The 72089-nt window shown below is 47.7% G+C and overlaps 1 protein-coding gene across 1 annotated transcript; it reads right to left on the bottom strand.

Annotated features, from left to right (window-relative positions):
* Positions 1 to 53642: 53642 nt before the first annotated feature.
* Positions 53643 to 61230, bottom strand: TUBB (tubulin beta class I). Its single transcript, XM_063938027.1, has 4 exons — positions 61082 to 61230; positions 56892 to 57000; positions 56275 to 56385; positions 53643 to 55805 (listed from the first exon to the last, which is right to left on the bottom strand). The coding sequence occupies exons 1-4, from the start codon at positions 61136 to 61138 to the stop codon at positions 54748 to 54750; spliced, it is 1335 nt and encodes a 444-aa protein (XP_063794097.1). The 5' UTR covers positions 61139 to 61230; the 3' UTR covers positions 53643 to 54747.
* Positions 61231 to 72089: the final 10859 nt, after the last annotated feature.

Genomic DNA, 72089 nt, shown 5'->3' with positions numbered 1-72089 from the left:
TTCTTCAGGAAGACCGTGGAGTCGGAAGATCTCTTGTATGAATACTTGAGCCAACTTGGAAGCTGACGGAAGACCGGTGAGAGGAATGAAGTGTGCCATCTTGGTGAACCGGTCAACTACCACCCAGATGGTATTGAACTTGTTGCACATGGGTAAGTCTGTAATGAAATCCATCGACAAGTGGGTCCATGGTCGACGGGGAACGGATAGTGGAACCAGTTGCCCCGCAGGCGACTGGCGGGATACTTTATGTTGGGCACACTTTGGGCAAGATGCAATAAACTCCAAGACGTCTTTTTTCAGAGTTGGCCACCAATAGGACCTAGAGATAAACTCCAGGGTTTTTTGGATACCTGTATGTCCGGCAAAACGGGAAGCATGGGCCCAATGCATGAGCTTCTTCCTTAGCATCGGCTTCACAAAACTTTTCCCTGATGGGGGCGTAGAGTCCATCCCTACCGTGGAGAATGCCAACGGATTTATAATAGGATGCTTGTCTGAAGACTCTGACTCATTTTCTTGCTCCCATGAGCGGGAAAGGGCATCGGCCTTGCGATTCTGAGAGCCCGGACAGAACTGGAGTTTAAAGTCGAACCTGGAAAAGAAAAGTGCCCATCTGGCCTGACGAGGGTTGAGACATTGTGCGCCCTTCAGGTATAAAAGGTTCTTGTGGTCTGTAAGTATGGTGATTAAATGAGAAGCTCCCTCCAACAGATACCTCCACTCTTCTAGAGCGAGCTTGATGGCTAGCAACTCCTGGTCGCCAATGGCATAGTTGCGCTCAGCTGGGGAGAACTTCCGGGAGAAGAAACTGCAAGAATGTAAATGGCCATCTTTTGCCCTCTGAGATAACACCGCTCCTACTCCAACGGAGGAGGCATCCACCTCTAGGATGAAAGGAGAGTCGATGTCAGGCTGTTTCAGGACAGGCGCAGAGATGAACCTCTGTTTTAAAAGATGAAAAGCTTGCATGGCTTCTTCAGACCACTTGGACGGGTTAGCACCCTTCTTGGTGAAAGCAGTAATAGGCGCCACAATGGTGGAAAAGTCTCGTATAAACTTTCGGTAATAATTGGCGAACCCTAAGAACCTCTGGACCCCTTTGAGGGTTAAGGGTACCGGCCAATTCTGAATTGCTTGTAGTTTCTCAGGATCCATCTCTAGTCCGGAACCGGACACAATGTACCCTAGAAACGGAATGGACTTGACTTCAAAGACGCATTTTTCTAATTTGCAATAGAGATGATTGACACGGAGACGGGACAGAACCTCTTTAACCCAAAAACGATGTTCCTCTAAATCGTTGGCAAAAATGAGGATATCGTCTAGATAGACCACGACATGACGGTATAGAATGTCTCTGAAGATCTCATTGACAAAATGCTGGAAGACAGCTGGAGCATTGCTCAATCCGAAGGGCATGACGAGGTACTCATAATGTCCGTCACGGGTGTTAAATGCGGTCTTCCACTCGTCACCCTCACGGATCCGGATGAGATTGTATGCACCTCGCAAGTCCAGCTTTGTAAAGATGGTAGCTCCGCTAACTCTGTCAAAGAGCTCAGTAATCAGGGGTAAAGGATAACGGTTCTTGATGGTAATGTCGTTCAAACCTCTGTAGTCGATGCACGGCCGCAGACCACCATCTTTCTTTTTTACAAAAAAGAAGCCTGCACCGGCTGGGGAAGAAGAAGGTCGAATGAACCCCTTTGCTAGGTTCTCTTTAATGTATTCCTCCATAGAATGCGTCTCAGGCAGAGACAACGGATAAGTTCGGCCTCGAGGTGGAACCTTCCCTGGAACGAGATCAATCGGGCAGTCCCATTCTCTATGAGGAGGAAGGATATCAGCAGAAGCTTTACTGAACACATCCGTGAAATCTTGATATGGAGGAGGTGGAACATCAGACGACCTGGGGGAGGAAGAACAGACAGGCAATACTTTAAACAAACATGTCTCTGCACAGGAGGAACCCCATGCCAGGATTTGCGTAGTCGTCCAATCAATTGTAGGATTGTGAAGACGGAGCCATGGAAGGCCCAGGACCACAGGATGTGTGGCTCTTGGAATCACTAAAAGTGAAATAAGTTCGGAATGAAGAACTCCCACTCTCAGACGAACTGGTAGAGTCCTTAGAGCAATAACAGTATCAAAAATTTTACTGCCATCCACGGCAGTTAAGGAAAAGGAGGAAGGAAGTCTCTCGGTGGGTAGGGACCACCGTTTAACATAGGCTTCAGTAATAAAGTTCCCAGCTGCTCCGGAATCAAGGAGAGCAATGACGTTCCGATAACGTTGAGCAACTTGAAGCGAGACTGGGAGATTACAATCATGAGGAGATGGAGAGGAGATCATTACTCCTAGCCGGCCCTCTCCTGGGCGAGCTAGGGTTTGGAGTTTTCCCGGACGTTCGGGACAGGCATTGATGGTGTGAGACGGAGCTGCACAGTAAAGACAAAGAGACTCAGAGAGACGTCTTCGGCGCTCAGCAGGAGTTAAACGGGAACGGCCAATTTGCATGGGCTCATCTTTAGATGGTGACAGTTGACGAGGAGGAGGAGCAGAAGATTTTGGAGCAGATGATCTTCCACGCTCAGTTGCTCTCTCTCTGAAACGTAAATCAACTTTCGTGCAGAGTGAGATTAGCTCATCTAACTTAGAAGGTAAGTCTCTGGTAGCTAACTCATCTTTAATAAGCTCAGATAAGCCATGCCAGAATGCAGCATATAGGGCCTCGTCGTTCCATGCCAGTTCGGATGCCAGGATCTGGAACTGTATCAGATATTGTCCTACAGTACGTGACCCCTGGCGTAAACGGAGAATCTCGGATGAAGCTGAGGTTACCCGGCCTGGCTCGTCGAAGATGCGCCTGAATGTTGACACGAATGCAGTGTAAGAAGATAGCAGGGTGTCGGACCTCTCCCATAACGGTGATGCCCAGTCAAGGGCGGAGCCACTGAGAAGAGAGATGATGTAGGCAATTTTTGTACGGTCACTGGGAAAATTGCCAGGTTGTAGCTCAAACTGAATCTCACACTGGTTGAGAAATCCCCTGCAGAATCTTGGAGATCCGTCAAATTTTGCTGGCGTTGGAAGATGAAGACGTGGAGCAGAAATGGGTAAGGTGGGTGGGGTTATAGCTGGAGTCACTGTGGTTGACGCACCAGATGCGCCTGATCCACGGAGAGTTGTCTGAATCCCATCCAGCCGAGTAGAGAGATCCTGGAGACAGCGGATGATGTGGCCCTGTGCAGCCTCCTGATGTTCTAGTCGGGCTGCCAGTTCTTGCATCGGCCTGGCCGCTTGATCCTGGTCTCCGGCTGGATTCATTAGGTCAGTGCTTACTGTCACAACTGAGGGCCTGAGCTGACGGGAGGCAGCCTCAGTTGTAGGGGCTGAGATGTACCGGAACCTGGGAGGTTGTATCAGACCCCTGGACATGTAAGTAACATGAATAATAACTGCCCGAAGGCGTGACCACGACAACTTGGATAAAAGTCAATGATGTTTATTATGACAACTCCGCAACACAGCAGCAGTAAAAGAAAACGTAAAAGTCAGCAAAGAATAAATACAGTTCCTGGGTACTACAGGATGGCAGGAGCCACAGGGCACTGGTAGTGTGAGATAGTTCTTATGATCTTCTAGATGGAAAGTCCTTACCAGGCCCGACTGTAGCAATGGAGATAACCCAGGATTGTGCCAGCTGGTGTTCCAGGAAAAGCTGGGTTGCTGAAGGTAAAACAGCTGCTGTGGATACTGGCTGGAACCAGACTGTTGTTAGCACGGAGTGGATACTGGCTGGAACCAGTTAAATAATAAATGAACTTGGGAGCGATGAAATATGAACTGAAATGTAGAACTTGAGAGCGGAGAAATAATAATACCGGTGGAGAGTGGTAAAGTGTAGAAAGGACACCGGCCCTTTAAGGGAAGCTGTACTCTGCTGAAAGCTGAGCTGGAAGCAGGTAATGTTGTAGCTGGAAACAGATGAATCCACAATGGATTGGAGAGTCAGGCTACACCGCAGGTGGAATGCTGGTGCGGGTCTCTATGGTGGAAGTCTTGAGACAGGAGCTGGAACCTGGAAGACAATCACAGGAGAGAGACAAACAGGAACTAGGTTTGACAACCAAAGCACTGACGCCTTCCTTGCTCAGGCACAGTGTATTTATACCTGCAGCAAGGAAGGGATTGGCTAGGCAATTATGCAGATTAACAATACTGACAACAGATTGGAGGAAATGATCAGCTGACAGAATCCAAGATGGCTGCGCCCATGCAGACACTTGGAGGGAAGTTTGGTTTGTAATCCATGTGGTAATGAAAACAGTAATGGCGGCGCCGGCCACTGGAGACAGGAGACGCCAGGCTGACAAGTGCACATCCAACCACGCGGACACAGCGGAGGCCGCGGCTGACGTAATCGCCACTCTGACACTCTGCATGCAGAAGCTCAGGGACGGCGGCGGAGGCCACGGGAGACGCCATGCCAGATGTAATATGGCGTTACTGTGACAGCGTCTCAGAGAGACAGGAGAGGATACAGGAATGTACACATCAGGATAACAGATGGGATCCGGTCCTGGAGCGCTGAGCCAGCCTTAGGAGGCATCTGATGGGTAAGAAATGGCGTCCAGATACCCGGATCGTGACAGCGTTCTTGTGACTGCCTTCGCAATATAAAAGCATTCCAGTAACATCTATAAAAAGCAGAGCACATCCTAGTGACTGCCATACAATACAGAGGGCATGCTTGTGACCATCATACAATACAGCAAGCATCCTAGTAAAACCTATACTTTCTCTGGCTGGGATTCCTGTCTAGTGTAAATTGCACAGGATAAGGGGGGTCATTCCAAGTTGATCACAGCCAGCAACTATTAGCTGCTGCTGCGATCAACAGTCCCCGCCTATGGGGGAGTGTATTTTAGCTTAGCAGGACTGCGAACGCTTGTGCAGCCCTGCTAAGCTAAAATAATTTCAAGCAGATGTAGACTAGCCCTGCAGCTACTTACCCTGTGCGATGGATCCAGCGATGATGGGCCCGGCTTTGACGTCACTCCTCCACCCTCCGTTGTCCTGGACACGCCTGCGTTTTACTCACCACTCTCCGAAAACGCTCTCCAACGGTCCGGATCCGCCCATCCACGCCTCCTTCCTGTCAATCTTCTTAGCGGTCGCCGCCGCGACCGCTTCCGACGGTAGCCGCGATGTTACCCGGCGACCCCTGTCGCCAGGCAATGTCGCGCACAGCGCCCGCCGCGCACAGCACCCGCCGCGCATGCGCGTTCCGCACCCGTTCGCACCGCAGCGAAAAAACGCTGCGTGCGAACGGGTCGGAATGACCCCCAAGGACAGTTCCTAAGTGACATTTCTGGGTTGTTGTATTGTGCACAGAGAAACTGTCTACACAACTCTAAAGGACCCCATACACTACTGCGACATGTCCGTCTGACATGTCGCAGGCAATCACCCCAGCAGCCTCCCGGGCGGCAGGATCGCCCAAGATACATCGTATGCTGTCCTTTTGCATACGATATATCGTGGGCGATCCCAGCCATGCTTGCGGGGTCCGACATATCATGATTGCAGCACGTTCAATCTGGAGGATCCGATCCAATGCTCACGGGAACGCGGATCGGATCAGAAACACCTCCAAAATGCCCGATTTCACCCGATATAGCGGTCCGAATGCCCGAAATCAGATGAAATCGGGCATTATCGTTCTAGTGTATGGGGCCCTTAAGCCTCATAGCAGTGAGCTGTAACAACATTGTCTCCACATCTCATAGGGATGGCTGCTGATGCCACTGTATAGATATGCTGAGCATCAGTAATATGACCATAGGCATTGGGGATGTGTAGATCACTGGTGATGTTTGCACATTGCCTCTGTGAAATGCTGTGGTATGGAGCCGGCACATACAGTCTAAGGATACAAGTAATGCACTAGAAGATAGGGGGTCATTCCGAGTTGTTCGCTCGTTGCCGATTTTCGCAACGGAGCGATTAATTCGAAAATGCGCATGCGCATGGTACGCAGTGCGCATGCGCTAAGTATTTTAGCTCAAAACTTAGTAGATTTACTCATGGCAGAACGAAGAATTTCCATCGTTGAAGTGATCGGAGTGTGATTGACAGGAAGTGGGTGTTTCTGGGCGGAAACTGACCGTTTTCAGGGAGTGTGCGGAAAAACGCAGGCGTGCCAGCATAAAACGCGGGAGTGTCTGGAGAAATGGGGGAGTGGCTGGCCGAACGCAGGGCGTGTTTGTGACGTCAAACCAGGAACGAAACGAGCTGAGCTGATCGCAGTAAAGGAGTAAGTCTCGAGCTACTCAGAAACTGCTAAGAATTTTCTATTCGCAATTCTGCTAATCTTTCGTTCGCAATTCTGCTAAGCTAAGATACACTACCAGAGGGCGGCGGCTTAGCGTGTGCAATGCTGCTAAAATCAGCTAGCGAGCGAACAACTCGGAGTCACCCCCATAGGGGGATCTGCTTCCTCCCACTTGCCCTCTCCTCTCCTGGGACCTGCTGTACCTACTGTTGCTGAAGCCAACAAGGACACTTTACACCACACTAAAGCGTTAGCTCTCTAGATTCTTTCTTTCGTTTCTCTCTTAAAATAGCCACACACCTGGAGATTATCTTTCCAACCAGACAACTGGGAATGTATGGGAGCAGGTGACAAGAAACCATTTGCTCCCAAACACTGGAAAATGATCATTCAGACAAATTCATTAAATCCATTTGATTTAACCAATTTGTCTGAACGACTGTTTTTGTCAGTTTTGTGGTGTTTAAAGCAGATGGTTGATTATCATTTGCTCCCACAGATTACCAGATTTTCGTTACAACTATACAATTTATCACTCTCCAAGGCTTGATAAATCTGGGCCTTAGTTAGTTTAAAACCATTTCGTGGTGATAGTAAAAAGCTGTTACATATACACCATATAAAGTGAAAATACTTCACAGTGGCATATTATTTATAGCCTTATTATTTATAGACTAGGTGCTTCATCGCGCCCTACGGGCGCTCTTCACACCGTCGCAAGGGGCTATGCCCCCTTAACCCTTGCATGCCTTTCTGGAGTTCAATATTTGTATTATATGGAGTATTACCTGCATTCCTTTGTTAGTGGTTAAATATTGCACAATGAAAGGGCGTGCGATGATGAAGGAGGCGCAGCCCCTTGCGACAGCGTGAACAGCACCTGCAGGGCATGATGTACAAAATGTAGCTGGTGCGGGGGGGACTGCGGATGGGGGAGGGTGTCTGTAGATGCTGCGGGTGGAGGGGGGGCGGAAGCGGGGGGGCCCGGATGGGGAATGGTCGGGAGGTGCTGCGGATGGGGGAGGGGCAGAGGAGTGGGGGCTGCAGATGGGGGAGGGGTCCGGAGGCACTGCATGTGGGGGAGGGGCAGGGGTGCCACGGGTGGGAGAGGGGAAGGTGCAGGGATGTTGCGGATGGGTGAAGGGTTCCGGAGGTGCTGTGGGATGGGAAGGGGCGGGGGTGCCGGGGGAGGGGTAGGGGGTCCGGAAACACCATGGGTGGGGGAGGAGCAGGTACAGGTGGTGCGGCGGATGGGGAAGGGGGTCTCGAGGAGCTGCAGGTGGTAGAGGGGCAGGTGTGGGGGTGCCGTGGGTGGGGGAGGGGTGGGTGGGGGGGGGACCACGGATTGAGGAGGGTGTCTGCAGATGCTGCGGGTGGAGGGGGGGCAGGTGTGGGGGGAGACATATATGGGGAGTGGATGGTGGAGGGGGCCTGGAGGTGCTGTGGGTGGTGGAGGTGCGGGGGACTGGGAGCCGCAGGTGGTGTAGGGGGTCTGGAGGCACAGCATGTCGGGGAGGGGAAGGTACGGAGGTGTGGTGCATTGGGAAGGGGTCTGGAGGCGCTGCGGGTACTGTACCTGCCCAAAAGGTAGTTGGAGGGTATGCAGTAACAGGGCCAGGACAGGGGTGACAGGGTCAGAACAGGGGTGACAGGGCCAGGACAGGGGTGACGGGGCCAGGACAGGGGTGACGGGGCCAGTACAGGGGTGACGGTGACGGGGCCAGTACAGGGGTGACGGGGCCAGGACAGGGGTGACGGGGCCAGGACAGGGGCGACGGGGCCAGGACAGAAATGACAGGGACAGGATAGGGGTGACATGGCCAGGGTAGGGGCGGCAGGACCAGGACAGGGGTGACAGGGCCAGTATAGGGTTGACAGGGCAAGCACAGGGGTGACAGGGCCAGGATAGGGGTAACAGGACCAGCATAAGGGTGACAGGACCAGCATAAGGGTGACAGGACCAGGATAAGGGTGAAAGGGCCAGGATACGGGTGACAGGGCAAGGCCAGGTGTGACAGGGACATGACAGAACACAGGGCACGGGAGAGATTGGTATTAGGGACAAAACAGTGGTGACAGACAGATGTGTCTTACCGGAGTCACTGCTGCTGGCTGCTGCTGCTGTTCCACTCCAACCTGTTGGGATCTGCTGCTGGTGGAGACTTGGCATGGCTGACTCTCTCAGGCTGGAGTCCTGCTTCCTCTGCCCATCTGCATTCCTCCCCCCCTCCTCAGTCACACACCGCGGACCTCGCGCGGCTGCCGGGCACTGCGGTAAGGGGAGACTGGGAGTGACTGGTTAGTCCCCAGGAGACGCTGCGGCTGGAGGGAGGAGGGGGTCATAGCATACACGCGGCGTGGACCTCGCGGCTGCTGGGCACTGTGGAAAGGGGAGACTGGGAGTGACTGGTTAGCTCCCAGGAGATGCTGCGGCTGGAGGGAGGAGGGGGTCGGAGCCTGCAAACAGCGCGGACTTCTGCAGCGCTATCCGCCAGCTAAAGTGTGTGAAGGAGCTGGGCGCACCTCACTGCGGGTGGCAGTGCTGCAGCTAGCGGTGGGGTTGCCGGGACTGGAGATAACAGAGGCAGTACGGAACCTGCACAGCGGCAGGTGCCCCACAAAACTGCAGCTAAGAAGCGTGGAGTGTACCAGAAAGTGACGCTCCGACGCGCCAGAGAGACCCTGCTGAGTTTGCTGATGTGGGGGGTCAAGCACACAGTGAGCCGGTGCCCGTCTGTCTGTACGGCATAACCCCTCACACACACCCATACATTTTCGCGGGACAGTCCCATTTTTTGGGGTCTGTCCTGCTGTCCTACCCGTGGGTCGCAGTGTCCCCCGGTGGGGGGGGAGGGGGGGGCAGTTGGGAAGCTCCTGAACTCGATGTTCTGCGGTGAATAGATGCGCACAGCGTCTATTTAGTGGAGACAGGAGGAGAGGGGGCATCAGGGGGTACGGATTAAGGGGGGTTCCGGCAGCAGAGCCGGATTAAGGGGGGGGGGGGGGCAGGGGGTACGTACCGTGGGCCCCACAGTTTTAGGGGCCTTCCCGGCTGGAGTAGCTCTGTCCCAGCTCTGTAGCTCCCCCGTCCTGCCAGCAACAGCAGCAGCATTGTGCTACAGTCAGCACACGCTGCTGCGTGTTGGCAGGTCTGTGGTGTTGCTTTCTTCTGCCTGTGCGGGTGTGTAGGGGAGAGCAACCACCCCCTCTGGATTTACTCCTAGCTAAGGGGCCAAAATCCCATAAAAAAAAAAAATCTCCAGAATTTGCATTAGATGCGTGGTCACGCATCCCGCGATTAGGCCACGCCCCCAAACCCACAGCAGGCACAGCAATTAGATAGGGACCCCCTGTTTCAAGTGCCCTGGGCCCCCCAGACTCATAATCCGCCCCTGGGGGCATGCCAGCAGCTCACAGAGCGCTGGGCATGCCCCCTCACTGACAAAAACGGGGGCCCTCCCGTGAAGCCACGCCCCTTTTCATTGACCACGCCCCCTTTTCGCCACCTGTGTGTCCCTCCTTCTGCCTGAAGGAAGCTGGGAGGTATGCACCCTTGTCTGCCTGAAGAAAGCTGGGAGGTATGCACCCCTGCCTGTGCCATGCCCATACTATCTGCTTCTGCTCCTATAGATTTGCCCAGATCTGTGACTCATTTGACTAACTACGCCCAGTGTTGTGACTCCGCCCAGCGTTAGCAAATGAGTCACAAAGTCACAGATCTGGGCTATTATATAGGAGATTATATAGACCAGTATATACATCCAGGCCATAAGGTGGGCAGTGCTGCCAGTGTGCTGTACAGGGTGGGGTGCCTCAGGGGAAGAACACATTGTTCTCCACCACAATCTATATGGCCAGGCACCAGCGGTGCAAGTGGGCGGGTACGGATGGGTACAACGTACCCTTAAGAATTTAGCCGTCGACGGGCCGCCGCTCCCTCCGATGCTCACCGCCGCTGCTGCGAGGGGAGGAGAGCGCAGCGTTCGCCTCTCCTGCCCCTCAGTGTCTTCCTTCAATTCAGCGCCGGCCCATGAGCCAATCAGAGCTCAAGGACCGGCATCCAAGGCTGCCGGACCACGAGCTTTGATTTGCTCACGGATCGGCGCTGAATTGAAGGAAGACACCCGCACCGCCGCCGGAGACTGAGGGGCAGGAGACACATGACAGCAGCAGCGGTGAGCAGCAGGGGACGGGGGGGGGGGGGGGCATGTATACCTGGCACTGGGGGCATATCTGGCACTGGGGGGACATGTGTATCTGGCACTGGGGGCATATCTGGCTCTGGGGGCATATCTGGCACTGGGGGGACATGCGTATCTGGCACTGGGGGGCATATCTGACACTGGGGAGACATGTGTACCTGGCACTGGGGGGACATGTGTATCTGGCACTGAGTGCATATCTGGCACTGCGGGGGCATGTGCATCTGGCACTGGGGGCATATCTGACACTGAGGGCATATCTGACACTGAGGGGACATGTGTATCTGACACTGGGGCATTTCTGTATCTGGCACTGGAGGCATATCTGGCACTGGGGGCATATCTGGCACTGCATTTCTGTATCTGGCACTGGGGGGCAATGTATATCTGACACAGTGGGGGCATTTGTGTATCTGGCACTGTGAGGCAATGTATATCTGGCACTCTGGGGGCATTTGTGTATCTGGCACTGTGGGGCAATGTGTATCTGGCACTGTGAGGCAATGTATATCTGGCACTCTGGGGGCACTTGTGTATCTGGCACTGTGGGGCAATGTGTATCTGCACTGTGAGACAATGTATATATGGCACTCTGGGGGCATTTGTGTATCTGGCACAGTGAGGCAATGTGTATCTGGCACTCTGGGGCAATGTATATCTGGCACTGTGGGGCAACGTGTATCTGGCACTATTGGGGTCATATGTGTATCTGCCCCTCCCCCCATATGTGTATCACTCCCTTCATTGGCCACGCCCCATGTGGCATTTGGCCACACATATTTTTTTGGCGCGCACGCAATCACAGTACCTATAAGACATTTTTTCTACTTGCACCACTGCCAGGCTCTCGCTGTGATGCGTGTTACCAGGGCAGCCATCAGGGGGGCACTGCGGGTCCCGGGACCTTATAGAGAGGGGGGCCCACCCCTGGCTCCTACTGCCAATACCTGGAGAGCTGCAGCAGCTGCACAATAACAGCAGGCTGATGCGTATGGAGGACCATCAAGCTTCCCCCGTGCATCAGTTCTCTGTGAATCATTCCTGCAAGTCTGCAATGCTCCACCCATTTATAACGTCATGATGTGTGACATCATATAGAGCTAGAGCGGTGTGGAAGAAAAATTTTTGGTGGGGGGGGGGGGGGCTGTCTATTTCTCTTACGTCCTAAAGGATGCTGGGCTCCACATTAGTACCATGGGGTGTAGACGGGTCCTTTGGGAGCCATGGGCACTTTAAGAGTTTAATAGTGTGGGCTGGCTCCTCCCTCTATGCCCCTCCTACCAGACTCAGTTTAGAAAATGTGCCCGGTGGAGCCGGTCACAGCTAGGGGAGATCCTAGGAGTTCTTTTAGTTTAGTTTTTTTTTTTAAAGAGTTAGGTACAGAGAGGCTGCTGGCAACAGCCTCCCTGCTTCGTGGGACTTAGGGGGAGAGTAGGATCCAACCCTACAGGTTAATGGTCCCTATCTCCACTGACAGGACACTGAGTTCCTGAGGGTGATGATCGCTAGCCCCCGAGGTGACCGCTCACTCCCGCAGCACTGGAGCCACCCCCTAACAGAGCCAGAAGATCGAGGTGGTGAGTAGGACGCCGGTGCCCCGATAAGCGGGTCACCGGCGAGAATGGCGGCACAAGGGTGGGAGTGCAGCACTATAAGGCTGCGCTCCAGAGGGCTCAGAGGTACAGTGTGCGGCGCTGTGAGAGGCGCCCTGGGCCAGCGCAATACCCTAAACACTGGTCACTATTGCTATCAGGGACTCTGTACTGCTGCTAGCCACCATTACCTCAGGCCAGTATAATCTCCAGAAGTGCGGGAAGACGCGCCATTACAGGGGGCGGAGCTTCTCTACAGAGCAGATCCAGCACTCATCAGCGCCATTTTCTCCCTGCAGATCACAGATCAAAGACGCTGACAGGGAGCGCTGACCCTCCACATAACTCCAGCTATCCTGTGCGGTACCAGGGGGTTATAGAAGGGGGGGAGAGTGTTTATTCACATTATAGTACTGTGTAGTCTATTAAGGTTACTCAGTCAGCGCCAGGCATTTATTATATATAACTGCCTACTGGGGCGCTGTGTGTGCTGGCTCCTTAACTCTGTGTCTCTCTGAAGGTACTTGGGGGGAAACTGTGTCTGACATTTTCCTGTGTGTGTGTGTATGTAATATATCTCACATTACCATGTCTAGGGACTCTGGGGGTCATTCCGAGTTGATCGCTAGCTGCCGTTTTTCGCAGTGTAGCGATCAGGCTAAAAATCGGCTGTTCTGCGCATGCGTATGGGCCGCAGTGCGCACGCGCTAAGTATTTTCACACAAAATTATGCAGTTTTACACAAGGCCGAACGACTCTTTTCAATCGCTCGAGTGATCGGTGAGTGATTGACAGGAAAGGGGCGTTTCTGGGAGGTAAATGACCGTTTTCCAGGAGTGTGCTAAAAAACGCAGGCATGTCAGCAGATAACGCAGGCGTGCCTGGAGAAACGGGGGAGTGGCTGGCCGAACGCAGGGCGTGTTTGTGACGTCAAAACAGGAACTAAACTGTCTGCAGTGATCGCAAGGTAGGAGTAGGTCTGGAGCTACTCTGAAACTGCATGAAAATATTTAATAGCAGAACTGCTAACCTTTCGGTCGCACTTCTGCTAAGCTAAGATACACTCCCAGAGGGTGGCGGCTTAGCGTTTGCACTGCTGCTAAAAGCAGCTAGCGAGCGATCAACTCGGAATGAGAGCCTCTGTATCTTGTGCTGCAGAGTGTGTATCTTCTCCAGAAGAGTCTATTCCTTGTACTCAGGAATGCAATGTACTGTCTCAGCCTTCTGAATCCGAACCCCCATGGGTGGCTTCTATTAAGGGAATGATATTCCAGATTTCATCTAGGATAACTCATAATGAGACTGAAACTCAGGTTTTGAAAAGATCTGTTGAGGTTTTGTCGTATTCTGCTCCTACTACCTCTTCCAAAACCGCTAATATATGTCCTAAGAAACGTGCTCTTGCCTAAATAATGCAAGTCGACATGGATACCGACTCTGATACAGGAGACGGTAAGGGGGATATTATGGGGGCGAGGCATCCCTTGCTAAGGGGGTGCAACTCATGATTGAGGCTATTAGGGACATTTTACACATTACTGATAAGGTACCTGAGCAGTTAGAGGAGGCTTACTTTACTGACACTAAGAAATCCTCCCTTACATTCCCTGCATCTAAGGAATTAAATGCATTATTTGAAAAATCCTGGGAAAACCCAGAGAAAAAATTCCAAATCCCTAAAAGGGTTCTCATTGCTTTTCCTTTCCCGCCGGTAGTAGACGCTTCTGTTTCTAGACTGTCTAAGAAAGTGGTTTTACCTGTCCCTGGGTCCACCTCTTTAAAGGAGCCCTACTGACCGCAACATTGAGACTATTCTCAAATCTTTATACACAGCAAGTGGCGTAGCTTAAAGACCCACTATTGCTTGTGCATGGATTTCTAAAGCCATAGTAATGTGGTCAGGCACTTTACTGGAGGAATTAGATTCTATGGATAGAAGTGACATTATTTTTACGTCACATACAGGATTCTGCAGGTTTCATGGTGGAAGCCATGAAAGACCTTAGACATCTGAACGCGAGGGCTTCTTCCATGGCTGTCTCAGCACGCAGGGGGCTCTGGCTGCGCCAATGGTCTGCGGATGTGGAATCCAAGAAGAGTGTGGAGAACCTGCCCTTCACAGGTCAGGCTCTGTTTGGGGAAGTGCTAGATGCGTGGATCTCCACGGCAACTGCGGGTAAGTCAACTTTTCTTCCCTCTGCTACACCACCGACTAGGAAATCATACCCTACATCTGCGATGCAGTCCTTTCGGACCACCAAAGTTAAAAAGTCCAAATCCCCCTCCACTTTCTTTAGAGGTGGTCAGGGGAAATCCCGAAAACCTGCACCCGCAGGTTCCCAGGAACAGAAACCTGGTTCTGTTTCCTCAAAATCCTCGGCATGACGGTGGACATCCCAGCCTGGAGATCGGGCAGGTGGGAGCAAGACTCAGAAATTTCAGTCATGTCTGGGCGTCATCATGCCTAGACCCCTGGGTACAATATATTGTTACCCAGGGGTACCGACTGGAGTTTCAAGAACTCCCACCTCACAGATTCTTCAAATCAGGCTTGCCAGCTTCGCTGACAGAAAGTGCTATCCTACAGGAAGCCATTCAAAAATTACTAAGGTCAAACGTAATTGTTCCAGTTCCACCTCACCTACATCACAAAGGTTATTATTCAAACCTGTTTGTGGTACCGAAACCGGACGGTTCGGTAAGACCGATATTAAACCTAAAGTCTTTGAACCCCTACTTAAGGGAATTCAAATTCAAGATGGAGTCTCTGAAAGCGTGATCTCAGGTCTGGAGGAGGGGGAATTCTTGGTATCCCTGGATATCAAGGATGCGTACGTTCATATTCCGATCTGGCCGCCTCACCAGGCTTATCTCAGATTTGCGCTGCTGGACTGCCATTATCAGTTCCAGGCGCTGCCGTTTGACCTCTCCACGGCATCAAGAGTGTTCACCAAGGTAATGGCGGAGATGATGCTACTCCTTCGCAAGCAGGGTATGAACATAATTCCTTACCTGGACGATCTGCTGATAAAAGCGTCTTCCAGGGAAAAGCTGTTGCAGAGCATTGCTCTCTCAACTATACTACTCCAGGATCATGGTTGGATCCTGAATCTTCCAAAGTCGCATCTGGAGCCAACAAGGAGACTGTCCTTCCTGGGGATGATCCTCGACAAGGAAGTACAGAGGGTGTTTCTGCCGGAGGAGAAAGCGTTGGTGATACAAACAATGGTCCGGGATGTCCTGAAGCCAGCCCAGGTATCGGTTCATCAGTGCATTCGCCTTCTGGGGAAGATGGTTGCCTCCTACGAGGCTCTACAGTACGGAAGATTTCATGCACAGTCTTTCCAGCTGGATCTCCTGGACAAATGGTCGGGATCTCATCTTCACATGCACCAGAGGATATGTCTGTCACCGAAAGCCAGAATATCGCTTCTCTGGTGGCTGCAAACTTGTCACCTACTAGCGGGTTGCAGATTCGGGATTCAGAATTGTATCCTCCTAACCACGGATGCAAGTCTCAGAGGTTAGGGAGCAGTCACCCAGGGGGAAAACTTCCAAGGAAGGTGGTCAAGTCTGGAATCCACCCTTCCGCTAAACATTCTGGAACTAAGAGCCGTGTACAACGGTCTTCTACAGGCGGCACATCTTCTAAAAGATCGGGCCATTCAAGTTCAGTCGGACAATGTAACGACAGTGGCCTACATAAACCGACAAGGTGGAACGAAGAGCAGAGCTGCAATGTCAGAGGTAACAAGAATCCTCCTCTGGGCAGAAAAACATGTGGCGGCGCTGTCAGCAATCTTCATTCCGGGAGTGGACAACTGGGAAGCGGACTTCCTCAGCAGACACGATCTCCACCCAGGAGAGTGGGGCCTCAACCCAGAGGTGTTCGCAGAGGTGACCAGTATTTGGGGCGTACCTCAAATAGACATGATGGCCTCACGCCTCAACAAGAAGCTTCAGAGGTATTGTTCCAGGTCGAGGGATCCACAGGCGGTGGACGCCCTGGTAACACCGTGGGTGTTCCGGTCAGTGTATGTGTTCCCCCCACTTCCACTCATCCCAAGGATTCTCAAAATAATCAAAAGAACAAGAATTCAGGCGATCCTCATTGCCCTGGACTGGCCAAGAAGGGCTTGGTATGCGGATCTTCTGGAGTTACTGCTGGTAGATCCGAGGCCTATTCCTCTTCGGGAGGACCTTCTGCAACAGAGGCCATTCGCTTATCAAGACTTACCACGGCTACGTTTGACGGCATGGAGGTTGAACGCCAGATCTTAGCTCAGAAAGAGATTCTGAACAAAGTTATTCCTACCCTGATACAGGCTAGGAAAGGAGTAACGTCAAAACATAACATCGGATTTGGAAAAAGTATGTGTCTTGGTGTGAATCCAAGAAGTTTCCTACGGTGGAGTTTCAACTTGGACGGTTTCTCTTCTTCCTGAAAGCAGGGGTGGATGTGGGCCTGCGCCTGGGCTCTATCAAAGTCCAGATTTCGGCCTTGTCAATTTTCTTCCAGAAACAATTGGCTGCACTCCCTGAGGTTCAGACTTTCTTGAAAGGGGTTCTGCACATCCAACCTCCCTTTGTGCCTCCTATGGCACCTTGGGATCTTAACGTGGTGTTGCAGTTCCTGCAATCGGATTGGTTTGAGCCTTTACAGGAGGTTGAAGTTAAGTTTCTTACTTGGAAGGCGATCACACTGTTGGCATTAGCATCTGCTAGATGTGTGTCAGAACTGGGGGCATTGTCCTGCAAGAGCCCCTACTTAATTTTTCATGAAGATAGAGCTGAGCTCAGGACGCGTCAGCAATTTCTTCCGAAGGTTGTGTCGGCTTTTCATATCAACCAACCTATTATGGTGCCAGTGGCTACTGACTCCTCAATTACCTCAAAGTTCTTGGATGTTATGAGGGCTTTGAAGATTTATGTGAAGAGAACTTCTCGTCACAGAAAGTCGGACTCTCTGTTTGTTCTTTATGATCCCAACAAAATTGGGTATCCTGCTTCTAAGCAATTTCTTGCTGGATCAGGATCACTATCCAGCATGCTTATTCTATGGCAGGATTGCCGTGTCCAAAATCACTCTACTCATAAGGTGGGTTCTTCCTGGGCGGCTGCCCGGGGTGTCTCGGCTTTACAGCTTTGCCGAGCGGCTACATGGTCAGGGTCGAACACGTTTGCTAACTTCTACAGGTTCGATACTTTGGCCTCTGAGGACCTTAAGTTTGGTCAATCGGTTCTGCAGGAGCATCCGCGCTCTCCCTCCCGTACTGGGAGCTTTGGTACATCCCCATGGTACTAATGTGGAGCCCAGCATCCTCTAGGACGTAAGAGAAAATAGGATTTGAATTACCTACCGGTAAAATTTTTTCTCGTAGTCCGTAGAGAATGCTGGGTGCCCGCCCAGCACTTCGTTTTCCTGCAGTTGTTACTTGGTTCAGTACTGCCTTGTACTTGGTTCAGTACTGCCTTTTTACTTGGTTCAGTACTGCATTGTTACTTGGTTAAGTAATGTTGTTCAGCCGTTGCTGACTTGATTCAAGCTGGTTTGCTTGGTGTTCTGTTGTTATGTGTGAGCTGGTGTGAATCTCACCACTATCTGTGTATTTCCTTCTCTCAAAGTATGTCCGTCTCCTCGGGCACAGTTTCTAGACTGTCTGGTAGGAGGGGCATAGAGGGAGGAGCCAGCCCACACTATTAAACTGTTAAAGTGCCCATGGCTCCCAAGGGACCCGTCTATACCCCATGGTACTAATGTGGAGCCCAGCATCCTCTACGGACTACGAGAAAAGGATATACCGGTAGGTAATTAAAATCCTATTTTTGTCAGCCCCGGGCCCCACAATTACTGATGGCAGCCCTGCGTGTTACACTAGTGCCCGTCTAATCGTCACTCCACCTCCAGGCTCCTGCACTGTGTGGGGAAAGACATCATGACATCTCCCACAGTGCCGTGTGAGGAGCCGCAGGATAGCGATGCGTGCAGGAAGAAAACAGCTGTTCCGCACTAGGTAGGCAGCACCGAGGACAGGAATTCTCAGACCCCCAGGACAGTGGCTCAGCACTACCTAAGCCAGATGGTGCTGTGAGCAACGGAGGTGACGCTGAGAGAAAGAGTTGTAGAGTTTAAGATTACTTGTGATAAGAACAAGTATGACGTGAAGCTTCCACTGGATAGCACAGGAGCGAGCCTTATACAGGAGATTCTTACACTGACAGGTACTTGCACCTTCTGAAATGGGGGATCAAGAATCGGGGAAAGTCCAGTAACAGGGCACCAATGCACCCTGTGCTTCACCAGGCTCCTGAACGGCGCTCACACCATCATTATTAATAAAACTAGGGGAAGGGAGGGTAAACTCATTTGTCGGCTCACTAGCTGATGCTCAGATCATTTACTGATGCTCCGAGCAGCAGCACAGCTCCCACGGCACTAAGGGGTCTATTCATGAAGCAGTGAAAAGTGTGGAGAAGTGAGTCAGTGGAGAAGTTGCCCATGGCAACCAATCAGCATTGAAGTAACATTTATAATTTGCATACTATACAATTGTACGGAGCAGCTGATTGGTTGCCATGTGCAACTTCTCCACTGGCTCACTTCTCCACTCTTTTCACTGCTTCATGAATAGACCCCTAACTAAGGGAGAAGACATAGCAGAAGGGCAGGAGACACTAATAGTAGTGATGAGCGGGTTCGGTTTCTCGGAAACCGAACCCCCCCGAACTTCACCCTTTTTACACGGGTCCGAGGCATACTCGGATTCTTCCGTATGGCTCGGTTAACCCGAGCGCGTCCGAACGTCATCATCCCGCTGTCGGATTCTCGCGAGATTCGGATTCTATATAAGCAGCCGCGCGTCGCCGCCATTTTCACTCGTGCATTGAAAATGTTAGGGAGAGGACGTGGCTGGCGTCCTCTCCGTTATTGTTGAACTTGATTGTGCATTATTGCTTAATTGTGGGGAGGGCTGGGGAGCAGCTGTATAATATAGGAGGAGTACAGTGCAGAGTTTTGCTGATTAGTGACCACCAGTTATCCGTTCTCTGCCTGAAAAAAACGCTCCATATCTGTGCTGTGTGCTGCATATATCTGTGCTCACACTGCTTAATTGTGGGGACTGGGGAGCAGCTGTATTATATAGCAGGAGTACAGTGCAGAGTTTTGCTGACAGTGACCACCAGTATACGTTGTTTGCCTGAAAAACACTCCATATCTGTGCTCAGTGTGCTGCTTTATTGTGGGGACTGGGGACCACCAGTATAATATTATATAGGAGGAGTACAGTGCAGAGTTTTGCTGGCCAGTGACCACCAGTATATAATATATAGCATTACGGTACAGTAGGCCACTGCTGCACCTACCTCTGTGTCGTCATTAAGTATACTATCCATCTAGATTCTATACCTGTGGTGCATTTCAGTTGTGCAGTTTGCTGACACAGTGACCACCAGTATATATAGCAGTACGGTACGGAAGGCCACTGCTGTACCTACCTCTGTGTCGTCATTAAGTATACTATCCATCTACATTCTATACCTGTGGTGCATTTTAGTTTTGCAGTTTGCTGACACAGTTACCACCAGTATACTATATATAGCAGTACGGTACGGAAGGCCACTGCTGTACCTACCTCTGTGTCGTCATTAAGTATACTATCCATCTACATTCTATACCTGTGGTGCATTTTAGTTTTGCAGTTTGCTGACACAGTGACCTCCAGTATACTATATATAGCAGTACAGTACGGAAGGCCACTGCTGTACCTACCTCTGTGTCGTCATTAAGTATACTATCCATCTACATTCTATACCTGTGGTGCATTTTAGTTTTGCAGTTTGCTGACACAGTGACCACCAGTATACTATATATAGCAGTACGGTACGGTAGGCCACTGCTGTACCTACCTCTGTGTCGTCATTAAGTATACTATCCATCTACATTCTATACCTGTGGTGCATTTTAGTTTTGCAGTTTGCTGACACAGTGACCACCAGTATACTATATATAGCAGTACGGTACGGAAGGCCACTGCTGTACCTACCTCTGTGTCATCATTAAGTATACTATCCATCTACATTCTATACCTGTGGTGCATTTTAGTTTTGCAGTTTGCTGACACAGTGACCACCAGTATACTATATATAGCAGTACGGTACGGAAGGCCACTGCTGTACCTACCTCTGTGTCGTCATTAAGTATACTATCCATCTACATTCTATACCTGTGGTGCATTTTAGTTTTGCAGTTTGCTGACACAGTGACCACCAGTATACTATATATAGCAGTACGGTTCGGAAGGCCACTGCTGTACCTTCCTCTGTGTCGTCATTAAGTATACTATCCATCTACATTCTATACCTGTGGTGCATTTTAGTTTTGCAGTTTGCTGACACAGTGACCACCAGTATACTATATATAGCAGTACGGTACGGAAGGCCACTGCTGTACTTACCTCTGTGTCGTCATTAAGTATACTATCCATCCACATTCTATACCTGTGGTGCATTTTAGTTTTGCAGTTTGCTGACACAGTGACCACCAGTATACTATATATAGCAGTACGGTACTGAAGGCCACTGCTGTACCTACCTCTGTGTCATCATTAAGTATACTATCCATCTACATTCTATACCTGTGGTGCATTTTAGTTTTGCAGTTTGCTGACACAGTGACCACCAGTATACTATATATAGCAGTACGGTACAGAAGTCCACTACTGTACCTACCTCTGTGTCGTCATTAAGTATACTATCCATCTACATTCTATACCTGTGGTGCATTTTAGTTTTTCAGTTTGCTGACACAGTGACCACCAGTATACTATATATAGCAGTACGGTACGGAAGGCCACTGCTGTACCTACCTCTGTGTCGTCATTAAGTATACTATCCATCTACATTCTATACCTGTGGTGCATTTTAGTTTTGCAGTTAGGTGACACAGTGACCACCAGTATACTATATATAGCAGTACGGTATGGAAGGCCACTGCTGTACCTACCTCTGTGTCATCATTAAGTATACTATCCATCTACATTCTATACCTGTGGTGCATTTTAGTTTTGCAGTTTGCTGACACAGTGACCACCAGTACATATAGCAGTACGGTACGGAAGGCCACTGCTCTACCTACCTCTGTGTCGTCAAGTATACTATCCATCTAGATTCTATACCTGTGGTGCATTTTAGTTTTGCAGTTTGCTGACAGTGACCACCAGTATATATAGCAGTACGGTACGGAAGGCCACTGCTCTACCTACCTCTGTGTCGTCAAGTATACTATCCATCCATACCTGTGGTGCATTTCAGTTGTGCGCAGTATACATAGTAGTAGGCCATTGCTATTGATACTGGCATATAATTCCACACATTAAAAAATGGAGAACAAAAATGTGGAGGTGAAAATAGGGAAAGATCAAGATCCACTTCCACCTCGTGCTGAAGCTGCTGCCACTAGTCATGGCCGAGACGATGAAATGCCATCAACGTCGTCTGCCAAGGCTGATGCCCAATGTCATAGTAGAGAGCATGTAAAATCCAAAAAACAAAAGTTCAGTAAAATGACCCAAAAATCAAAATTGAAAGCATCTGATGAGAAGCGTACACTTGCCAATATGCCATTTACGACACGGAGTGGCAAGGAACGGCTGAGGCCCTGGCCTATGTTCATGGCTAGTGGTTCAGATTCACATGAGGATGGAAGCACTCATCCTCTCGCTAGAAAAATGAAAAGACTTAAGCTGGCAAAAGCACAGCAAAGAATTGTGCGTTCTTCTAAATCACAAATCCCCAAGGAGAGTCCAATTGTGTCGGTTGCGATGCCTGACCTTCCCAACACTGGACGGGAAGAGCTTACGCCTTCCACCATTTGCATGCCCCCTGCAAGTGCTGGAAGGAGCACCCGCAGTCCAGTTCCTGATAGTCAAATTGAAGATGTCACTGTTGAAGTACACCAGGATGAGGATATGGGTGTTGCTGGCACTGGGGAGGAAATTGACAAGGAGGATTCTGATGGTGAGGTGGTTTGTTTAAGTCAGGCACCCGGGGAGACACCTGTTGTCCGTGGGACGAATATGGCCATTGACATGCCTGGTCAAAATACAAAAAAAATCAGCTCTTCGGTGTGGAATTATTTCAACACAAATGCGGACAACAGGTGTCAAGCCGTGTGTTGCCTTTGTCAAGCTGTAATAAGTAGGGGTAAGGACGTTAACCACCTCGGAACATCCTCCCTTATACGTCACCTGCAGCACGCATTCATCATAAGTCAGTGACAAGTTCAAAAACTTTGGGTGACAGCGGAAGCAGTCCACTGACCACTAAATCCCTTCCTCTTGTAACCAAGCTCCTGCAAACCACACCACCAACTCCCTCAGTGTCAATTTCCTCCTTACCCAGGAAAGCCAATAGTCCTGCAGGCCATGTCACTGGCAAGTCTGACGAGTCCTCTCCTGCCTGGGATTCCTCCGATGCATCCTTGAGTGTAACGCCTACTGCTGCTGGCGCTGCTGTTGTAGCTGCTGGGAGTCGATCGTCATCCCAAAGGGGAAGTCGGAAGACCACTTGTACTACTTCCAGTAAGCAATTGACTGTCCAACAGTCCTTTGCGAGGAAGATGAAATATCACAGCAGTCATCCTGCAGCAAAGCAGATAACTCAGGCCTTGGCAGCCTGGGCAGTGAGAAACGTGGTTCCGGTATCCACCGTTAATTCAGAGGCAACTAGAGACTTGATTGAGGTACTGTGTCCCCGGTACCAAATACCATCTAGGTTCCATTTCTAGGCAGGCGATACCGAAAATGTACACAGACCTCAGAAAAAGAGTCACCAATGTCCTAAAAAATGCAGTTGTACCCAATGTCCACTTAACCACGGACATGTGGACAAGTGGAGCAGGGCAGACTCAGGACTATATGACTGTGACAGCCCACTGGGTAGATGTATTGCCTCCCGCAGCAAGAACAGCAGCGGCGGCACCAGTAGCAGCATCTCGCAAACGCCAACTCGTTCCTAGGCAGGCTACGCTTTGTATCACTGCTTTCCAGAAGAGGCACACAGCTGACAACCTCTTACGGAAACTGAGGAAGATCATTGCAGAATGGCTTACCCCAATTGGACTCTCCTGGGGATTTGTGACATCGGACAACGCCAGCAATATTGTGCGTGCATTACATCTGGGCAAATTCCAGCACGTCCCATGTTTTGCACATACATTGAATTTGGTGGTGCAGAATTATTTAAAAAACGACAGGGGCGTGCAAGAGATGCTGTCGGTGGCCCGAAGAATTGCGGGCCACTTTCGGCATTTAGCCACCGCGTACAGAAGACTGGAGCACCAACAAACAGTCCTGAACCTGCCCTGCCATCATCTGAAGCAAGAGGTGGTAACGAGGTGGAATTCAACCCTCTATATGCTTCAGAGGATAGAGGAGCAGCAAAAGGCCATTCAAGCCTATACATCTGGCCACGATATAGGCAAAGGAGGGGGAATGCACCTGACTCAAGCGCAGTGGAGAATGATTTCAACGTTGTGCAAGGTTCTGCAACCCTTTGAACTTGCCACACGTGAAGTCAGTTCAGACACTGCCAGCCTGAGTCAGGTCATTCCCCTCATCAGGCTTTTGCAGAAGAAGCTGGAGACATTGAAGGAGGAGCTAAAACAGAGCGATTCCGATAGGCATGTGGGACTTGTGGATGGAGCCCTTAATTCGCTTAACCAGGATTCACGGGTGGTCAATCTGTTGAAATCAGAGCACTACATTTTGGCCACCGTGCTCGATCCTAGATTTAAAGCCTACGTTGTATCTCTCTTTCCGGCAGACACAAGTCTGCAGAGGTTCAAAGACCTGCTGGTGAGAAAATTGTCAAGTCAAGCGGAACGTGACCCGTCAACATCTCCTCCTTCACATTCTACCGCAACTGGGGGTGCGAGGAAAAGGCTACGAATTCAGGACACAGATCAAAATTTTATATTTTGCAAAATAAGCCAGATATAAGAAATGACACTTTGATTAAAATACCAGCAACCTGTCAGAAGGTGGGAATAAAACAATTTAGAACACTACATCGATTTAATATTTCATTCCCCAAAGGCCCTAAGTGTAACCGGATAAAAAGAGAATAGTATGATATCCTGTTGGGAGGGGCAGGAGCAACAATGGGAGCACTAAATTCCATAGACATAGAAACACTGACTAACAAAATGAGTGATGCAGGCAGTGATATGGAAAGAGTGGTTCACATGCAGGCAAAATGGATGCCCACTGTCTTCAATCCGATTTTAAAGGTCATTAATTGGGATCATTCTTTTCTAACCTTGGTCAATAGTTCTTTTATGAACACGTTAAAATTGACCAAAAACATATCTAGTTTGTTTAGGTGGACAGAATGCTCCATAAGAACTGTGTATCAGGAACAACAGAAACATCTGGCCCAGACCCAGTTAATGACTGGGAACATACAGGTTTACAGAAAAATGTTTAATATAGCATCTGAGTTATGGGTCAGGCTATATGGACATGATGTTTATTGCACAGACAGGTGGTGTTGGGGGCAAATAGAAACCTACAACATAACAGAACCTAAGCTCATGTGTAAATACTTCATTTTAGCAGTACCCTTCACCACAAAAGCAGGTAACTCAGATCTATGGACACCACAGTTCAGAGGGCAGTACATTGATCCAGAAAACAAATCTCATGACCTATCCCTATGCACTAGCACTGATAATGGGCTGGCATGTCCTCATACTACATACATACCAGAATCATGTCAGCTTAAAAATCCTACTAGTGTTTGTAATTGGGAGTTGCATGACCCAAAAGATGACATCTTCATAGAAGTGGCACCACAAATAGTCTGTATGATTACATATGACAAACAGATTAGTCAGCTATATCAGTTACCAAACCCTTTTTCAGGATGCCTGTTCAATGTAACTCATTTAATATGGAAAAATCAGACCATTGTTTTCTATAAGGATCAAACTGACTACCTACATCAGGCTTTTAAGCCATTAACTCTTCCCCCCCCCATAACATAACTGTAAGCATACAGGACATCATTAATATAATCAACAATACAGACAAATTGGAAGAGCACCTAAGGGAAGTTAATTACTCTACAAGGCATGCGCAGATGCAAACAATAGTAGAAGCTGGGAATTGAAACACATGGCTACACAGCTAAAAAATAACTTACAGCATCACTGGTGGAATATTTTCACAGGAAAATCCCCATCAGATACAGGATTAATGAAAACTGTCCTACACCCACTACTGGCAATAGTCATAGTATTGATAGGGCTGGTTGCTTGGAATTGTTATTTTTCCTGCAGGTTCAGGAAACATGTGAACAAGATGGACGCAATCAGAAATGCCCAAGAGGTTCTTCTGTAGAATAGGGAACTCGTTGCATTAGTTTTCTTGCCATGAGGGCATTTAATGGCAGGCTGCCCATCCCAGTATGGTGACATAGGTGCCGGAATCATGACAGGGATTACTAATGTAGCCTAGTGTAGGTAGAATAGGGAGAAAAAGTGGAATCAAAAAGAGGGGAAATGATGGTGTAGGAGCTTCCGCAGTATAGCAAATATATTGATTTAAGCTTTTTCGCATTGATTAAGATATTTACTGTTAATCACAAATGTGTTCATGTATCCTTAAATATTGCACAGATATTCAGAAAACTGTATACTCCGAATATCTTGTTTAAAGCATGAATTGTTCAAGGACATACAACGCCAGATGTGTCCAAGGCCAGTCAGGCAAATCGCCAATATGTCTGAACATCGAGAACGTTGGAACCCTGACCCTTTTTGAATATCAGGAAGGATGTTTTGAGTATATGTCAGAGAGACTGATAATCACAAAGCAATAAACCATATTCAAAAATGTTCTAATTGCTAATTAAAATCTTGTATGACAATTGATGTATTTCAGGTTCTTAGACATACATGGTGTATTCTGATTGGCTAAATGTATTGGCAAGCATGATTCCTTTGTCTTTAAACTATAAAAAATAAACCTGTGACGAGCCCTGGGCAGGTCAGCTATGATCTGTCTAGGTTACACATAATCCTCTGTGTGATCTTTTCATTTACTGACCTCCAACCGGTTGCTAAATGAACAGAATTCTAACTGATGACTGAAGAGAGTTAATAGACCAGACCTGAAGTGGTTAAAATACCCTAACAATACCCCCAAACTGAGCTCACAGTGTCTGGAGGTGGGGTTACAGAGGAGGCCCCAATTCATCCTGGGACAGCCTAAAGCTTTAGCCTGTTGGTGCCTCTGGATCAAGATCCACTCTACACCCCAATGTTTTCCTGTGTAACCCAGTGTACTTCGCAGAAAGAGAGTTAACAATGGTAAGTCTTCCATAACCCCTTTTTTGGCCAAATAGCTGTTTTATGGCCAATTCTGTTTTAGGACTAAGGGGGACATTTACTAAGCAGTGATAAGAGTGGAGAAGTGAGCCAGTGGATAAGTTGCCCCATCAACCAATCAGCAGCTCTGTATAATTTTATAGTATGCAAATTATAGATGTTACTTCAGTGCTGATTGGTTGCCATGGGCAACTACTCCACTGGCTCACTTCTCCGCTCTTATCACTGCTTAGTAAATGTCCCCCTAAATCATCTTTTTAAAAAAAGTTACATTTATTTAACCCTTGTCAGTACTCTGCATTAGAAGTGACCATATTAACCCTTAATTATACAGAATTGCAAAGGTCTGAGAAGGGGGGGTAGATTCTCTATATTTTCTTCATATGCTTTTCATACAAGAGATAACATTGTGCTGCTCACTCCCTGCCCCCTCCCCATTGCTAACGTGGTAGTTGTGGCCTTGGAAACTGCAGGCCTGTTACCATGGCAGTGGTCTGATGGGGGAGGAGCAGGAAATGTCTCACATGCTCTTCCCTTACCAGTAAATTACAATAGCTGGCACTATTCTTGGTGATCATGGAGGTTATTTTACCAAACAGCCTGTGTCAACTGTGGTCAGGGCTGCAACTGCTGGTTGGCCAGGATTGGCACACGCCAAAGGCAATATTGTGGTGAGGACAATTAATCCTTGGTGCCAGTTTATTCACATGGCAGAAATACCCATAGTGCCGACTGTTATTCCTATTGCTGCGACTATTATGCGGTTTTAAGTATAGACACAGCTGACAGTCATTTAAGTAGTTGCATTCTATGAGGTCGCATTATGTCGTTGTGCAGTTTCGCTAATGATCTTCTCATTCAATTTTGTCATTACAAAATTGTCTCTCAACCCCGCTATCCTGTCCTCCCTCGAGACTTTCCTCTCTCCTCTTTCCACTATGACTTATCCCAACCAGGCAACCTCCTTCTATAACTCTTCCCTTACTGCTGCTCTCGATTCTGTGGCCCCCCTCTCCTCTGTTCCCCTCCGCCGCTCCAAACCCCAACCCTGGCACACCAAACTAACATGATTCTTACAAAAATGTTCACGCTTTGCAGAACGCTCCTGGAGGAAATCTCACTCTCTGGTGGACCAAGTTTATTCTCTCCTCCTACAGCTCTGCTCTTTCCTTTGCCAAGCATTCCTTTTTCCAAGTACTCATCTCTTCTCAGTCCTCCAGTCTATGCCGTCTCTTTGAAACTTTCAACACTCTCCTTTGCCCCCCTCCTTCTCCCCTCCCATCCTCCCTCACTGCCACTGACTTTGCCTCCTTCTTCATCTCCAAAATTGAGGATATCTCCTCCCATCACCCCTCTGCTGCCCCCCTGCCCCCATCATCTTTCCCCTCCTTCTCTCCCACCCTGTCCTCCTTCCGTCCCACTACAGACAAAGAAGTCCACTCCCTCATCTTTTCCTCCCCCCCTCAACCTGCCCCCTGGACCCCCTTCCGTCTTCTCCGCTCCCTCTCCTCCACTGCCTGCTCCCACCTTGCTCACCTCTTTAACCTATTGCTCTCTACCAGCATCTTTCCCTCACCATTCAAACATGCTCTGGTCTCACCTATTCTCAAATATACCAACCTCGACCCTTCATCACTCACTAGCTACCGCCCCATCTCTCCTCCAAACTACTTGAACGACTGGTATACAGCCGTCTCACAAGCTACCTCTCTGACAACTCCATCCTTGATCCACTACAATCTGGCTTTCGCCCACTCCACTCCACTGAGACTGCCCTGGTGAAAGTCACCAATGACTTGCTTTCGGCCAAATCCAGGGGCCACTTCTCTCTGCTCATCCTTCTGGACCACACTGCTGCCTGGACACCGTGGATCATCCTGTCCTCCTCCGCACACTCCAAAACGTTGGCCTCTCTAGCACTAACCTTGACTGGTTTACCTCTTACCTCACTAACCGCTCCTTCTCTGTGTCTGCCTCTGGCACCACCTCACACCCTTCCATCCTTTCTGTTGGTGTCCCTCAGGGTTCTGTCCTAGGCCCCTTACACCTCTTCCCTGGGTGCGCTCATTTACTCCTTTGGCCTTCAATACCACCTCTATGCTGATGACACACAACTCTACCTCTCCTGATCTGTCCCCCTCTGTTCTCTCTCAGGTTTCCAGCTGCCTCTCCGCCATCTCCTCCTGGATGTCTGAGCGCTCTCTGAAGCTCAACATGGACAAAACTGAACTCATTATCTTTCCCCCAGCCAGAGTAACACCCCCGACCAATATCTCTATCACTGTTGACAACACAATCATCTCCCCCGTTCCCCAACTCTGCTGCTTGGGCGTCACTCTTGACTCCTCTCTCTCCTGTGCACCCCACATCCAAGCTCTGGCACAATCCTGTTGGTTCCAGCTACGCAACATTGCTCATATCAGGCCATTTCTCTCCCGGAGTGCAACTACTTATCTACTCACTGGTCATCTCACGACTCGACTAACGCAATGTTCTCCTCACTGGCCTCACTTGCTCCCCTTCAATCTGTCCTCAACTCCGCAGCTAGGGTTATCTTCCTCTCCCGCCGTTCCACATCTGCCACTCCCCTTCGAGAAAATCTGCACTGGCTGTTATTCCCCTACAGCATCCTCTTCAAACTCCTCATCCTCACATACAAGGTCATCTCTAATTCCACTGCTCCCTACATCTCCAACCTCCTCTCCCTTCGTACTCCCTCCCGCCCCCTACGGTCGTCCAATGACCGTCGCCTCTCCTCTGCCCTGGTCACTGCTTCCCACGATTGAGTTCAAGATTTTGCCCGTGCTGCACCCCTTCAGTGGAACGCGCTCCCCCACTCCATTAGACTCTCCCCGACCTTGAAAAGCTTCAAACGGGCACTAAAACCCACCTATTAATCAAAGTATACCCTTCCGATGCATAACCTAGGGGTATATTTACTAATATTCGTGTTTTGGCCGTTTTTAAGGGTGTTTGATCTCGTATGGTATCGGGTGCATTTTACTGCAACTTTTTGAATCCTGATACGGTCATTTACTAAGCTGCCGAGTTTTCCTCATTCGTCTTTTCCGATGTCGATGTGATTCGTAATGTCAGGCAGTGTTTTACGGGAGTGATGAGTAAAACACTGCCTGACAAAACACAAGGAATCCCGGCCGGATCTGTGAGATCTGTGCAGGGCTTCATTGTGTACCTTAAAACAGCGTTTAAAGAGTTAGAAAACAGAAAAAAAATTGTGTGGGGTCCCCCCTCCTAAGCATAACCAGCCTCGGGCTCTTTGAGTCGGTCCTGGTTGTAAAATATGGGGGAAAATTTGACAGGGGATCCCCCATATTTAAACAACCAGCACCGGGCTCTGCGCCTGGTCCTGGTGCCAAAAATACAGGGGACAAAAAGCGTAGGGGTCCCCCGTATTTTTAGCACCAGCACCGGGCTCCACTAGTCAGAGAGATAATGCCACAGCCGGGGGACACTTTTATATAGGTCCCTGCGGCCCTGGCATTAAATCACTAACTAGTCACCCCTGGCCGGGGTACCCTGGAGGAGTGGGGACCCCTTAAATCAAGGGGTCCGCCCCCCTTTCAAGCCACCCAAGGGCCAGGGGTGAAGCCCGAGGCTGTCCCCCCCATCCAAGGGCGGTGGATGGGGGGCTGATAGCCAAGTGTAAAAATAAGAATATTGTTTTTTGTAGCAGTACTACAAGTCCCAGCAAGCCTCCCCCGCAAGCTGGTACTTGCAGAACCACAAGTACCAGCATGCGGGGAGGAAATGGGCCCGCTGGTACCTGTACTACTACTACAAAAAAAATACCCAACAAAAAACAGAACACACACATCGTGACAGTAAAACTTTATTACATACATGCACACCTACATACACACATACTTACCTATGTTCACACGAGGCTCGGTCCACTTCTCCATGTAGAATCCACGGGGTTTAAAATTATACTCACACAATCCAGGGTAGCTCTGTCCTCTTTGTAATCCACGTACTTGGCAAAAAAACTAACCGGAAAACACGAACAACGCACTGAAAGGGGTCCCATGTTTACACATGGGACCCCTTTCCCCGACTGGTGGGACCCCCCGTGACTCCTGTCAAAGAGGGTCCCTTCATCCAATCAGGGAGCGCCACGTTGTGGCACTCTCCTGATTGGCTGTGCGCTCCTGTGCTGTCAGTCAGGCTGCGCACTGAAGATACAATGTAGCGCATAGGCGCTCCATTGTATCCAATGGTGGGAACTTTGCGGTCAGCGGTTGAGATAACTTGGGTGGCTGGAGGGGGGGGACCCCTTGATTTAAGGGGTCCCCACTCCTCCAGGGTACCCCGGCCAGGGGTGACTAGTTAGTGATTTAATGCCAGGGCCGCAGGGACCTATATAAAAGTGTCCCCCAGCTGTGGCATTATCTCTCTGACTAGTGGAGCCCGGTGCTGGTGTTAAAAATACGGGGGACCCCTACGCTTTTTGTCCCCCGTATTTTTGGCACCAGGACCAGGCGCAGAGCCCGGTGCTGGTTGTTTAAATATGGGGGATCTCCTGTCAAATTTTTCCCCATATTTTTACAACCAGGACTGGCTCAAAGAGCCCGAGGCTGGTTATGCTTAGGAGGGGGGACCCCACACAATTTTTTTTCCAGTTTTTCCAGTAAACAGACCCTTTCCCATAGATAACCATGCACAGATCTCACTGATCCGTGCATGGTTATCCAAACTCGCCTGGAAAAAGCAGGTCTATTTTTTTGCTGCTTTTAACGAATCGCAAAATACACCCGCACTTGAGCACTCAGAGACTAACACCCAAATACGAATGAATAGTGAATACCCGTGTTGTATGAAATAACAGCCGTGTTTGACCGATGGTCTATTCATTCGTATTTCTGAACTTTGCCATTCAAACCATTACGAATAGCCCAAACACTGCCGAGATTTGTGCTTAGTGAATTCCCGTGTTGGGACTTAGAAAAAAAAAAACACAAATCGGACAAACTCGTATTATTAGTAAATATAGGCCCTAGTCCTGAGGCTGCTCCTCCATCCCCCTGCCTCATGCCTTGAACATCTCTGCTTTGTTTACATCCTGCCATCAGGCTACCTCCCGCTTGCTGGCACCTCATGTCATCTGTCTGTCGCCGCTTCCCACTAGATTGTTAGCTCTTCAGAGCAGGGCCCTCTTTCCTCTTGTTGTCAAAGCCCTCTTCTCGACACATCGCAGTTCTCACCTACTCAGCGACCATTTTTACCCGCTTTTTCTCCTGCTGGTAAAGGCTCATCTCTATCTATGACCGACAGCCCCAAGTAGTACGATAATTACTCCCTCGCTACTTACATCTTAGCTGTATTATGTTTTGAGAATTGTGGTGCTCTTTGTTACCTGTTCTCTATTTTATTTATTTACTGTAATGCTAAGTTGTCTCCCTGTACTGTCCTTTGTACGGCGCTGCGAAACACTTGTGGCGCCTTATAAGTAAAATGTAATAATAATCTCCTATATAATAGCCCAGATCTGTGACTCTGTGCCTGGCCGTAACGCTGGGCGGAGTCAGAGACACAGATCTGGTCAGGGCCGCCATAAAGGGGGAGAGTGAGGGCCCGTCCCACTCATATCACCCACTGCTGCTGATATTGGCTGCTGCCCGTTCTCCCATAGGTAGCAAAGTGACACTCCGCAGGACCGCGCCTAGCACCCGCTCTGACAAGCCACCTGCACTGGTTCTCTGTCCGGGATGTGCGTCTCAGCCTCCAGCTCTCTCCCCTATCTCTGTCCGGGATGTGCGTCTCAGGCTCCAGCTCTCCCCCTCTCCTATCAGAATAACTCTCGGTCAGTGGTGTAAGACCAAGGCGGGGCGAGCAGGGTGCATGCTCTGGGCACTGGGACAGAGGGGGCGCCAGCAGTCCCGGAGATAGATTACCCTCTCGCCCTTCACACAGTGCAGCGTTATCCCCCCACCCGACAGCAGTAACAGCCCCCTCCTCCTGTGTACAGCCGGCTCTCTGAATGCTGTGTGCAGCCAGTAGTGACGTCTCGGAAGCCCTGCTCCTGCTGCCTGGGATGAGAGCCTGTACTGGAGACCTGCTGCAGCCCACCATGGGTGATTTGTGACACACAGGAGACTCCGTGCTGCTGGGACTGGGAGTAGTTCAGTGAGTGCTGGAATGGGTGACCTCGGGTGATGGGGTTACCAGATAGGAGAGCTGTCAGTGCACTGAGGAGAAATGCAAATCCCTGTATACTCAGCAGTATTAGAGTTGCAGAATCATTGCTTGTCTTACACACTAACCACCATCCCATCTGCTCACTGTAGTGTAGCAGACTCTAATTCCGTCCTGCCCCGTGCACCCACCCCTCCCCCACCTGCAGCACCCCCGCACCAGGCCCTCCCCCACCCGTGGCACCCCCGCCCCTCCCCCACCAGCTGCACCCCTGCATTGCCCCCCTTCCCCCAACGCAGCACCCTAGCACCCGCCCCTCCCCCACCCGCACCACCACCGCACCCTCCCCTCCCCCACCAACTGCACCGCCCCCCCAACTGCGGCACCCCCACACTCGCCCCTCTTGGCTGCAGCGCATCCGGCCCCCCTACCCCACCCGCGGCAACCCTGCACCCACCATACCCCCAACCACAGCACCTCCGGCCCACTCCCCCATCTGACCCACCCCCTACCAGCAGCATCTACAGACACCCTCCCCCATCTGCGGACCTCCCTCACCTGCCCCCCCCCCACCCGCAGCACCTCTTGACCCCCTCCCCTATCCGCAGCACCCCCTCTGCAACCACCCCCCCACCACCTACCCCTCCCCCACCCACAGCACCTCAAGACCCCCTCCCCAATCCACAGCTCCCCCCCACCCGCTGCATCTACATACCCCATCCGCGGCACCCCGCACCCACGGCACCTCTAGAAGCCTTCCCCCAAACGCACCACCCCTGCATCCACCCCTCCCCCACGCACAGCATCTCAAAACCCCCTCCTTCATCCACCCCCCCCCGCACCCGCCCCCCCAACAGCAGCATATACAGACCCCCTCTCCCATCCACAGCACCTCTAGACCCCCTCCCCCATCCATGCCCCCTGTGCACCCGTCCCTTCACCACCCACAGCACCTTTGCACTCCCCCCATCTGCGCACCCGCCCCTCCCCCAGCCCCTGCACTTCTGGACTCCCATCCACAGCCCCCCTCTGCACCCACCCCTCCACCACACGTAGCTCCTTCAACACCATCCGCAGCCGCTACCAGTGACTCCCTGAATAAGGGGTGCTCAGTGGCATGGAGAGGCTCCTCCACCTCACTGCACCCACCCCCTTTCCAAGCCCACCCACACACACTGAACTTCTGTGAGTATAGGTGCTACCAATGGACATTGGATTAATAAGAAACAATAATACTGTGGCCATTATGTGTATAAGTGACACTGCTACCTGTGGCCATTGTGTATAAGTGACGCCGCTACCTGTGGGCATCGTATATACGTGAAACAGCTACCTGTGGGCATTATGTATAAGTCACACTGTCACCTGTGGCCACTGTGTGTATAAATGCAGCTACTACCTGTGGGCATTGTATGTAGAAGCGACTCTGCTACCTGTGCCCATTGTGTGTATAAGCGGCTCTGCTACCAGTGGGCATTGTGTCTATAAGCAGCTCTGCTACCTGTGGGCACTGTGTGTATAAGCGGCTCTGCTACCTGTGGGTATTGCGTGTATAAGCGGCTCTGCTACCTGTGGGTATTGTGTGTATAAGTGGCTCTGCTACCTGTGGGTATTGTGTATGTGTATAAGCGGCACTGCTACCTGCGGCCATTGTGTGTATAAGCAGCTCTGCTACCTGTGGGTATTGCGTGTATAAGCGGCTCTGCTACCTGTGGGTATTGTGTGTATAAGTGGCTCTGCTACCTGTGGGTATTGTGTATGTGTATAAGCGGCACTGCTACCTGCGGCCATTGTGTGTATAAGCAGCTCTGCTACCTGTGGCTCTGCTACCTGTGTCCATTGTGCGTATAGGCGCCGCTACTACCTGTGGCCATTGTGTGTATAAGAAGCTCTGCTACCTGTGGGTATTGTGTGTATAAGCGTCTCTGCTATCTGTGGGTACTGTGTGTATAAGCGGCTCTGCTACCTGTGGGTATTGTGTGTAAAAGCGGCTCTGCTACCTGTGGCCATTGTGTGTATAAGCGGATCTGCTACCCGTGGCCATTGTGTGTATAAGCGGCTCTGCTACCTGTGGCCATTGTGTGTATAAGCGGCTCTGCTACTTGAGGCCATTGTCAGTATAAACGGCAGAAAACCGTTCAGGGGTTAACGGGGCGCAGCCCCTTTCGACGGTGTGAAGAGCGCCCGTAGGGCGCGATGAATCATCTAGTAATAATTACTATAATTGCTGGTAAAGTGCACAGAAAATAATGTGCATGGCTTCTACGGAACCTCGTGCCTCAATGATGCGGACTCTATATCTGGAGTCTTGAAGCGTGTCTGCACCTCACCAACAGGCCCAATCAGAAGCTTTCTCTTTACTTCTGAATTATTTTTTATGGTTACAGCATTAAGAGGTCTATTCATGAAGCAGTGAAAAGTGTGGAGAAGTGAGCCTGTGGAGAAGTTACCCATGGCAACCAATCAGCTTCTCCATACAATTGTAAAGTATGCAAATTATAAATGTTACTTCAATGCTGATTGGTTGCCTTGGGCAACTTCTCCACTGGCTCACTTCTCCACACTTTTCACTGCTTCATGAATAGACCTCTTAATGCTGATAGGACAGTGTTGTTCATGGAGATGCTATGAGCTCTGGTGCCGGGAGTTATCAGAAATCCACCAACATCATATAGTCTTTCCTCTATGGCCTGTGTTTCTGGAGCTTTAGACAACCTATAGTATTCATCTATATGGTTTCCATAATACTTATCCCTCATTTACAGTTCTGAGTAAATCCAGGTAAATGGTTCAGATTTGCACTGGGAAAAACCGTGCTGCAGTGGAAGGGACTTGGAAGTGCAAATCCTGTTTGCTTTCTGCATGAAGGGAAAAATAAGATTTTACTTACCGGTAAATCTATTTCTCGTAGTCCGTAGTGGATGCTGGGGACTCCGTAAGGACCATGGGGAATAGACGGGCTCCGCAGGAGACAGGGCACTTTAAGAAAGAATTTGGATTCTGGTGTGTTCTGGCTCCTCCCTCTATGCAGAGCCGGCCCTAACCAATATGATGCCCTAGGCAAAATTTTAGATGGTGCCCCCTAGCACCACCGCTGGTTCCGCCTCTGACCTTGCACCTCTTTCCCAGCACCATCACCCCTCACCCATAGCAGTCCTTATTTTGGTGTATGTACCCCATATATTTTAAATAGGAACAGTTTGCACATTTGGCCCAAAAAGGGGTGTGTTTTTGCTGGCAAGAGGCATGGCCACAAAATAGTAACCCCAATTCCAATTACGCCACACAATACTGCAACTTTATTCACATTTTATCTTGCGATAGTGTTCATAATTAATATTACATCCCACAGTAGTATCACTTTACCTTAAACGTTACTCCTCGCAGTAGAGCCCCTTATTCACATTATATCACACTGAATTGCTCCTTATTCACATTACACCACACCATATTGCTCTTTATTCACATTAGATGACACAGTAGTGCCCTTTCTATACGCAACGCCACATAGTAGAGCACCTTATACACATAATGCCACACATTAGTAATGCATTTATACACATAATTCCACACAGTAATGCACCTTACACATATGAGACAAATGATTAATGTCCTTATAAACATAATGCGCCTTACACATTATGACAACCTTTATTAATGCCCTTTTACACATAATGTCCCTTACACATATGCCGTACATTATTAATGCCCTTATACACATAATGACACACATAGTGCCCCCTACACATTTGCTGCACATTATTAGTGCCCCTATACACATAATGACACACATACAGTAGTACCCTGTTACACATATGCCGCACATTATTAATGCCCTTATACACATAATGACACATATAGTGCTCCCTAGACATATGTTGCACATTATTAATGCATTTTTACATTACACACATAATGCTCCTTATACATATTCCAAACACTACTGCACAACCAACCCACTCACATGCACACAGCACTCACACTGCCACTAACACTGTGACCTCTGCCTCTGCTTGGATACAGATGTGTCCTCATAAATCTTGCCTCAATGCTAATGTCGGGCACCTTTTTTTTATGAAAATGCATCTTATTTGCATTACTATGTGGCTAGGATGCACAAGCAGCTTCTGCTGATTAAAATGATATGCAGCATGCTTATATACTGTATGAGACTGTGGCTGTATCTGCATATGAAATGCTACACACAGAATATAGGCATGCCGCATATCATTTTAATCAGCAGACGCTGCTGATGCCCCTAGGCATATCAAATGCCCTAGGCAATTGCCTAGTTTGCCTATGCCTATGGCCGGCTCTGCCTCTATGTCCCTCCTCCAGACCTCAGTTAGAGAAACTGTGCCCGGAATAGCTGACAGTACAAGGAAAGGATTTTGGAATCCAGGGCAAGACTCATACCAGTCACACCAATCACACCGTATAACTTGTGATAAACATACCCAGTTAACAGTATGAACAACAACGGAGCATCAGATCAACCCTGATGCAACCATAACATAACCCTTATTTAAGCAAAACTATATACAAGTATTGCAGAAGAAGTCCGCACTTGGGACGGGCGCCCAGCATCCACTACGGACTACGAGAAATAGATTTACCGGTAAGTAAAATCTTATTTTCTCTAACGTCCTAGTGGATGCTGGGGACTCCGTAAGGACCATGGGGATTATACCAAAGCTCCCAAACGGGCGGGAGAGTGCGGATGACTCTGCAGCACCGAATGAGCAAACACAAGGTCCTCCTCAGCCAGGGTATCAAACTTGTAGAACTTTTCAAGGTGTTTGAACCTGACCAAGTATCTACTCGGCGAAGCTGTAATGCTGAGACCCCTCGAGCAGCCGCCCAAGAAGAGCCCACCTTCCTTGTGGAATGGGCCTTAACTGATTTAGGCAGCGGCAACCCAGCCGCAGAATGAGCCTGCTGAATCGTGTTAAGGATCCAGCGAGCAATAGTTTGCTTTGAAGCAGGCGCCCCAAGCTTGTTGGAAGCATACAGGATAAACAAAGATTCTGTTTTCCTGACCTTAGCCGTTCTGGCTACATAAACCTTCAAAGCCCCAACTACATCCAGTGACTCGGAATCCTCCAAGTCAGTAGTAGCCACAGGCACCACAATAGGTTGGTTTATATGAAAGGATGAAACCACTTTCGGCAGAAGTTGTGGGCGGGTCCGCAATTCTGTTCTATCCGCATGGAAAACCAGATAAGGGCTTTTATGTGACAAAGCCGCCAATTCTGACACACGCCTAGCCGAAGCCAAGGCTAATAGCATGACCACCTTCCACGTGAGATATTTTACTTCCATCGTTTTGAGTGGTTCAAACCAGTGTGATTTCAGGAAACTCAACACCACGTTAAGATCCCAAGGTGCCACTGGAGGCACAAAAGGGGGCTAAATATGCAGCACTCCCTTTACAAACGTCTGAACTTCAGGCAGGGAAGCCAGTTCTTTTTGAAAGAAAATGGATAAGGCCGAAATCTGAACCTTAATGGAACCCAATTTAAGGCCCAAAGTCACTCCCGACTGTAGGAAGTGAAGGACAAGGCCCAGCTGGAATTCCTCCGTAGGGGCATTCCTGGCCTCACACCAAGCCACATATTTTCGCCATATACGGTGATAATGTTGAGCCGTCACATCCTTCCTAGCCTTTATCAGCGTAGGAATGACCTCATCCGGAATGCCTTTTTCTGCTAGGATCCGGCGTTCAACCGCCATGCCGTCAAACGCAGCCGCGGTAAGTCTTGGAACAGACAGGGCCCCTGTTGCAACAGGTCCTGTCTGAGAGGCAGAGGCCATGGGTCCTCTGTGAGCATTTCTTGCAGATCTGGATACCAAGTCCTTCTTGGCCAATCCGGAACAATGAGTATTGTTCTCACTCCTCGTTTCCTTATGATTCTCAGCACCTTGGGTATGAGAGGAAGAGGAGGAAATACATAGACCGACTGGAACACCCACGGTGTCACCAGTGCATCCACAGTTATCGCCTGAGGGTCTCTTGACCTGGCGCAATATCTCTGCAGCTTTTTGTTGAGGCGGGATGCCATCATGTCCACCTGTGGCAGTTCCCACCGACTTGCAATCTGCGTGAAGACTTCTCGATGAAGTCCCCACTCTCCCGGGTGGAGGTCGTGCCTGCTGAGGAAGTCTGCTTCCCAGTTGTCCACTCCCGGAATGAACACCGCTGACAGTGCGCTTACGTGATTCTCCGCCCAGCGAAGAATTCTGGTGGCTTCTACCATCGCCACCCTGCTCCTTGTGCCGCCTTGGCGGTTTACATGAGCCACTGCGGTGATGTTGTCTGACTGAATCAGAAACGGTTGGTCGCGAAGCAGGGACTCCGCTTGACGTATATGGCCCTCAGTTCCAGGATGTTGATGTGAAGGCAAGTCTCCTGACTTGACCACAGCCTTTGGAAATTTCTTCCCTGTGTGACTGCCCCCCACCCTCGGAGGCTTGCATCCGTGGTCACCAGGACCCAGTCCTGCATGCCGAATCTGCGACCTTCGAGAAGGTGAGCACTCTGCAGCCACCACAGGAGAGACACCCTGTCCCTGGGGGATAGGGTGATTAACCGATGCATCTGAAGATGTGATCCGGACCACTTGTCCAGTAAGTCCCATTGGAAGGTCCTCGCATGGAACCTGCCGAAGGGAATGGCCTCGTATGATGCCACCATCCCTCCCAGGACTCGAGTGCAGTGATGCACTGACACCTGTTTTGGTTTTAATAGATTTCTGACCAGTGTCACGAGCTCCTGAGCTCTCTCTATCGGGAGATAAACCCTTTTCTGGTCTGTGTCTAGGATCATGCCTAGGAGAGGCAGATGAGCTGTAGGAACCAACTGCGACTTTGGAATATATAGAATCCAGCCGTGTTTCCGTTACACTTCCAGAGAAAGTGATACGCTGTTCAGCAACTGCTCTCTTGATCTCGCTTTTATGAGGAGATCGTCCAAGTACGTGATAATAGTGACACCTTGCTTCCGCAGGAGCACCATCATTTCCGCCATTACCTTGGTGAATATTCTCGGGGCCGTGGAGAGACCAAACAGCAACGTCTGAAATTGGTAATGACAATCCCGTACCGTTATTCTGAGGTACGCCTGATGAGGTGGATAAATGGGGACATGAAGGTATGCATCCTTTATGTCCAGAGTCACCATAAAATCTCCCCCTTTCAGGCTTGCAATGACCGCTCTTAGCGATTCCAACTTGAACTTGAACCTTTTCAGGTATATGTTCAGGGATTTTAAATTCAATATGGGTCTGACCGAACCGTCTGGTTTCGGGACTACAACATGGTCGAATAATAACCCCCTCCTTGTTGAAGGAGGGGAACCTTGACCACCACCTGTTGAAGATACAATTTGTGAATTGCAGTTAACACTGTTTTCCTCTCGTGGGGGGAAGCCGGCAGGGCCGTCGGTGAGGGGGCATCTCCTCAAAGTCCAGCTTATATCCCTGAGACACAATATCTATTGCCCAGGGATCTAACAGGGAGTGAACCCACTTGTGACTGAACTTACGAAGGCGTGCCCCCACCGGGCCTAGCTCCGCCTGTGGAGCCCCAGCGACATGCGGTGGATTTTGTAGAGGCCGGGGAGGACTTCTGTTCCTGGAAACTAGCTGTGTTGTGCAGCTTCTTTCCTCTGCCCCCGCCTCTGGCAAGAAAGGACGCACCTCGGACTTTCTTGTTTCTTTGTTCGAAAGGCTGCATTTGATAATGTCGTGCTTGCAGGAATATAAGGCAAAATATCAGAATTACCAGCTATAGCTGTGGAGACCAGGTCCGAGAACCCTTCTCCACACAATCCTCAGCCTTCCATATGCCTCTTAAGTCGGCATCATCTGTCCATTGCATATTCTACAGGACACGTCAAGCAGAAATCGACATAGCTTTGACTCTAGGACCCAGTATACTCATGTCTCTTTGGGCATGTTTGATTATATATATCTCTTAAGACAGCATCTTTAATATATATATCTCTATATATACATAGTTTTCCAAAGTCGGTACAAACGGCACTCACAGGGTTTGAAATAGGCAAAATTGCTGGTCCATTTATTGTGACGTTTCGGAGCTGTTAGCTCCTTCTTCCAGACAACACCAAGCTAAAATAACATACAAACACTTACCCTCTGAAATACCCCATGAATCAGCGCCGCACGCCGCGCCTGGCCGCACCTGAGGTTCGGATCCTATCCCAATGACGTACTTCTGGGCGGATACTTCCGGTCGTTGTCATAGAGACAACACGGCTTGCGTTCCAACCCAGGAGTCGCCATGGAAACCCGGTCTCCAGCGCCCATCAGCGCAGTGTAGCTGCAGCTGAAATACATTTAAAACACCAACGTTAATCAAACAACAACGTTATTAAAACAAAACACCGACCTGGGGAGAACATTAATCATGCATACACAAGTGTTGCTATATAGATAGAATATTACTCAACATGAATTAATTAAAGCTCCAAGGCAAATAGTTATACCTGATGCACCCCTATTAATGGCTGAAACCTAGCAAAAACAGTAAGATAATTCAATTTAGAATAGTGTCTTGTGCATAGTGTATGGAATAACGAATATCTACATTATACTGTTCCAATTAATTTTTTCATTGAGGCCAAGCGGAGCCATGGTGTTCAACCTGAACATCCACCTGGCCTCACACAATAACAACGCTTAATGCTTTACTACGATCACCCCCCCCCCCCCCCCCCCGTAAAGATTCAGGGACATGATCGATCATGAAGTAACGTAACTCTGATAACAGGTGGCCCTTCTTTTTAAAATGCCTGGCTACCGGTTGATCAATTGATTTACCTGATAGTGATAGATCAATGCTGGAGCGATGGAGAGCCATACGCTCCCTAAAACTACGGGTAGTCTGTCCCACGTAGTATAAACCGCAGGGACAGACAACTACATACACCATGTGCGTGCTCTTGCACGTCATTACATGGCGAATATCAAAAGTTTTCTCAGTATGAGGATGTTTGAAGCTTTTACAGGGTGACATATATTGACAAGTAACGCAATTGAAGCAACTATAACAACCTGGTTTCGTACAGTATACATTAGGATGTCTAGGGATACCTCTGCCTGAAATGTCGGTTTTCACCAGCCTGTCTTTTAAATTACGACCGCGTTTAAACGCGGCCATAGGTCTAACATCCTTAAAACATGTCAGGTCACCATCTGATTTCACAATCGGCCGTAGTGCTTTTGTGGCCCGATCAATGATGGGGCTTGCTACCGTGAAGGTGCTCACCCAGGGGATTACTTTCTCATCATTCCTTCTAGTTGATTTGAGTAATACATATACATACTAGGGTCTCCATCTCTGCTGATAAGGTACCTGTCCATGCTGCCACAGCGCTATAAACCCATGCCGACACAATCGCCGGCCTGAGTAGTGTACCAGAATGTGCACGCTATCTGCAGGATCCCTGAGAATAGCTGTTACGTCAGGGCTACCTTTTGGGCAAACGTGACACCCTAGGGGAAGATTCCCATCGTATCCTGGCCCTAGTGGGGAAAGGATACTCCCTGAAAATTCTTTGTGGGAAACTGCAGTCTCTTGTCTGGAGATTCCCGCTCTTTTCCATCATGAGAGGAGGGAAATTTACCTCAGCTTTCTTCCCCTTAAACATGTGTACCCTTGTGTCAGGGACAGATGAGTCATCAGTGATATGCAAATCATCTTTTATTACGATAATCATATATTGAATACTTTTCTGCCATTTTGGCTGTAACTTTGCATTATCGTAGTCGACACTGGAGTCAGACTCCGTGTCAATATCAGTGTCTATTATTTTGGATAGTGAGCATTGAGAGACTCTGAAGGTCTCTGCGACATAGGGACAGACATGGGTAGATTCCCTGTCTGTTCTCTAATCTTTTGTGCAATAAATTCACCTTAGCACTTAATTACACATATCCAAACAGGTGTCGGCGTTGTCGACAGAGACACCCTCTCACACACATATTTGCTCCATCTCCTCTTTAGGGGAACCTTTTACCTCAGACATGTCGACACACACGTACCGACACACCACACACTCAGGGAATGCTCATCTGAAGACAATTCCTCCATTTGGAGAGACAGAGAGAGAGTATGCCAGCACACACCCCAGCACTATTAACCCAGGAATAACACAGTAACTTAATGTTAACCCAGTAGCTGCTGTTTATATTGATTTTTGCACCTAATTATGTGCCCCCCCTCTCTTTTTACCCTCTTCTACCGTGTAACTGCAGGGGAGAGGCTGGGGAGCTTCCTCTCAGCGGTGCTGTGGAGAAAAAACATGGCGCTGGTGAGTGCTGAGGAAGAAGCCCCGCCCCCACGACGGCGAGCTTCTGTCCCGCTTTCATGTACAATTTTTGGCGGGGGCTCATGCATATTATAGTGCCCAACTGTATATATGCCCACTTTTGCCAAGAGGTCCTAATTGCTGCCCAGGGCGCCCGCCCCCTGCGCCCTGCACCCTACAGTGACCGGAGTATGTGGGTGTAGTGTGGGAGCAATGGCGCACAGCTGCAGTGCTGTGCACTACCTCAGTTTGAAGACTGGAGTCTTCTGCCGCCGATTTTGAAGTCTTCTTGCTTCTTTCACCCGGCTTCAGTCTTCCGGCTCTGCGAGGGGGACGGCGGGCAGCTCCGGGATCGGACGACAAAGGGTGAGATCCTGTGTACGATCCCTCTGGAGCTAATGGTGTCCAGTAGCCTAAGAAGCAGGACCTATCTTCAGAGAGTAGGGCTGCTTCTCTCCCCTCAGTCCCACGATGCAGGGAGTCTGTTGCCAGCAGAGCTCCCTGAAAATAAAAAACCTAACAAAATACTTTCTTATAGCAAGCTCAGGAGAGCTCACTAAGTAGCACCCAGCTCGTGCGGGCACAGATTCAAACTGAGGTCTGGAGGAGGGACATAGAGGGAGGAGCCAGAACACACCAGAATCCAAATTCTTTCTTAAAGTGCCCTGTCTCCTGTGGAGCCCGTCTATTCCCCATGGTCCTTACAGAGTCCCCATCATCCACTAGGACGTTAGAGAAATGTTATTACATGTAGTACACAAATAGGGAGCAGCTTTATACTAACACTGCAGTATAAAGGTGAGCTTGATTGCGCCCTCCCCAGCTCAACATCTGGACACACTTTATAACCTGCTTCCACTGCAGTGCAACATCTGACAAGGTGTAAAACTGCAGTTTGTAGCTAGATTTACTCCTAACGGGGCTCTCTGGTGGTAGCTTCGGCCTATTACATAACAGCGTCTCATAGTTCCTTATTTTCGTAACTTGGTAAAACTACATCCAGGCAGGCATTGGCTTTCTGCATCTCACGTGTGTTTCTAAGACAATTTACAGCAGCTGCAGGTGTATGGATGCGCTTTACCTGCATTTATCTTGCATTGCGCAGGAGATATTTCTTTCCTCTTCCATGTCAGTGTCCCGATGTGCATCAATGCAGCTGAAGACTCAAAACAGTCATCTTACTGTGAGCACATCGTAATTGTAGCGACAAGTGGATAAGAAGGGTCTACATGTGCGTTTGGCTTGACTAAGATAATGACTTCCTGTTTGCACAAACGTTTAAAAAATAAAACAAATCTTAAAATGAAACAAAATATATGGTGAGTGTACAGTGTAGCTACAAGCAATGCAGAGTATATACATTTTTGCATACGATAAAAGACGCATTGCAGTTGCCAGCGTGTACATAAGTTTTAATAAATGTTGTGTCAAAGCACTTTCTCTGATGTTTTTTCTTTAACTAAAAGAAGGCAATTAAATTTAAAAAAGCTAGCTCATTATATATATATATATATATATAATAAGAATTTACTCACCGGTAATTCTATTTCTCGTAGTCCGTAGTGGATGCTGGGTACTCCGTAAGGACCATGGGGAATAGACGGGCTCCGCAGGAGACTGGGCACTCTTTAAAGAAAGATTAGGTACTATATCTGGTGTGCACTGGCTCCTCCCTCTATGCCCCTCCTCCAGATCTCAGTTAGGGAAACTGTGCCCGGAAGAGCTGACATTACTAGGAAAGGATTTGGAATCCAGGGTAAGACTCATACCAGCCACACCAATCACACCGTACAACTTGTGATAACTATATCCAGTTAACAGTATGAACAACAGCTGAGCCTCATTCAACAGATGGCTCAGAACAATAACCCTATAGTTAAGCAATAACTATATACAAGTATTGCAGAAGTCCGCACTTGGGACGGGCTCCCAGCATCCACTACGGACTACGAGAAATAGAATTACCGGTGAGTAAATTCTTATTTTCTCTGACGTCCTAGTGGATGCTGGGTACTCCGTAAGGACCATGGGGATTATACCAAAGCTCCCAAACGGACGAAGAGTGCGGATGACTCTGCAGCACCGAACGAGCAAACTCAAGGTCCTCCTCAGCCAGGGTATCAAACTTGTAGAATTTTGCAAACGTGTTTAATCCCGACCAGGTAGCAGCTCGGCAAAGTTGTAAAGCCGAGACCCCTCGGTCAGCCGCCCAAGAAGAGCCCACCTTCCTCGTGGAATGGGCTTTTACTGATTTAGGATGCGGCAGTCCAACCGCAGAATGTGCAAGTTGAATCGTGCTACAGATCCAGCGAGCAATAGTCTGCTTAGAAGCAGGAGCACCCAGCTTGTTGGGTGCATGCAGGATAAACAGCGAGTCAGTTTTTCTGACTCTAGCCGTCCTGGAAACACAGATTTTCAGGGCCCGGACTACGTCCAGCAACTTGGAAGCCTCCAAGTCCTGAGTAGCCACAGGCGCCACAATAGGTTGGTTCAAATGAAACGCTGTACCACCTTAGGGAGAAATTGGGGACGAGTCCTCAATTCTGCCTTGTCCATATGGAAGATCAGATAGGGGCTTTTACATGACAAAGCCGCCAATTCTGACACACTAAGAAAATACAAACGAAAGAGCGCTATTCACATCCAAAGTGGATTTTATTTTACAATTCAAAAATCTCTAATATTCATGCCGGCCGGTAATACATATACATATAATAAAAATAACAATATAACTTCATAAAATCCTAAAAACAGATAAATCACTGATTATATTCAAATAAATTCTTTACACATGCATGTGTAGGGATAACCGTCCCACTTATTTTATTATATTTCCTTATTCCTCAGATATCCAGAGTTTGCATTGTATTTCCAATCAGCCGGATACTCTGTGGATAACTTGTGTCCAACAATGAAACAATTATATTCAAATGCACTGATCAAAAGCTTCCCAGCCTCATACTAGAACGTACTTATGTCCATATATCCGTTTGATCTGATTAATGGAGCATGTATTGATCATGTTATATAAAGTGCATCCTTGTTCACAGCTGGTTCGTAATTTAAAGTGATTAGTGCAAAAGTATTTTATACATAATAGTCACTGTAATGTAGCAATCTTGTGACTGAAAAGTGGGTATACCATACATATGCTTATGTTTGATCACGGTGCAGGTGATATTCCTCCTGGCTAATTACTCATAATCAGCTTTATATAGAGTAGATACAACCTTGCGCTTTGGCCACGGAAATCAGGCTTTGCCCTCCCGGCCGGTGCTCGTATTCTCGGCCTTATCTGGAGTCCGTGGGCAGATGAATCATCCAGCGCTCCCCTCCTCAAGGGTATAATACGGCCGACCAGCTGATACCTTTTTCGTCCGCTGTAGTCTGTGGTTTGTAACCGGAGGTACTGACAGACGCGTTTCCCTGCCTACTAACAAGCATCGGCGACTTCCTCAGTGTCATAGATTCTCCTCCCCATTTACTCCTTTTTAAGCATACAATTAGCCAATGGGTACATGTGCAATCTAATGCTTCTCAAGCCTCAGTTTCATTAATCAATGTGCCTTTACGGCTGCATTAATTACGTTTCTTTCATTGACACACTGCAATGTTAATTAAAAATATCTACAGCATACATTCATTATAAGAATTTATTTCTAAAATCTTTCTAAATCTCTTAAACTTATATACCAAGGGGGACACACATATACAACCCCTCAATCTCATATATCACTTAATACAAACATCACTAATCACCTGTGATGGTTAACCATTTTCACACTGAATTCATTCTCTGCAAAGTATTGGATATTTTGATGCAATTATCATTCTTATGTATACAGACAGACAGAAATAATCTATGACACTGAGGAAGCTGCCGATGCTTGTTAGTAGGCGGGGAAACGCGTCTGTCAGTACCTCCGGTTACAAACCACAGACTACAGCGGACGAAAAGGTATCAGCTGGTCGGCCGTATTATACCCTTGAGGAGGGAAGCGCTGGATGATTCATCTGCCCACGGACTACAGATAAGGCCGAGAATACGAGCACCGGGCAGGAGGGCAAAGCCTGATTTCCGTGGCCAAAGCGCAAGGTTGTATCTACTCTATATAAAGCTGATTATGAGTAATTAGCCAGGAGGAATATCACCTGCACCGTGATCAAACATAAGCATATGTATGGTATACCCACTTTTCAGTCACAAGATTGCTACATTACAGTGACTATTATGTATAAAATACTTTTGCACTAATCACTTTAAATTACGAACCAGCTGTGAACAAGGATGCACTTTATATAACATGATCAATACATGCTCCATTAATCAGATCAAACGGATATATGGACATAAGTACGTTCTAGTATGAGGCTGAGAAGCTTTTGAGCAGTGCATTTGAATATAATTGTTTCATTGTTGGACACAAGTTATCCACAGAGTATCCGGCTGATTGGAAATACAATGCAAACTCTGGATATCTGAGGAATAAGGAAATATAATAAAATAAGTGGGACGGTTATCCCTACACATGCATGTGTAAAGAATTTATTTGAATATAATCAGTGATTTATCTGTTTTTAGGATTTTATGAAGTTATATTGTTATTTTTATTATATGTATATGTATTGCCGGCCGGCATGAATATTAGAGATTTTTGAATTGTAAAATAAAATCCACTTTGGATGTGAATAGCGCTCTTTCGTTTGTATTATCTTAGTTTCGATTTTAGGGACAAATAACCAATTGCCCCTGAAAGAGCAGCTTACACATCTGTGGAATCACAGTGCCAGGAATTGTTTGGTTTTTATAATTCTGACACACGCCTAGCCGAAGCCAAGGCCAAAAGCATGACCACTTTCCACGTGAGATACTTCAACTCCACGATCTGAAGTGGCTCAAACCAATGTGATTTTAGGAAATCCAACACAACGTTGAGATCCCAAGGTGCCACTGGAGGAACAAAAGGGGGCTGAATATGCAGCACTCCCTTAACAAACGTCTGAACTTCAGGCAGTGAAGCCAGTTCTTTTTGAAAGAAAATAGACAGGGCCGAAATCTGGACTTTTATGAATCCCAATTTTAGGCCCATAGTCACTCCTGACTGTAGGAAGTTCAGAAATCGACCCAGCTGAAATTCCTCTGTTGGGGCCTTCATAGCCTCACACCAAGCAACATATTTTCGCCATATGCGGTGATAATGTTTTGCTGTCACATCCTTCCTAGCTTTTATCAGCGTAGGAATGACTTCAACCAGAATGCCCTTTTCCATCAGGATCCGGCATTCAACCGCCATGCCGTCAAACGCAGCTGCGGTAAGTCTTGGAACAGACAGGGCCCCTGCTGCAGCAGGTCCTGTCGGAGCGGCAGAGGCCAAGGGTCCTCTGAGATCATTTCTTGTAGTTCCGGGTACCAAGTTCTTCTTGGCCAATCCGGAACGATGAGTATAGTTCTTACTCCTCTCTTTCTTATTATCCTCAGTACCTTTGGTATGAGAGGAAGAGGAGGGAACACATAAACCGATTGGTACACCCACGGTGTCACTAGAGCGTCCACAGCTATCGCCTGAGGGTCCCTTGACCTGGCGCAATATCTTTTTAGCTTTTTGTTGAGGCGGGACGCCATCATGTCCACCTCTGGCCTTTCCCAACGATTTACAATCAGCTGGAAGACTTCTGGATGAAGTCCCAACTCTCCCGGGTGGAGGTCGTGCCTGCTGAGGAAGTCTGCTTCCCAGTTGTCCACTCCCGGAATGAACACTGCTCACAGTGCTATCACGTGATTCTCCGCCCATCGGAGAATCCTTGTGGCTTCTGCCATTGCCATCCTGCTTCTTGTGCCGCCCTGTCGGTTTATATGGGCGACCGTCGTGATGTTGTCTGACTGAATCAGCACCGGCTGGTTTTGAAGCAGGGGTTTTGCTTGACTTAGGGCATTGTAGATGGCCCTTAGTTCCAGAATATTTATGTGTAGGGAAGTCTCCTGACTCGACCATTGTCCTTGGAAGTTTCTTCCCTGAGTGACTGCCCCCCAACCTCGGAGGCTTGCATCCATGGTCACCAGGACCCAGTCCTGAATGCCGAATCTGCGACCCCCGAGAAGATGAGCACTCTCCAGCCACCACAGCAGAGACACCCTGGCCCTCTGGGACAGGGTGATCAACCGATGCATCTGAAGATGCGATCCGGACCACTTGTCTAACAGATCCCACTGAAAGATCCTTGCATGGAACCTGCCGAAGGGAATTGCCTCGCAAGAAGCTACCATCTTTCCCAGGACTCGCGTGCAGTGATGCACCGACACCTGCTTTGGTTTCAGGAGGTCTCTGACCAGAGATGACAACTCCTTGGCCTTCTCCTCCGGGAGAAACACCTTCTTCTGTTCTGTGTCCAGAATCATACCCAAGAACAGCAGACGCGTCGTAGAAACCAGCCGCGACTTTGGGATTTTCAGAATCCAGCCGTGCTGTTGTAGCACTTCCTGAGATAGTGCTACTCCGACCAACAACTGCTCCTTGGACCTCGCCTTTATAAGGAGATCGTCCAAGTATGGGATAATTATAACTCCCTTCTTTCGAGGGAGTATCATAATTTCGGCCATTACCTTGGTAAATACCCTCGGTGCCGTGGACAGACCAAACGGCAACGTCTGGAATTGGGAATGGCAGTCCTGTGCCACAAATCGGAGGTACTCCTGGTGAGGTGGGTAAATGGGGACATGTAGGTAAGCATCCTTGATGTCCAGTGATACCATATAATCCCCCTCTTCCAGGCTTGCAATAACCGCCCTGAGCGATTCCATTTTGAACTTGAACTTCTTTATATAAGTGTTCAAGGATTTCAAATTTAGAATGGGTCTCACCGAACCGTCTGGTTTCGGTACCACAAACATTGTGGAATAGTAACCCCGTCCCTGTTGAAGGAGGGGAACTTTGATTATCACCTGCTGGAGGTACAGCTTGTGAATTGCCGCCAGTACTACCTCCCTTTCCTTGGGAGTAGCTGGCAAGGCTGATTTGAGGTAACGGCGAGGGGGAGACGTCTCGAACTCCAGCTTGTATCCCTGAGATACCACTTGTAGAACCCAGAGATCCACCTGTGAGCGAACCCACTGGTCGCTGAAGTTCCGGAGACGGGCCCCCACCGCACCTGGCTCCACCTGTGGAGCCCCAGCGTCATGCGGTGGACTTAGTGGAAGCAGGGGAGGATTTTTGTTCCTGGGAACTGGCTGTCTGGTGCAGCTTTTTCCCTCTACTCCTGCCTCTGGGCAGAAAGGACGCGCCTCTGACCCGCTTGCCTTTCTGAGGCCGAAAGGACTGTACTGGATAATACGGTGCTTTCTTAGGCTGTGAGGGAACCTGAGGTAAAAAAGTCGACTTCTCAGCTGTTGCTGTGGATACGAGGTCCGAGAGACCGTCCCCAAACAATTCCTCACCCTTATAAGGCAAAACCTCCATGTGCCTTTTAGAATCAGCATCACCTGTCCACTGCCGAGTCCATAATACTCTCCTGGCAGAAATGGACATTGCATTAATTCTAGATGCCAGCCGGCAAATGTCCCTCTGTGCAACCCTCATATATAAGACTACGTCTTTAATATGCTCTATGGTTAGCAAAATAGTGTCCCTGTCAAGGGAATCAATGTTATCTGACAGGGAATCAGACCATGCTGCTGCAGCACTACACATCCATGCTGAAGCAATAGCAGGTCTCAGTATAGTACCTGAGTGTGTATACACAGACTTCAGGATAGCCTCCTGCTTTCTATCTGCAGGCTCCTTTAAGGCGGCCGTATCCTGAGACGGCAGTGCCACCTTTTTTGATAAGCGTGTGAGCGCCTTGTCCACCGTAGGGGATGTCTCCCAGCGTAACCTATCCGTTGGCGGGAAAGGGTACGCCATTAGTAACCGCTTAGAAATCACTAGTTTCTTATCTGGGGAACCCCACGCTTCTTCACACAATTCATTTAACTCATCAGATGGGGGAAAAGTCACTGGCTGCTTTTTCTCCCCAAACATAATACCCTTTTTTGTGGTAACCGGGTTAATGTCAGAAATGTGCAACACATTTTTCATTGCCGTAATCATGCATCGGATGGCCCTTGTGGATTGTACATTTGTCTCATCCTCGTCGACACTGGAGTCAGACTCCGTGTCGACATCTGTGTCTGCCATCTGAGGTAGCGGGCGTTTTTGAGCCCATTGATGGCCTCTGAGATGCCTGGGCAGGCGCGGGCTGAGATGCCGGCTGTGCCAAAGCTGCGTCATTGAACCTTTTATGCAAGGAGTTGACACTGTCGGTTAATACCTTTCACATATCCATCCACTCTGGTGTCGGCCCCGCAGGGGGTGACATCACACTTATCGGCACCTGCTCCGCCTCCACGTAAGCGTCCTCATCAAACATGTCGACACAGCCGTTCCGGCACACCACACACACACACAGGGAATGCTCTGACTGAGGACAGGACCCCACAAAGTCCTTTGGGGAGACAGAGAGAGAGTATGCCAGCACACACCAGAGCGCTATATAACAGAGGGATTTACACTAGTACAAAGTGAATTTTTCCCCCAATAGCTGCTTATTATCACAATTGCGCCTAAATTTATGTGCCCCCCCTCTCTTTTTTACCCTTTCCGTAGTGTATACTGCAGGGGAGAGCCTGGGGAGCGTCCTTCCAGCGGAGCTGTGAAGAGAAAATGGCGCTGGCTGTGCTGAGGAAGATAGCCCCGCCCCTTCAGCGGCGGGCTTCTCCCGCTTTTTTAATAATATTTATGGCGGGGGATTAGGCACATATACAGTTTAGAACTGTATTATGTGCATTTTGCCAAGTAAGGTATACAAATTGCAGCCCAGGGCGCCCCCCCCCCCAGCACCCACCAGTGACCGGAGCGTGTGGTGTGCAGTGGGAGCAATGGCGCACAGCTGCAGTGCTGTGCGCTACCTTATTGAAGACCGGAGTCTTCAGCCGCCGATTTTCTCTGGAATCTTCCGTCTTCTGGCTCCGCAAGGGGGACGGCGGCGCGGCTCCGGGAACGGACGATCGAGGTCGGGCCCTGTGTTCGATCCCTCTGGAGCTAATGGTGTCCAGTAGCCTTAGAAGCACAAACTAGCTGCAAGCAGGTAGGTTTGCTTCTCTCCCCTAAGTCCCACGTAGCAGTGAGTCTGTTGCCAGCAGATCTCACTGAAAATAAAAAACCTAACAAATACTTTCTTTTTTAGTGAGCTCAGGAGAGCCCACTAAGTGCATCCAGCTCTGGCCGGGCACAGATTCTAACTGAGGTCTGGAGGAGGGGCATAGAGGGAGGAGCCAGTGCACACCAGATATAGTACCTAATCTTTCTTTAAAGAGTGCCCAGTCTCCTGCGGAGCCCGTCTATTCCCCATGGTCCTTACGGAGTACCCAGCATCCACTAGGACGTCAGAGACATATATATATATATATATATATATATACACACACATATATACATACATACATACACACACACACACACACACACACACACAGAAAACCCAGCACTCACCATAGCAAGCTCACTTATCCCGAACACATCAATAAATAAATGATGGGGGTTTAGTTAGTGAATTGGCCAATGCACAGAAGCCTGCAAACCGATCGCCAAGGTACCCCACCTTCATGCAGGTCCTACACTATCATACAGTCTTAAAACCTGGCAACTGTTTCACATATAATATAAGTGCAAATATGCCTACTTGGTTTAATGTGCACCTGCCAAATACCTTATGGCATGAAGGTGGGGTACATTGACTCTTCTATGGGGTAAAGTACTGTATAAAGCTTGGTACACACTATACAATCACCGGCCGACCTGTCAGATATTGGGTCATTGGCCCGAGAATTGTTTAGTATGTACACTGCACCAGGGTCAAATATGCACAAACTATATTGGTCCTGCCTGAAAAGCATTGCTCGGAATTTGTGGTGTGTATGGAGATCGGACCAATCCTGCATCTAAAAACCATCACTGCTATGATTTGAAGTCCAGGTGGTCATTTGAAACGAACTATTGTGTATTCTCCACATCTTGTGTAATCGTCGTGATCGTTCTGGTCCTTGGAATCTGTCTAGTTGGTGGAAAATCTGTCAGGGGTGTGTACCCGGTTTTATTGATCAGTGTTACTATCACATTAGTGCTCTTGCGTTTCATATACTCAATATATGCCTGTACAACTATGCCTTGCGTTTACAAATGGGGACAAAAGACCCGCCCTGATCCGCCCACTTTTTGCTGTAATTCTACCTACTTCAGTGATAGTTCCACGGCTTTCACCATGAAACAGGACTGTCCCTCAAAGCTTGTGACAGATGGGAGGTATGGTTTAACACAGTGTTTCCCAACCGCGGTCCTCAAGGCACACTAACAGTCCTGGTTTTAGTGATGTCCAGGCTTGAACACAGGTGACTTAATTAGTACCTCAGTTATTTTGATTTAACCATCTATGCTGAAGCCTGGATATCACTAAAACCTGCACTGTTGGTGTGCCTTGAGGACCGCGGTTGGGAATGCCTGGTTTAACACTTGAAATGTAATTGGGATAAAAACCCACAACAAGCACCTTTTTGCTAACAAAACCTCAAAGACCTTTTTGCTAAGAAAAACTCTTCACACAGACAAAACGTTAAAAAAAAGGTTTTATTTTTTTCCGGTCACAGGCTTGTCATCTTTTCAATATGAAAAAGCAACAGTAAAATAAAAAATTATTATGGCATGGGGACAAAAGAGAAGAAAAGTAAGAGAACGAAGATAAAACGTTACAAGAAAAAATAAACATCCACTTTTCACTTTGAGAAAACTTCTTCCCTGCAATTCCTTCTATTTGCTAACAGTGAATAGTTTTCTCTCTTTTACAATGCAATCGTTCCCTATTTACCTGCAGACCATTTCAAGGGCGGCCGAGGGAGACTGCAGATTTCAAAGCCATGTCGCCAATACTACTGAAATCTGCAGCGATAATCAATACTGTTCAACTTGAAGGGCAGTAAGTGCATTTGATAGACGTTTAAAAGAAGTTTAGAACCCAGTTCCTAGTTGATAAATAATCAAACGTGGCGAATAAGGCCAGCATTTGAGACCTATACAGAATTCAGCAAAATGGAGACATTTTTACGATGCCCACATGGTTGGAGATTAGGGAAGTGGCAGTGACTGGTGCATTTTAAGTGTGTCCACAGTAATAACTTAGGGAAACGAGCAGGAGAGGGAAAACTCCCATTAAAAAGGACAAAGTAGCCACCACAGATATGGCGTCTAGAAGAGCTGAAACATATGACCAGGGCGCAACAAGAGACTTTTTACTAAACCCATTTGTGGCTGCAGAGACCAGCACTCAGCAACAAAAAGGTTGAGGACTTTGTGGAAGTCGTAGGCTGAGTTTGAAGCAACTTTAGGTGGTGATTAATCTTTACCTGTTATTGAAGGAACCTACTGAGGCCTATCAACCGAAAGCCAACTCTGAAGACCAACCTGATAACCTTAGTACAGAGGTGGAATCCACTTAAGACCTACCCTCTTTGACTATCGACCTGACTGAAGCAACAAAGATAGAGAAGGGATAGAGGAACAGAAGAGTAACACATTGAAAAAATGGGAAAGGATGGAAGAGAAAAAAAAACAAATGCTAAACTTCAGTAAGGACTCTTTTTCTTTTATCAGCCTGGGAATGAAGGAGGAGGAAAGATGAGGAAGAAGAGAAGGAGTAATGGTTGTGTTGGGAGAGATTTAAGCCTCCTCTTCAGCTTCTTCGTTGAAATCTTCTTCTTCCTCTGCTGTAGCGTCTTGGTACTGCTGGTATTCGGAGACCAGGTCGTTCATGTTGCTTTCTGCCTCTGTGAACTCCATTTCGTCCATACCTTCTCCTGTGTACCAATGGAGGAAAGCCTTGCGGCGGAACATGGCAGTAAACTGCTCCGAGATACGCTTGAACAGCTCCTGGATGGCAGTGCTGTTGCCGATGAAGGTGACTGCCATCTTAAGGCCACGTGGCGGGATGTCACACACAGCCGTCTTGACATTGTTGGGGATCCATTCTACGAAGTAGCTGCTGTTCTTGTTCTGGACATTCAGCATCTGCTCGTCAACCTCCTTCATGGACATGCGTCCACGGAATACTGCAGCCACGGTCAGGTATCGGCCGTGTCGTGGGTCACAGGCAGCCATCATGTTCTTTGCATCGAACACTTGCTGAGTGAGCTCGGGCACAGTTAGTGCACGGTACTGCTGGCTGCCTCGGCTGGTCAGTGGGGCGAATCCTGGCATGAAAAAGTGGAGACGTGGGAAGGGGACCATGTTGACTGCCAGTTTACGGAGGTCAGCATTGAGTTGACCTGGGAAACGTAAGCAGGTGGTGACTCCGCTCATCGTTGCGCTGACCAAGTGATTTAGATCTCCATAGGTTGGGGTTGTCAACTTCAGGGTGCGGAAGCAGATATCGTAGAGGGCCTCGTTGTCGATACAGTAGGTCTCATCTGTGTTCTCAACCAGTTGATGCACAGAGAGTGTGGCGTTGTATGGCTCCACTACGGTGTCTGACACCTTGGGTGAGGGCACAACACTGAAGGTGTTCATGATACGGTCAGGGTACTCCTCACGGATTTTGCTGATGAGCAGTGTGCCCATACCAGAGCCTGTCCCACCGCCCAATGAGTGTGTGAGCTGGAAGCCCTGAAGGCAGTCGCAGCTCTCTGCTTCCTTCCTCACTACATCTAACACAGAGTCTACCAGCTCAGCTCCCTCTGTGTAGTGGCCCTTAGCCCAGTTGTTGCCGGCACCGCTTTGTCCTGTTGGAATAATAGACATCAAGTAAGCAAAAGTAAGGGTGGATCTTTATAGACGCTTTTAAGTAGCTGAAGAGCAGAATTCCAAACAGTTAAACACTAAGGGGGAGATAAAGTACCAGCCAATCAGCTTCTAACTGTCATGTCACAGGCTGTGTTTAAAAAAAAACCCAGTTGGAGAGAGATAAATACCAACCAATCAGCTACTAGCTGTCATTTTTCAAACACAGCCTGTAACATGGCATTTAGGAGCTGATTGGATGGTACTTATCTCTCTCCAAGCTTTGCTAAATCTTTCCCTAAAAAGCATGGTGCAATCACATAGTTTATGTTAAACAACAGAACAAGTAGTTGACACATTGTAAATATGAGATGATCTCCCATCTATTATTAACTCAAGGTTGTCTAACCTGCAGTCTGTGAAATATTTCAATATTACATCAGAATCCAAAGTCTAGAAAGAACAACTTACCAAAGACAAAGTTGTCGGGCCTGAATATCTGTCCGAAGGGGCCGGATCGGACAGAGTCCATTGTTCCTGGCTCCAGATCGACGAGAATGGCACGCGGGACATATTTTCCACCTAGGGGATAAACAAGAGCAGGACTGAGAATATGAAGTGTGCTTTATTCATTTATTTATATCAAGGAACACAAATGCTGGTGTAACAGGAAGCTATCCACAAATTGACATTTTCATACATGAACTGTGGAAGGTTATTTAATTGTATAATGCCCTTCCACTGCAAGTTAGTTAAAAAAAAAAATAAAGTCTATCGCGCAAGGCAAATAAACTTTCATAGAATTTAGTCAATGATTAAAAAGGGGGTAAAAAGCTGAAAAGAACAAAGCAAAGCATGTCAGTTTTTCCCCCATTCACTGTCTGCACAGGAACAGTGCCGTGGTTCAGGGTCAGAGTCCAATATTACTGTGACATTTGGGTTAATTAAGAGGCTGCAACCCAGCCATGTGTATAGGCAAAAGTGGTAGTAGAGACTCCGGACCAAAGCCGGTGACACCCAGTAGGGCAACAGGAATAAGGATGAGCAGGACTAAATGCAGAGCTGTACGGAAAGGAATCTCCAATTACCTGTTGCCTCATTATAGTAGACGCTGATCCTGTCCAGCTGCAGGTCGCTGTCTCCGTGGTATGTCCCTGTTGGATCAATTCCATGCTCGTCGCTGATCACCTCCCAGAACTAAAAGCGAACAACAACAAAAAACCAATTGTAAGTACTAAGCATATTGTGACTGCTGAAAACAGTAAGTAGAACCACATCCCCTCTCTGCGTGCAGCACACTGCAGTCTCATAACAGACACACATTATAGGTGCATGCAGTTTTATGGGGGTGGGTAATGTCTTAAAACACACGCTAAGACTTGACTGAAGGCCTGATTCAGAGATATATGCTAATGTATGCTAATGCATTCGTAGCTGTGATCCCGTACGCAGCGGATATGCAAATATATGCTAATGCTGCAGACGCCTGAAGATATACTGAGACACAAATCCATGCAACTGCTTACAAGTATGCATCGGCGGTCACAGATCCCTCGATAATTATCTCGCCAAGTAATCCTATGTCGCTCAGAATGGGCGCGGGAATCTAGATACTGGCTCCAGGTTTTCTGCATGAGGGATCGCAATTGTAGGCTGAAACATGCCCGAAAACTGTTGCGATACACACCTGCGTCTCTGCCGCCGATCCCCGCTACCTCCCACAACCGGTCCATGACTGTAAATACTTGCAAATAAATCATGACTGCGAGCACCACTGCTAAAGTACTTTGGCGCAAGCCCAGGGTAACCATGATGCAAGCACAGTCAGACGATAATCATTCATCTCCGTAAATATCAGCATTTTGTATATCTCTGAATTAAGCCCTGATTGCGCCAATCTATAGTGACTGCTGTCTAAAGTGAATGGACTATCAACAGGTTCTGTACTTCTGAGGCTCATTCACATCTATCAAAGGCTTTTTTGGCACCTTAACAGGCACATGAAAAGTGATTTTAAATTCCGACAAATAAAAATCAATGTTGCTTTCCCCGCCAGTGCGCAGGCGCTCCCTCTCACGTAGTAGTAAGGCGTGCCACCAGTACTAAACGCATTTTGATCTTCATTCATTTTTTTTTTTTTTATACATTTTGCCAGCTCATATGTATTCTCGCTCCAAGGGATTCCAATACTTTCCGTTCTCTGTAGGAACCACAGACCTCCCCCACCCGTCTCATTCTCCTGGCCTCTTCATTTGCACTGCACACTGTGTCTTTGCTTCCCCCCCCCTGTCCACATCCACAGAGGAAATGAGAGAACAATACAGCCTTACAAATGCAACGTGGGCGAGAGGGGGGCGTGACGTCAGGGCTATTTAGCCCAAAATTATGTCACCGCCCGGTGCAGAAAAAGGGCGATGAAATCACTTGTCTGGATTATTATTAAATAGTTACATCATTGCTTAGGATGATAGAATAAGACATGCAACCATTAAGATTGACCTCTCATCCTTGAAAGACCCTGCTGATCCCAATTAAGAAAAATAAAATTAAAAAGCCAGCTGGAAGCATCCAATGTCTTTCCTGGCCCTCTATATTGTAACAATAAAAAATAATGCCATTGTATCGATTTTGTTACAAAGGCTCAATCACACCTTTGTTACAAAGGCTCAATCACAGTCCTGTGCATCTGAACAGTGATCCATTTATAGCAATATGTTCTGTACATTATATATTTTGCTATTTCAAATATCAAATTACAGAGTAATACATATTTTCCAAATGATATCACTGACACAGCATACACACAGAGCATACTAGCAGAGGAGGAGCCTGACACCCCAGGGTGTGGCACTGCAGCTGTACCAGGCTGTCATCGGCAGACATACTCACAATGCATAACTAACATCCGCTATCTCAGCCATCAGCCATGTTGCCAGCCCGTTATAATAGGTCCTCTGATCCTATTTATAGCACTATAACTGTACCATGCATATACTGCAAATGGAAGGTGCAGATTTATCACCAGTTAACCATCTATATCTGCATTATAAATAGAACTGCAGGGGGGAGGGGGGAGAAAAGAAAGAAAGAAAAAAACGAGGAAAAAAATGTTTACACCTCTTTTTTTTTTTTTTTTTTTTTTCAGATGCACAACAGGGACATTTAAATTTTACAGGAGATGGATGCTCCTTTTTGGCATCTACAGTCAAACAATGCAAGAAGTCATTGCAATACTATGCTATATCCACCTGGGAATGATGTATATTGCTCACATAGAGCCCTGCAGAAGGATTGTGAGAAACACACCCTCCTCCTAATCCCTACTGTAATAGCATTACTGCCTAGCTCCACTGCAGTTCTACGTCACGGACAGTTATTTTCCAGGGAAATTTGGATTAAATATACAGGAGAATGGGCGAAGCCAGATTTGGGAAGAGACCTCACACCTCCCCGTAGGGTTTTAGGGATTTATCAAAATCAGAAATGCCATATTTAAAGGAAACTCCCTCCCCATTTCTGTGGCTGATGGAGAACAAAGACTGGAAGACTTACAGAGGGAGGGGGTGGGGGATCTGGTACTATATAATACTGATCTTGTGTTAGAATGGGCCCTGATAGATCATCCATCCATCTTAATTCTTGGGACAGATTCTAGCATCATTGGAAATGGGAGAATGCAGTGTTTTAAAGTAGTCAATATTGTACCCGGAAACCCTGCAGTTTTTTTAATTTATTTATTTTTATTTAAATCGTACAGGTCGAAATGTAATTTAACCTATACCACACCATAAATTTGAGTTACAGCAATATAGTAAAAAAAAAAAAAAAAAAATCTGGTTACAATATATATATAGATTAGTATATGTGGTGATTGTGAGAGGTGTAAAAGAGCATTTTATTTTGATTTATATATATATACAGTTTGCAGTGTCCTGAGGAAGGGGGTTCGTCCCCCGAAACGTTGACCAATAAATGCACTTTTTGCTTTGATTTACTTGGGAGTGAAAGACTCTGAGTGCCGCCGTCCCTCTCCATTCTATATATAGATATATATATATATATATATATATATATATATATATATATATATATATATATTTATTGGAGGAAGAGATTGCTTTGAGATCTTAATTTTTCCCTAGAACCCACTCCCTGTTCGGCTTCTTCTTCAGCATTGGTAACTAGCTAGCTGCATTTAATATTTCTGGTACAAAGAAGTCAGATTCATGTAAAACAAACCTATCTCACTATATATGAAAACATTTCAAGAAAAAAAAAATGCAGCCATTAAACCCCCCCCCCCCCCAAAAAAAAAAAAACCCAACAAAAAACAAAACAAAGAGAATGTCAGGTTTTAGATGATGATCTGGGAAATCAATACAGTGTAAATTGTATATGTTACTAGTGAAAAATGTAATGTTACATAATCCATCATTTTCAGATGGGATTCAAGGTAAAGAACCACATTAAAAAATAATAATAATAAATAAATAAAAAAATTACGCAAAAAGACATTGCCAATACACTCACTAAAAGCTGCATATAAAACACGTTTCATTGCACTGGAATCTATTAGAAAACTGATTAAAAAAAATAAAAAATAATAACACTGTCTGTAGTGCTGCCCCCCAATTGCAAGAATGTCAGCCCACAGACCTCCTGATGCCATTACAACTAGGGAGGACCTTACACATTACCGCCATTTCACTGGATGCCTCTTTCCCCAGCAATCCTCTACAAGTACTCTGTCACATTTCTACTCACAAATTTTTTATTTTTTTTAAATGTAAAAAAAAATTCTAACAGTAGTATTTAATCCACTGTAAATATATTTTACAATTTACATCTAAAAAAAATATACATAAATAAAAAAGAGCATATTAAGCCAATTCCATTTTTATATAATAATTGTCAACATAATTATTAATATATTTCCTATAGCACCAAGATGATACACAAATCATTGTATATATAACGTCTCCGCCCCATTATGAAGCATCTTTTAAAGAAAATTAAATTGGGGTACCCATTCAACATATTTTACTTCTGATTAGTAATAATATAATTTATTTTTATTTTTTTAATAGACAAGACTGCATTGTATTAAATATTACACAGTAATCCATACACATGCTAATATATTTTGGTTTCTATTATATACAATATTTTCTTCTTTTCTTTTTTTTAAGCCCATGGATAGATGGGGAGCCCATCTGCTGATTTGGGGGTGAGGATGACCCAGTGGGTGCATGCATATACTCTAGGGGGTGAGTCTCACCTTAGCTCCGATCTGGTTGCCACACTGACCGGCTTGGATGTGGACGATCTCCCTCATGGTTCTTAGCTTAGTAGGTGGTCTGGGGATAGAACGGTGGAAGTGGCGACGTTCTAGCGTCCGAGACAATGGCAAAGAGAGCAAGGCAGGCGGCCGGGTACTAGAGGGAGGGGGTGGGGTCCGGGCAGGGCTAGGGGCGGGGTTTTACAGGGGGGACCACCAGGGGGGATGCTGGTGTCACTTTTTGCTACAGCAACCGCTATCCATCTATATCGATACACTGTACAATAGAACGTTCTGTTTTATTGCAGTCATCTTTATAGAAGGGTTTGGCCTGAGCAGACATGTTTCTAGAACGGTATAAGAAAACGTTACATGAAGCTGCAAAACACTCTCTCTCTCATAGATCAGGGCATTAGGGCGTGTTACTGGCAGTATACTCTCTGTGAGCCATGATAACTTGGAACCAGTCTCATTATTGTAGAATGCTGAGATCACCGATATTACATACACATTTTATACAAAACAAAAAGATGTGTAATATTTTGTGTCAGAAAAAATATACTGTACTCTGAGTTTAGAAAATAATTTCCTATTGCACAGATATGTAATGAGCCTGTCTGATCTTATGGGCTGCAGAGACAGGTCACACCCATTCAGACATAGTAATCTGATTGTGGTAGTTCTGGTCTAGGACCAATTATACAGTTCTGCATTCAAAGCAGATATTATTTCTGGTCAATAATAATATCATTGGGGTCCGACAACATCCGTGTGGCCACAACAATGATATGCCTTTCAGCTCTTGTTCCAGCCATATGGTAAAACACACTTTAAGGCAGAGTTGCCCAAACCCCACCATTGCAGTCCAGGATTTATGGATATCCATGCTTGAGCACAGGTGACAGTACAGATGGAGCCACGCTCATCTAGACTCCTCTGCTGCACCTAGGCACACCATGGCTTATTAGCATAAGCCTTTCATCTATTGTTCTCAGCTGTAATACAATACAGAGAGAACAATACAGCAGGGGATTAAATCCGACTGCCCTGGCTCACTTAATCCTATTAAAGGGATAGATGAGCAGGGCTCCATCTGTATATCAGTCAATTTGATTTAACCATTTGGACTAATGCATAGATATCCTTAAATTCTGGACTATAATGGCAGAGTTTGGGAAATTCTGCCTTAAGGGAAGTACTACTTACATTGCCTCCCCTCAACACCGACTTCTAAAAATCAGGGACACCAGATGGACCTGTAGGTTCTTTTATGCCATCAAATTCTATGTTTCTGTTCCTATTTCCAGTGTCTATGCATTATCCATAGGAATCATAAGGATTATAGTTGTAATAAGACAAAGCTCCTGCAGAAACCAACAGACTATTATTCCACTCCACTTTGGAGCACTCCTCTCAAACAAGAAATGCAGAGTCCATACAGCCTAATTATTAGTTGGAGGAACCTTTCAAAGCTTCTTACAGCTGACGACTGTTCAGCTGTTACAGAACTACAATTCCCAGCATGCTCTGAAAACCTCAGGCTGTAGACACGCTAGGACCTATACTTCTACATTAGGCACCCAGTAAGAGATTGCAGACGTACCTCCCAACATGACCCTCTTCAGGAGGGACATAATGCTCTGCTCCTGGACTTCCCTCTTCATTTAGGATTGCCATCACCTGTGCTGAAACACCTTTCTTATCCATTAACCTGTTCAAAACAGGTGCCGGCAATCCTACATTGAGACAAAAGTCCAGAAACAGAGCATGTCGTCCTTCTTGGAGAGGGTCATGTTGGGAGGTATGGTTGCAGATATGAAGTGGGCCCCATATTAGATTCTGCACTGAGCCCCAAGACGTTACATACACCAGCGGTGGAGAGTATTGCTGCTGGATAGCTTCCATTCCAGCCTGAACACTATTTGCATGGAATTTGTGTATTATCTTGTGTGTGCTCGGGTGTAATCCCACATCTCACAGACATTATTGTAGGTTCATTGACTTCCAAACAAATTGGTCCTAGTGTGTGTCGACATTTGGGTGCCTGTGGTAGGGAAATGAGATTGTAATCTCCACTGGGGAGGCTACTGATGTGAATACATTGTGTAATTGTAGAGAGATACATAATATGATGGACTTATAACAATAAAGGATAATAGAAACTATACTAACCTCACCCAATTCATCCTTCACAGTGATATTTGCCTTGAGAATAGAGACACGCAGTTCACATCAAATTGTAGGTTTTATGGAAAGTCCTGTCCTTGGCATGCATCATTGTGGATTATCTTCTATAATATAAATCCGGCCAGCAGCACCACTAATTGGTCACACAGAGAGTAATGGGCCCTACATGCTGGGCGATAATACTGAAAGATATGAAGGCACCAGCGATGAACGATGCGCGGCCAGCGCTCGTTCATCGCTTGTGCCCCGTCGCTTGTGCAGGCCAATATGGACAATCTCGTCTATATTTGCCTGCACTGCTATGGAGCCGGGTGACGGGGGGAGTGCCCCGTCACTGCCCCCCCCACCGCCGGGTCCCCCGTCCGCCGTATACGCCATCGGGCAGCTCGACGAGGGATCTGCCAGTGTGTAGGGCCCATAAGGTGCATGTGTTTCATTTTAGGTCTGTTCTACTGCAGTGAACTCACATCTTTGAATTAGTCTTCACCAGCAACACAGCACTGGTCACAACGCGGGTCACATAACCGACACCGACATCCCGACTTTTAGGATGCCGACAGGGGACGAGGTCTTTAAGTTACCACTACCTCTTACCCTAACCCGCCTGGGGTGACGGCTACGGCTAATCACAGGGGGGTGGCAGCTAGGACTAACACCACCTCCACTGTAGTGCACAACCCTATCTCCACCTCCCCCCCTCCCCACCACCACCCTTATCCGTCACCCTAATACTTACCTTCAAGATGTTGGTGGTCGGAGTTCCAGCACCGGGATTCCGAGTGGTGTTGGGATTCCAGCGCCGGTCACCTGACCTCCGGCTTTGAGACCGCCGGGTTGCTGACCGCATCCCATATAATCTACCCCTGCTTTGGGATGTAGTCAAAAGGTCTACAATGACAATGTCAACACCACAATATAAAAAAAAGAAAGAAAAAGAAAGAAAATATATATATAAGGCAGGCCCTCATTCCGAGTTGATCGCTCGCTAGCTGCTTTTAGCAGCATTGCACACGCTAAGCCGCCGCCCTCTGGGAGTGTATCTTAGCTTAGCAGAATTGCGAACGAAAGATTAGCAGAATTGCTGCTAAATATTTCCTTGCAGTTTCTGAGTAGCTCCAGACCTACTCCTAGATTGCGATCAATGCGCATGCGCATTTAGCAACAAATCGCAGCATAGCGAAAATCGGCAACGAGCGAACAACTCGGAATGACCACCGCTGTTTCAAGAAATGCAAAACACTCAGCTCAATGTGTGCTCAGTGCACGGCTCATTACATAAGATAGTCGAGGAGCTAAAGACTAATCTGTAATATATTAATGTATATAGATGTTAGATTATGGTGACTACACATCAATATGTACACTGCATGGACCTGGTGGAAGGGAGAGTCACTTAAGATGCTAGAAAATAGTGCAACATGTTTTTAATGCACTGTTGGAAGTACGTAAATTTTATGAAACACCTCTGAAGCACAAAAACACATTGTCCTTTAAATTATATTTACAAAGTTGACGTAATAATTTTAAGAGAAAAACAATATAGATCCAATGAATGTACACAAGTAAACTGAGCAGAGAATCAGGTAGAGGGGAAGTTTCAAGATTATGGGACAACAAGATATGTTAATGAAGGTCCCGGGGGACGTGGTGTAGGACCTCTGGGCCTGAGAGCAGCTGTGCGTTGGGTAATTGCTCCCCTGCCCCCAGTTATTGTAGTGGCAACATATTCTATAAAGTGTAAACTATATCTGTCAAGTAACTAACATCTAAAAAAAAAAAAAACCGCATAGAGACATAAGGGTATGTTCAATCAGTAGCGGATCTTGCCACGGGCAAGGAGGACTTTTGCCCAGGGCGCCGCCTTCCGGAGGGCGCCGTCGCCATCCGGAGGGCGCCGTCGTCATCCGGAGGGCGCCGCATCGTGGCAAGATCCACTACTGCTGTGCCCTCCGCTGCCTGCTGTGTCCCCCGGCTGTGTCCCCCTGTGAAGGGAACTAGACGTGTAGCGTCTAGTTTCCCTTCATGGAGAGGACCTTTGCTGTGCGGTGCGCGATGACGTCATCGCGCACCGCTCAGCATTTCAGCGGCGCTACTACTGTACAGGGGGCGTAACTGACCATGCCCCCTGTACGAAGCCACGCCCTATGCACTGCCCGCGGCGCAAAAAGGGCTCGAACCGGCCCTGTGTTCAATGATCTCCCCCCATGAGTAAGTTCCGCTATACACCGCATTTACGGCAGCTCCAGATGTGCTTATTTTTGTCTCCAGGCCCATAGGGATGTGTACAAAAATCAGTGCGTCTGGGGTGAAATTGAGCCACGAGGTGGGCAAAATGAGGTACTGTTGCCTTCGTTGCTTACAATTGCAATGGAAACTCACCCTTTTGTGGCTAATTGAATTGACCCCATTGTGTAGGGATATCTCTACATATGCGGTAGTCTAAAAGCAGGCTAAGCGACCTGTGGCGTTCCATCAGCAGTTGACCTACAAGACCCAGCATGCCGTGCCAGGCTCTGGCCTTCACATCTCCAGAAGGATATAAATACATTAGAGAGTGTACAAAGAAGGACAACTAAAATGGTGCATGGCTAACATCACAAAACTTACCCGGAAAGGCTAAAACATCTTAACATGTATAGTTTGGAGGAGAGAAGGGAAAGGGGGGACATGATAGAAACTTTCAAATATACCAAAGGTTTTAACAAAGTTCAGGAGGGAAACATTCTTCAAAGGAAGATAAGTATTAGAACTCGAGGACATACACTGAAACTGGAAGGAAGCAGGTTCAGGGGAAATGTAAGAAAAATTACTTCACAGCAAGGGTAGTGGATAAGTGGAATAGCCTCCCATCAGAGGTGGTAGAGGCTAAGACTGTTGAGCAATTTAAACATGCTTGGGATAGACATATGAATAGCCTTACAAATAATTAAAGTTCAAAAAGGGTTGAGATTACCTAAGTATAAAAAAAGGGGGCAGACTAGATGGGCCAAGTGGTTCTTAACTGCCGTCTAATTCTATGTTTCTATGTTTCATGGGTTGCCAGCTCTGAACTAAAGCCATAAATGTGTTCATTTTTAAGACACGACATAAGAGGCAACTGGTCATTCACTATAAAGTAGGGATAGTGATCTTTTGAAACAATCCTGATACATTGGCATTTTTTGGATCAATCCTGCAGCCTGCGCGAGTTATCACCAACTCCAAACCTGCGCATGCATGGAAAAAATATTGGTCCTGACGAAGATCAGTTCATTGATTCATCCAGTTTATTAAATACAAAAGAACAAGAGGGTACAACAGGACAAGGTACCGGAATGAGATGGGTGACCAGAAACAGATCAGAATCAGAATCAGCTTTATTGGCCAGGTGTACTCACGTAGCTTAGGAATTCTTTGTGGTACAATGCATCGCCAAGCAGCAACATGGAGGAAAAAACGTAGCATACATTACAAACATTACACATATGAGTTCATACTGCACATATGCAACTGTACAGTAGACATATTATACATTTAAGACTAAAAACTAAGGCTGCTTGGCAGAGCAGCACCGAGGCAGCCATCCGCGGCGCCAACTAGAACTCACACAATGCACATAATACAGAAGATTTAAGCATTACATCAAAAGATAAACCACACAGACAAAGACACAGAAAGAATGATTGGTGCATGATTGGTGTAGGCATTTTGAGTAATAACCTCCAGGGGTTGTGTATTCCACCATCACAAGGCACCAGGTGCGGCAGCCATCTTAGGCGCACTGCGTAGGATTACCCACGGTGGAATAGTCCACCCCTAGAAGAGAACACAAAATGGGGAGATTGCAGAGTCCTTAAGTTCAGAGTAGGGTTCCAATAAAAACATCAGGTCCACGCATTTTTCATCCCATCCACAAGCGCACCAGATAAGGCAGCCATGTTGGGCGCACTACACGGTTACACAGTGGGAGATGAGCCATACAGGGGCCAAATGCATGTATGGGAGAACTGACACGTGTGTAGGCGTATGCTATACCCTGCATGGAAAGATCCAAATGAAGCACACCCCGCCCACAGGGGAACCATCCGAGGCAGCCATGTGGGGCGCACTGCATAGGTTACTGCTGGCAGATCAGATTGCATCATCAGGGAAAATAAGACATAAGGAAGGAAGAAGTCAAACAAGATAAATACTTTAGCTATGGCTAAGTCTATAGACATAATGGTTTGGAAGACATAAGGGTAGGGATGCTAATGCTTCTATAAAATTAAAAGTGGTGGTGTTGCTGTAGCAACCAGATTGTAGCTATCATTTCTATAAGGCATTCTAACAAATGATAGACTCTGGTTGCTATGGCAACACTAGCACTTGTCTGAGAAGCCTTACCAAATCTGCCTCATATACTTGATGAAGTACTGGGTGCAAATAAATTTTATATATATATATATATATATATATATATATATATATACATATATATACATACACTGCACAAAAAAATAAAGGGAACACTAAAATTACAAATCCTAGATCTGAATGAATGAAATATTCTTATTAAATACTTTGTTCTTTACATAGTTGAATGTGCTGACAACAAAATCACACAAAAATTATCAATGGAAATCAAATTTATTAACCCATGGAGGTCTGGATTTGGAGTCACACTCAAAATTAAAGTGGAAAAACACACTACAGGCTGATCCAACTTTGATGTAATGTCCTTAAAACAAGTCAAAATGAGGCTCAGTAGTGTGTGTGGCCTCCACGTGCCTGTATGACCTCCCTACAACGCCTGGGCATGCTCCTGATGAGGTGGCAGATGGTCTCCTGAAGGATCTCCTCCCAGACCTGGACTAAAGCATCCACCAACTCCTGGACAGTCTGTGGTGCAACGTGGCGTTGGTGGATGGAGCGAGACATGATGTCCCAGATGTGCTCAATTGGATTCAGGTCTGGGGAACGGGCGGGCCAGTCCATAGCATCAATGCCTTCGTCTTGCAGGAACTGCTGACACACTCCAGCCACATGAGGTCTAGCATTGTCTTGCATTTAGGAGGAACCCAGGGCCAACCGCATCAGCATATGGTCTCACAAGGGGTCTGAGGATCTCATCGGTACCTAATGGCAGTCAGGCTACCTCTGGCGAGCACATGGAGGGCTGTGCGGCCCCCCAAAGAAATGCCACCCCACACCATTACTGACCCACTGCCAAACCGGTCATGCTGGAGGATGTTGCAGGCAACAGAACGTTCTCCTTGGCGTCTCCAGACTCTATCACGTCTGACACACGTGCTCAGTGAGAACCTGCTTTCATCTGTGAAGAGCACAGGGCGCCAGTGGCGAATTTGCCAATCTTGGTGCTCTCTGGCAAATGCCAAACGTCCTGCACGGTGTTGGGCTGTAAGCACAACCCCCACCTGTGGATGTCGGGCCCTCATACCACTCTCATGGAGTCTGTTTCTGATCGTTTGAGTAGACACATGCACATTTGTGGCTTGCTGGAGGTCATTTTGCAGGGCTCTGGTAGTGCTTCTCCTGTTCCTCCTTGCACAAAGGCGGAGGTAGCAGTCCTGCTGCTGGGTTGTTGCCCTCCTACGGCCTCCTCCACATCTCCTGATGTACTGGCCTGTCTCCTGGTAGCGCCTCCATGCTCTGGACACTACGCTGACAGACACAGCAAACCTTCTTGCCACAGCTCGCATTGATGTGCCATCCTGGATGAGCTGCACTACCTGAGCCACTTGTGTGGGTTGTAGACTCCGTCTCATGCTACCACTAGAGTGAAAGCACCGCCAGCTTTCAAAAGTGACCAAAACATCAGCCAGAAAGCATAGGAGCTGAGAAGTGGTCTGTGGCCACCACCTGCAGAATAACTCCTTTATTGGGGGTGTCTTGCTAATTGCCTATAATTTCCACCTGTTGTCTATTCCATTTGCACAACAGCATGTGAAATTGTTTGTCAATCAATGTTGCTTCCTAAGTGGACAGTTTGATTTCACAGAAGTGTGATTGACTTGGAGTTACATTGTGTTGTTTAAGTGTTCCCTTTATTTTTTTGAGCAGTGTATATATAATAAGATTTTAAACCTACCGGTAAATCTTTTTCTCGTAGTCCATAAAGGATGCTGGGGACTCCGTAAGGACCATGGAGATAAACGGGCTCCGCAGGAGACATGGGCACTCTATGAAAGACTTTAGGTATGGGTGTGCACTGGCTCCTTCCTCTATGCCCCTCCTCCAGACCTCAGTTAGAGAAACTGTGCCCAGAGGAGACGGACAGTACGAGGAAAGGATTTTTGTTAATCCAAGGGCAAGATTCATACCAGCCACACCAATCACACCGTATAACTTGTGATATACTAACCAGTTAACAGTATGAAACCAACATAGCATCAGTCCAAGACCGATGAAAACTATAACATAACCCTTATGTAAGCAAAACTATGCTTCCCATGCACGAGTTCAGGATTTTGCCCGTGCTGCACCCCTTCAGTGGAATGCGCTCCCCCACTCCATTAGACTCTCCCCGACCATGCAAAGCTTCAAACGGGCACTGAAAACCCACCTATTTATCAAAGCGTACCCCTCCAATACATAACCTAGTCCTTAGGCTGCTCCTCCATCCCCCTGCCCCATGCCTTGGACATCTCTGCTTTGCTCGCATACCACCATCAGGCTTCTACCTGCTTGCTTGCACCTCATGTCATCTGTCTGTTGCCCCTCCCCACTAGATTGTTAGCTCTTCAGAGCAGGGCCCTCTTTCCTCTTGTCTAAGCCCTCTTCTTGACACATTTCACTCAGCGACCATCTTTACCTGCTTTTTCTCGTGCTGGTAAATGGCCCCTCTCTATCTATGGCCGCCAGCCCCAAGTAGTACAATGATTACTCCTTCGCTACTTACATCTAAGCTGTATTATGTTTTGAGAATTGTGGTGCTCTTTGTTACCTGCACTCCATTTTTGTTATTTATTTACTGTTATGCTAAGTTTTGTCTCCCTGTACTGTCCTTTGTACGGCGCTGCGAAACACTTGTGGCGCCCTATAAATAAAATGTAATAATAATAATAATAATACTACAAGTCTTGCAGAAGTAGTCCGCACTTGGGACGGGCGCCCAGCATCCTCTACGGACTACGAGAAAAATATTTACTGGTAGGTTTAAAATCTTATTTTCTCTTACGTCCTAGAGGATGCTGGGGACTCCGTAAGGACCATGGGGATTATACCAAAGCTCCCAAACGGGCGGGAGAGTGCGGATGACTCTGCAGCACCGATTGAGCAAACAGGAGGTCCTCCTCAGCCAGGGTATCAAACTTATAGAACTTTGCAAAGGTGTTTGAACCCGACCAAGTAGCAGCTCGGCATAGTTGTAGTGCAGAGACCCCTCGGGCAGCCGCCCAAGACGAGTCCACCTTCCTAGTGGAATGGGCCTTGACCGATTTCGGTAACGGCAATCCAGCCGTAGAATGCGCCTGCTGAATCGTGTTACAGATCCAGCGAGCAATAGTCTGCTTTGAAGCATGGACGCCAACCTTGTTGGCTGCATATAAGACAAACAGTGCTTCTGTTTATCTGACTCTAGCCGTTCTGGCCACGTAAATTTTCAAAGCCCTGACTACATCAAGGGACTCGGAATCCTCCAAGTCTCGCGTAGCCACAGGCACCACAATAGGTTGGTTCATATGAAAAGATGACACCACCTTAGGCAAGAATTGAGGACGGGTCCGCAATTCCGCTCTATCCATATGGAAAACCAGATAGGGGCTTTTATGAGACAAAGCCGCCAATTCCGACACTCGCCTAGCCGAAGCCAAGGCTAATAACATGACCACCTTCCAAGTGAGATATTTTAAGTCCACCGTTTGAAGTGGCTCAAACCAGTGCGACTTAAGGAAACTCAACACTACGTTAAGGTCCCAAGGCGCCACCGGAGGTATAAAAGGAGGCTGAATATGCAGCACTCCCTTTACAAAAGTCTGTACTTCTGGGAGAGAAGCCAATTCTTTTTGAAAGAAAATGGATAAGGCTGAAATCTGAACCTTAATGGAGCCTAATTTTAGGCCCAAATTCACTCCAGGCTGTAGGAAGTGAAGGAAACGGCCCAGATGGAATTCTTCCGTAGGAGCATTCTTGGCCTCACACCAAGAAACATATTTTCACCATATACGGTGATAATGTTTAGCTGTCACGTCCTTCCTAGCCTTTATCAGCGTAGGAATGACCTCATCCGGAATGCCTTTTTCCGCTAGGATCCTGCGTTCAACCGCCATGCCGTCAAACGCAGCCGCGGTAAGTCTTGGAACAGACAGGGCCCCTGTTGCAACAGGTCCTGTCGTAGAGGAAGAGGCCACGGATCTTCTGTGAGCATTTCCAGCAGATCCGGATACCAGGTCCTTCGTGGCCAATCTGGAACAATGAGAATTGTTCTCACTCCTCTTTTTCTTATTATTCTCAACACCTTGGGTATGAGAGGAAGAGGAGGAAACACATAGACCGACTGGAACACCCACGGTGTCACTAGGGCGTCTACAGCTACCGCCTGAGGATCTTTTGATCTGGCGCAATACCTCTGTAGCTTTTTGTTGAGGCGGGACGCCATCATGTCTATCTGGGGCAGTCCCCACTGACTTGCAATCTGTGCGAAGACTTCCTGATGAAGTCCCCACTCTCCTGGATGCAGGTCGTGTCTGCTGAGAAAGTCTGCTTCCCAGTTGTCCACTCCCGGAATGAACACTGCTGACAGTGCGCTTACATGATTTTCCGCCCAGCGAAGAATCCTGGCGGATTCCGCCATTGCCACTCTGCTCCTTGTGCCGCCTTGGCGGTTTACATGAGCCACTGT

The sequence above is a fragment of the Pseudophryne corroboree genome, chromosome 8 (genome assembly GCF_028390025.1).
Source record: "Pseudophryne corroboree isolate aPseCor3 chromosome 8, aPseCor3.hap2, whole genome shotgun sequence".
NCBI lineage: Eukaryota > Metazoa > Chordata > Amphibia > Anura > Myobatrachidae > Pseudophryne > Pseudophryne corroboree.
The sequence above is the reverse complement of the archived record's forward strand: the minus strand, read 5'-3'. Positions and strand labels throughout refer to the sequence as shown.

What these genes read in the sequence shown, in the direction of transcription:
- TUBB (XM_063938027.1), bottom strand. Translation starts at nt 61,138, where the DNA reads ATGAGGGAGATCGTCCACATCCAAGCCGGTCAGTGTGGCAACCAGATC. An exon ending in GCAACCAGATCGGAGCTAAG is followed by an intron (nt 57,001 to 61,081) that starts GTGAGACTCACC and finishes GTTCGCTTTTAG; the next exon opens with TTCTGGGAGGTGATCAGCGA. An exon ending in CTACTATAATGAGGCAACAG is followed by an intron (nt 56,386 to 56,891) that starts GTAATTGGAGAT and finishes TTTATCCCCTAG; the next exon opens with GTGGAAAATATGTCCCGCGT.